General features: G+C 40.3%; 2 protein-coding genes across 3 annotated transcripts in view; both read right to left on the reverse strand.

The window, feature by feature from the left end:
• Positions 1-5,252: 5,252 nt before the first annotated feature.
• Positions 5,253-53,145, reverse strand: bcam (basal cell adhesion molecule (Lutheran blood group)). Of its 2 annotated transcripts, XM_031731544.2 has the most exons (16): positions 52,840-53,145; positions 21,432-21,556; positions 21,038-21,245; positions 18,978-19,045; positions 18,798-18,894; positions 18,511-18,693; positions 17,830-17,954; positions 17,560-17,698; positions 16,901-17,016; positions 15,365-15,506; positions 13,888-14,015; positions 13,093-13,234; positions 12,168-12,185; positions 9,886-10,021; positions 9,166-9,265; positions 5,253-7,375 (listed from the first exon to the last, which is right to left on the reverse strand). In XM_031731544.2, exons 1-16 carry the CDS (start codon positions 52,901-52,903, stop codon positions 7,373-7,375), a joined length of 1,794 nt encoding a protein of 597 aa, XP_031587404.1. In that variant the 5' UTR covers positions 52,904-53,145; the 3' UTR covers positions 5,253-7,372. The 2 variants fall into 2 exon arrangements, with proteins under 2 accessions (XP_031587404.1, XP_031587405.1); XM_031731545.2 differs by lacking the exon at positions 12,168-12,185 and having other exon boundaries at positions 52,840-53,144.
• Positions 53,146-69,695: 16,550 nt separating this feature from the next.
• The window catches only part of rps19 (ribosomal protein S19), a 6,720-nt gene continuing 4,326 nt past the window's right edge, over positions 69,696-72,089 (reverse strand). Inside the window, exon 6 of the mRNA XM_031731541.2 lies at positions 69,696-69,750. Coding sequence (XP_031587401.2) covers positions 69,721-69,750 — 30 coding nt within the window. The 3' untranslated portion in view covers positions 69,696-69,720. The remainder of the gene's footprint in view (positions 69,751-72,089) is intronic.

Raw genomic sequence — 72,089 nt, forward strand, 5'->3', positions numbered from 1 at the left:
ACTAAGATTGACTGATAAATCGCCTTCCGGCTCAGCTCTCCCTTCACTACAAAGGTCTGGCCTACATTACTGTTAACACTGCACCAATGCAGCACTCCACCTCACACTCCATCCTACCATCAGATCCTGAGATATCTGAACTTCTTTGCTTTTGGCATCTCCCCTCCTCCAACAGAGAGGGAGCAATACACCAGGTTAATCATTCATCTCACTAGTTGGCTAATACTAAGCCAAAATATGTGTAATAACAATAATAAGCAAGAACAAAGGTTAATTCTGGTAAAACACATGTGAAAACAGCAATAAGACTAAGCTAAATACTAATACACCAAGTACTTACATATAAGGTAACTGGTGACAAGCAAAGTGATCAGAGGAATAAACAGTGCAGAATGTATGATTAAAAAAGTAATATCATATTAATGGGGTCATAACCTTATAATAATGAGATAACATGAGCAGATGGTTTTTCCTATTATGTGCAGCCTAATACCTTTATAAAGCACATACAAATTATCTGAGGTAAAAATGGGTTATTATAATATCATAGTAATGAGTTGTGTGCTCCTAACATTTGCTTTTGTTTAAAGGTAATAATATAAAATTATGCTTAATGGTTCAGGTTGTTAAATTGAAAAACTCAGTGAAAAATGTGAATTGGGGCTGCAAAATGCATCTGTGGAAGGCTTTTAGACTCTAATGCTTATAGATTCAAAATAGTTATCTCCGAAGGAGGAAGAGTACATCACTATCTACCACCAGCAGAAATAACCATTAGTTATTTCACATGAGGGATTTGTGTTTTCTCAGTGCTCTCCCCCTCGCTCCATTTTGGACCAATAGTTTAAGCAGTTCTGGTTAAAAATAGTACTGACCTTCTGTCTAAATACTTTCACTAAATCGAGAAGTTGACTTAGGCTGTCATGGAAAAATGTAAGTGAACTTTGACCCTTACGGACTGATTCCTGGAGCACAACATTCCATTAAAATGGATGAACATAGAGAAAGTGAAATACTTAGATTCAGTTTTCAATCTCCAAATAGACCTTTGTTTAAACACATCAATTCTGCATATTTATTGTTTTTAGCTCATAAACTCAGCTGGAAATTCATCTCCGTCTATTGTACTTGTCGCTCATTCCCTCACGCTCAACACAAAATTGCCAAACCAATTAAAATTAAAACACAACCAGCTGTGCCTTAATAACTAAACATCCCACAGGTGGTCCGGCTCTGCTGAGTGACACGTATTCACACGCTTGCTGAAACCCGAGCGACGGGGGATCGGCCGCTATTTGGCTTAATAGCACGCTCGCTGATACAATCAATGAAACAAATCTTTCTCTCGGTGAGATACGTATCAGAAATACAACAAATAAATGCAAACTCACACAAGTACATGCACACACGCACTTAATACACAGGTACCGTCTCTACTTTCTGTGACTCATCATTGCGTCGAAGCAGTAAACAGAGTCAGGCCACACAGGATATTAAACCTTAGGACTGCGAGAGATAAACATTTAACACAAGCACTTTCATTTTTATCATGCTTTTTCTCCTTTCCCCCTCCTATCCCCCTTATTCCTTTAGAACCCATATTTGTTTAAAGCCTGGAGCCAATGTAGATTTATGACCTCTTTACAAGGCATCCTGTTTTGTCCTTCATCACCAATCACTACTTTCATTTCCTCTCATCCTAGCAGTAACTGCCTACTACACCATCTCCTCCCTTCAATTCACTCTCCACCCCATCCTGCCTTTAAATCTATTTTCAGCTCACTACATCTACCTTTCTCCCCCATTTGTCCTCTTTGCTTTTTGAAGTCTCGCTATCAATTATCTTCTTCCCTTGGTGCAAGCAGTCCCCTATTAATCTCTACATACATGCTGATCTTATTCTTGTTTCATTGCTCTGGGGGGGTCATGTGTGCTGCTGATTATGCAGGATGATGGAGCGCATATTGCCGATGAGGTTGCCACTAGAGTCTTGTTCATCCTGGATTCATCTCAATGGTGCTGAATAAAGCAGTGTGTGTCTGTGTATACTGTAACTGTATGGAGGACCAAACCTGCCAAAATAAAAAGAAAGATTATGGCTATGCTGTTTCCATCTAGAACTGTCCAGTTTCTCAGGTGAACTATGACATATTTTGAATGGCTTACTGGTCATACAATAAAGCAGAAAAGGGACCTTGTGGGGAAAGAAATGGGGGAAATAATGCAGGATATTTGCATAGATAAATAAAAATGGACATTAAACTGTAAATTTTATGGGAAGGTAAATAAATAAGGGGATTAATACAAAGGTAAATACAGGTAAAAAGAAAACAGCAAGGTGACCATGTGTCTTTTTATGTCAATTTATTTTTAAAAAATGAAACCAATATGCAGAAGCAGCGTGTAAAAAAAAAAGTACAGTCTTACTGGTCCCATAGGAATTAACAAGATAAATACCAGCAAATCAAGTATACCTCATTAACTGATGATCAGCAAGTGTGAGCACCTCAGGAAATGCAGAAGTTTTGGGACTTTGCAGGACTGCAGTATTTAGATGTGTCTTGACACAATACCAAGAAGGAAAGATGTCAGCAAGGACTTTAGAGAAGCAACTGTTGTTGCCCATTAATCTGGGAAGGGTTATTTGGCCATTTATAGATGATCTGAAGTCCACCATTCTACAGTGAGAAAGATCATTCATAAGTGGAAAATATTCAAGACAGTCACCAATCTTCCCAGAACTGAACATCACAGCAAATACACTTCAAGGTCAGACTGTGCAAGGCTCAGAGAAACTGCAAAATTAAGTCAATAAATAAATGAAATTAAACATAAAAAGGACCAAAAAAATTATGGCTTGTTTGGAAAGATTGTCAGGAGAAATTCTTTTCTCTTTAAAAAGAACATGGCACCACTGAGGCTAGGGTTTGCAAATGTGCATCTGAACAAACCACAAGACAAGCCAAAGTGGAGATGTTTGGCCACATTTGCACAAACACCATTTAGCAACTTGATTTAGGCTTTTTTCTTTTACAGCCACAGGAACTGGGAAACTTGTGTCGACCATAAACCCCTATGTATACCAAAGTATTGGAGAGTCAAATCTGGGCCATCTGCTTGGCAGCTAAAGTTTGGCCCAAATTGCACCACGCAACAGGACAGTGATCCCAAGCACAGCATCAAATCTACAACAGAATGGCTCTAAGTCCAGACCTCAACCCAACTTTTTCCTGTTTAGATATATAAATTATTAGAAGTGAAAGTAGATATACTTTTTTTGACTGCAAATACAGAAGCAACTTATAATACAAAATATTTATGGAAGTTATGTAACAGCAATGAATTATTTTCATAGTTTAAGTCCTCCAAAGTGCTGAGACCAACCCAATGCTACTGAGTGGCCATCAGATCCAGGCTGAGCAAGCAGAAGGGACAGACAGTGACTGTCATCCCTCAATAGGCCAACACTAAATTACTAAATCAGTTTAAAGCTACTGTAACTAAACCCAGTGAAGGGAGCAGGAAGACTCCCAGCAGGCAGAGCAAGAGATAAGGGAAAAGGGAAAGGACACTGGGTGGAGTGACGGTAATCCCCCTCATTGTTAGCAAGACTGAAAAGCACTGATCCTCTTGTTCTTTGTAAAATAAAGCATAACAGGATCTCAAAGTGCACACACAAACAGCACGGTACAAAATGTGCTCTAAGTCAATATACCATCAATCCATATCGGATCCTTAGAGCTTGGTTTAACTGTGCTTGTGATTACATTTCAAACAATTATTTATTCAGCAGCATTACTAACGCTGGAGAAAGTTTGTCCTTGGAAGACTTAGAAGAGCAACTGACTGTCAAATTCCAATGAAATGCTACATATGCAAACCGTTTTTTTGTAAAAGAATTTAGTGCATGCCTTTAAAATAGTTTCCTTAGTGGAAAATCATCTGAAACCCCAAATGCTTTAGTGTGAAGATGCCGTGCAGATGCTGACCCATATCCCGACCGCCATTACATCAGCACAAACTGACACTGACATCTTTACTTGCATTTTCTAATTCTCTCCTGTCGACCTGTGCTCTTATCCTGCTTGTCTCCATCTTCGCTACTTTGTATTCAAAGCACAGATGGATTTCAGCGGGTCACATTGATGGGAGACTTTTAATTTCCTAATGGAACACGAGTGGTGTAGTGGGTGTGTGTCAGAACAATGGCGCTAATAGGCCCACAAGCACAGAGGCTGTGTAGATGCACGGTGTTGGGCTAAACTGTCAAAAGGTAATGCAAGGTTAGCACACACTATTACAAAAGCTAGGAGAGGAGATTTTTAATGAAGAGAATGAACCAGCATTTTTTTTCCTCCTCACTCTTGATTAATGGTTGGTTTTGATATATCATTATAGCCGCTATTGATAAGAATCATCGTACTAAGTGCTACTGATCTATAAACAAAGCTGCACCGCAATTTGTTGATGATTGATGGATTCATTTAAACTGGTCCCCAAGTATAAAAGTGAGTCGACAGAATGCTGCATCATGAAGTCGGCAGCAAGCTCATCCATAAAGCAGTTATTGATGCAAAACATGGGCTTCCTCGATTTGTCTGCTCTGTCACAACAAATCATGGAATCAATCAATGTGGGGGAAATTTACATAATGCTGGTTATATCAAAGAGATTAAAATTGGGTGCAAGCTAGGAATCAATTTAGATGTCATCTTCTAGGAAGTGCAAGAAAAAACACACGGATGAATTACATCAAGAGCAATTAGATTTCTGGCGTGTGAATATTTTAGAGATGGTGTTCAGTGCTGTGCAAGGATTTTAGCTGGCGTATTATATGGCCAGACACTGCTTTCTTCATTTTGTTAGTTATTAGAACATATATACGTTTTTTGAAAAACAATTTTATCTACTTTTGTCGTAATGATGAAAAAGGCGATTAATCGAAATTCCAAAAATACCAGTGACCACTGATGCGAGTCCTCAGCCTCCTAATAGACACTATTGTATCAATTTCAAAATCCCATAATTATCCCATCCCAGTTTTTCAGAAAATATACTCTGACCTTAAGTCAAGGTCACTGAGATTTGAACCTATGATGCACCTCGCATTCACAAACTTAGATATTCACACTACCCACCTGTCCAGCTGACGGCATACCCCATCAGCCTTTTACAGCTGAGGGGTAAATAGGGACTGGAAGCCCTGGAAACATGTTGCAATGACAGGAATAACAACACAGAGAATACTTGGGTCAATGGGGTAATTTTTCTTTTTTTCTTTTTTTTTTTTTCATTATAAATTCTACATGGCTGGAGCAAAACAAAAAGACACATCAACACATCACAACAATGTACCACAAAATATACAGTATACAGTAAAGAGAGAAGAGTAAAGCATTTCAATGGAATCTCAAAAAAAAAAAAAATCTCTTCTCTCAGCGAGTGGAAAAGCATTGGAAAAAAACGTCAGTAGTTCAAAAATTAACAATCCCCTTTCTAAACAACTTTTATACTGTACCATATTATTTTCATATAAAACAAGTGGGAAAAAAAAGAAATCAACTATCTATCTTCACCTGCCCCCACAGGGTTGCTAACACTCAACATGTTTATGGTAAGATCAGCAGACAGACAGTAAAAACATAATGAGCTTTGCGGGCACAGAGAGTGGTTTGAGGTGACCTTTTTAAAAAAAAAAAATATATAAATCAAGGCCACTAGTTCCAGTGTAAAACAAAGTAAAAGGGGATGTGCCCCTTTATCAAAGCTTTTGTTTTCCTTTTTTTGCCTGCCGACAGTGTAGGGGATAAACAAAAACATCGTACCTAAACACAGACACACCTGCTGTGACACTCAAAAGCTTTCATTTGGTAAAAAATAAAAGGTAGATACCCCAAGAACAACCCCAGTCTCTCCCACGCCTTGCCTCCCCTGCTTGTTTCAAACTAGAGTGAGCCTGTGCGAGTGATTACTCCCAACAGGTGAATCTGCGACTAGTGCACCGCAGCTGCTCAAAGTCCCAATTTGTTGTCATGGGAAAACAACAGCACAGCGGGCTACTGTTTGAGATTGTCAGCCATTTCACCAAATTACACCAATTTCACAGCGAAAGCTGGTGAAAACTGGGCTTTCTGAGCAAAACCACTGTGTGCTGTGCTCATGCGGATGGTTCCTCAGTTTTCACTTCACTGGCCCCAGCTTTCATCCTGAAGTAGGGACCAAAACTCTGTGAAACACTGAGAAATAAATAGTAGCCATTACTGCCGGAAGCTCAGTAACCACAGACACCTTGGACTCCACATCATGCACAGTATTCCTCCTGCTTGATAGGCAGGGTGAGCATTATTTGAATTTACAGAGGAAAACATAAGCACATAGGAAAACAAGTGAACAGTTGGTATACTGACATAATATACAAGTGCGCTGCAAATGGCAGGAACAAATTTGTACAACCTAATAGCTTGCTTGTTTGGTTGCTTTTCAGCTGGATTAAAAAAGGCAAGCAATTTTAGAGACAGAATTGGTGTTATTAAAAGCCTGGATTGTTTCTACTGAAAGCTAATTAGAGATACCGAAAGAAATATATATATATATCTATAAACAGTCACAGGTGGCAAAAATGCAATTAAACAACACTAAAGCAAACACAGAGATTCTTTGAACAAAAACTCGACAGTTACGCGTGCCAAACAGTGTGCTCGGGGATTAAATGTGAGTGTAAATCATAGCTTGTTAGGGAGGTGAATCAAACAGAGTAACAGCCGGGTGTGTTTTTGCCTAATGTTACCAGCAGAAAGGAAAGATATTTTAACTGCAGACTCCAAAACAGAAAAGCTGTTCAGTGTTATGCTTAAATGGAGACTAACACTAGAAGAAAATGAATTTGAGGTTTCCTTTGGGGCCAATAAGAAGATTCTGTCACTGTGTTTAAGCGTGTGCCAATCATACTTCTTAGTACAGCTCTTCTCTGCAGAGGAGTGAACGACATGATTGGACACGACATGAAAGAAGACATGCTTATCCAGTGTTGCCACATTATGATTTCGCACATGTATTGTTTTAAACCTGCGGTAGGACAAGTTGAATAGAGGTCTAAGAAGTCTATCTTTTAAAAAAGGCAAAGTAAAAATAAAAAAAAAACTCCACCCATCTTGGCTATTGCAGGTTATAAAACAAGAATAGCCAATGCCGAACATGCTGTGTAGCCACACCCTCAACATAAACCCATCTCCCTGCTCCACCTCTCATTGCCCCCACCACTTTAATATCACCAGTCTAGTAAAAAAAATAATGAAATTAGCCCTGTTGTCTTCATATCCTGTTGTCCTCTTCGCTTCATCCTTCTGGGAGCCTTTTTCATCATCTGGTTTTATCACTGTCATAGAGAAATGACAAAACTTATAAATACGACCACTATGCAAAAACAACAAGAAACAAACACACCTTTATCCTATTTTTTTGACAATTTCCAGAAAATATGCATTTATTGTCCACATCAAATCCAATTAAATGGAAAAATAATCCATAACTTCATAAATTCTTCAGACATATTCTTTTTTTTTTCTTATTCAAGAGTTAATTGCTGGTAAATTAATGAATTTAGATCACGGCAGAACAACGACAGTAGCGTAAAATCATTTGAATGTCGTATAACGTTGTATCAAAAATATCTACAGCTAGGTGGCCAAAAGATCCAGCAGCTTTCCTGGTTTGTGGATGAAATCTAAATCTAAAGCATAAACCAAACCCATGCTTCTACAACACTCAATAAATTTGCTTCTGCACGGCACTGAATAGCGCTGTTCTGTCAGCAGAGATGTGCACAATGTATTCATTAGGAGGTTGGAGGGTTTGAAGGGATACTTCAGATTTCACCTGCTTTTACTTTTTGATTAAGTTTAGGTTCAAGATTGGGATTTGGGCTAAGGTCTGCATATTAACAAGTTATTCTTACAAAGTGTACATGTGAGGCACTGGAAATGAAACCTCTGGTGCCACTGCCAAAACCACAGTCACAGCACTGGTACCAAATAGACACCTTATGTTGTAATGTTTTCTTTTCATATCTTGCAGTATTTTCAGAGAATTTTAGAGCTTTATTACTTGGAGTTGACAGATTAATATAAGATACACAACATTTTATCACAAAATACCACTTTTTATGGACAAGATATCACTGCCGTGTTATTAAACTTTTACAGACTTGTGTTACTTTACTTGGCATTGTAAGAAAATCCTTTATCAAATGTTGAAGTCGAGATTTACTTTCAGAATCCAGTGAAGTGCGTCTGTGGCACAATGGCTGTTTTCAAATTTTAATAGCATCTCAGTAAAGAAATATTAACTTGATTATGTATGGAGAGACAGACTTGTACATCTTTCTTCTCTTCTTGTTATATCCATTTCAAACGCAAAGGTAAATGTCCCTGATATCTCCTTGCAGTTGTGAAATGTCATCCAGTTTGCTGTCAGCAGTTTCAAAAGTGACATAAAACAAGACTTTCAAATTCAAGTCACACATGTCACTACAGTAAATTTTAAGATGAAATGTTCTACATTTGTGATGACATTTCTAGATGACTCCCCACAGCTGTCACACCCCATCATGATGGAGGAACCGCTTTTTCAAGCCAGCTTCCCTTGAAGTAAAACTGACTTTAGACACTCAATCAGAATGACGGAGGTGTGCGAAGAGATTTCTGGTGACTGTATCGCTCATGTTCGTGTCAACCAGGTATCAAGGATTCTTTTAGGTTAGTAAATGTCTGCAGGACTGTGCTCATCCTTGGTGATGCTAAAAATACAAAGAGGAATACTGGCACTACCTCTTTTAAATTACTATAAGAGGCTTTTACATCACTAACATTTCTTGATGTTTCCAGCAAAAAGTGAGCCCTGACCACAGACACTGGCTGAAAATAACCTTTATTTCTATGCAAACAGTCTATAAAAATATGCAAAGGCTTTGTTTTTATCCACTGTGCTGAATTGTCCTTGACTTGCTCCAGCCCACTATTGTTCTGTGGTGTGACTCACACTCATGAATGCAGAATCAGACAAAGTCACCTAAATTCTTAGAAAAGATGAAATGTAGAGGTCAAGTGTTGACTGGCTCAGCCATGATAACTGTCAGCTGCAGTGTTGAACTTGAATTGTAGGCCTAACCTGTTCTGTTGCATTTTTCTTGTTTAGGAGACCATCCTCTTCATTGAGCTTGTCTGTCTTCAGCTCCATCACGACGCTACTGTTCGTCATTCCAGAGTTCCTAGACATAGAAACGGAATAGAGAAAAAACAGTGAAAACAAAAGAAAAAGTCAGCGAGTTAAGCGTTTGTTGGGGCGAATATTTGCTTTGTTCTACAAATGGATGTAGACAAGAATGAATCAGTCTGACAACTTGTTCGCAAAATAAACCTGTGTAGCATTAATGCAGTTCTCCCAATGGACCTGAAATGTATGTATCCTGTAACTTTATTCTGCAAACTTAACATTTACAAATGTTACTTTATTGTGTCAAATCTCCAAGAAAATAAAGAAAAAGAAACCTTGCTCTTCCTGCTAATCAGGATATTCTGATTATTTAAAAAATGTTACTCTTGCAAGACAGATGGCAAATTTGCAATTAAAAAGGGTTATGAAAACAAGCTTAGGAAAGTTGTTATTCTGTATTGTAAAAACAGCAGATGTATTTTAGAAATCAGCAACATTGTCGGTGCATACAAATAGATATCTATAGTCTTTTTAACAAATATTCTGGCATGAGCAAACCAAACACTTTTTGTTACAGATTTTCCATCTTTTTAAGCACTTTGACTTTTAGTGGTTTTTGATTCATGCGATTATTAATCCCCCCTCCCATCCCTTTTGTCCCTGATCTCTACTCACACTTCCTTCGTGTCCTTCTTGCTGCAAGACAGCTTGTTGTTCTTGCTTAGGCAGTAGAGGAGGCCAACCAGCAACAGGAGGAGCAGAACACACACCACCACAGCTATCACCACCGCACTGGAGCCTCCCTGTCCAGCTACAGTGCCGCAATGGAAGTACATATGGGAGGAGGGATGGGGGGAGGGTCGGGGGGTAGGTGGTAGGTTTGTGAGGTGGAGGGTTGGTGGGAAAGTTTGGGGAAATTTGATTGGAGGACAGATGTTTAGGGGAATCATGGAAGGGTTGATCATGGTGGAGGAGGTGTGAGGATGGAATGGAGAGTTTTCGATTTTCAAAAAATCAGTGGTAGGGAAAGAGGCATCGTTAGGGGTGGTTGATTGGTGGGGGTGAGAGAAAGAGGAAGGAAATTGATTTGATTTTGTGTTATCATGGGAGGGAGAGAATGGGAGGATAGAGAGCGAGAGAATGAGATTTAATGGAGTCCAGGTGAAGACAGTTGATGGATGGGTAGTTGGAAAGGTGGAGGGTAGAGGATAAGGGGCGGGGATTGGGATGTGGGGTTAGTCTATCTTTTGAATGCAATGACTGAAATGTGATGGGACCCAAAAACAGGGCCTATGTCTACACAGATAATACTAGACAGCTAATGAGAGCAAGAAAACAACACTGAACATACTCACCCAATCACCTACACTTGTATTACTGTACTTGTGAAGACATGACGCTATAATATGTTCTCTCAAGCTAACATTACTATCCCTACAAAGATTACTGAAGCCTATTAAGATCCAGTCATGATCGAAAACTGTATTTGTTTCTGCTCGTGGACACACTGTCCAAGGGATAAAAAAAATCTGCCCACCTGCAACACATCATTAACAAGTCAAATGTGAATTATTCATTGGTTTTACAGAGGGTCATTTGAAATGTTATTGTGTATTGGTTCTGAGTATTGATTTTCTGATATCCCCAGGAAAATGTTGGCAGGAGTACTTTTAGTACTTTTCTAACTTAAACTGCAGTGCTACAGTATGAGCCTGATATTACAGTCTGTGGTGTCCTTACAGACAAGGTGAAAGATTAGGTGGAGGAATGCTTCCTTTCCTGTGTATGCTAAAAAAGGAAACCTGGAACATTTCCACCAAAATGTTGAAAATGAGTAGGATGGATGAAGTCTGCTCTGAATCCCGAAGTTATAAAATTCAATTGATGTTCCCAAAGAATACATTTTTTAACTAATTTGAATATTTTCATGACTATTTTGTTAAATTATCACTTTTTTAAATTATTATTTTTACCCGCTTTTTCATAATGTGTGGGTTTGGGGCCTGTTTATTAGACAAAACAATGACATTTGGATATGCTCTATAACATTTTGGCAGGCACGTGTTAGCTTTTTTAGTTTTTAATATTAAATTATTTAGGAAATAAGCAGGCTGATCAAAAAGGAAAATATTCTTGATCTCTTTTCTTTGAATTGTGCGATACTTCATACAGGACCTATCCCTTCTCACTTCTCTAGAAGCATATCTTCTCAGCTACAGTAATACAAGTACAGATACAGAAAAACTCTTGTAAACACAAATGCATAAAACCTTTGTGTGTGTAAACAGCCATCAATACACACACAGCAACTTACATTTGTAGACGCACACCATACACAAGTCAATAGGGTTAGCGATACAGACCTGATGTTAGCACAGGGTTTCCAGAAAGCAGCACTTTAAGAGAAAAAGAGTTTCTCAGTCCCATAGCATAGCAAAGCAACAACCACAACACACACAACGCACACCACTAAAAAGATACTTAGCTAAAGTTACTTAATCTACAAACAGCATCGGATGAGCGGAGAAAAGCAGAAAAAGCAGAAATAAGAAGGCAGTTGGAAAGAAGAGGTGACCAAATAGACACAGTAAAGAGACGAAGAGAAGAGTGGAAGGAACAGAATAGAATAGAATCCTTTATTGTCCCCAAGGGGCCACAAAAGCTTTTGGTACCATCCACAAAATATAGGACAGACATACAAAGGTGACAAGAGAAGAAGAATAACAATGTACAATATCCACAGTGTTCGGTAGTTAAGAGGGCAAATATACAAGGTTACAGTACAGCAGAGGAGAGTGTGTGTGTGTGTGTGTGTATGTGCGTGTGTGTGTGTGACATGGAAGGGCTGGGGCAATAGGAAGCGGATGGAGGGGAGTTTCTAAATTACAGGGTCTGTACAACAAAGAGTCCTGAGAGAAGAAGGGAGGAGAGGAAGAGGAGGAGGGAGAAGGCTCTACCTTCAGCTGAGCTGCCAACTGCAAAAGGAGAGGAGGAGAAAAAAAACAAGAGAAGAGAGATCACGAAGATGTAAAACAGCAATGCAGGACTGCATGGCACCAGCTACAGCTTTGTTATTAATAACTTTAGTGAGAGCCCATTTTAAAAAGCAAACCGTGAAAGAATAAGCTGTGAAAGTTTAGATGCAATTTACAAAAGGTGAAAGAAGATCAGACTGTAGTTGATGTTATTAGCAGGCTAAGGTGTTACTGGCATAGCATTAGGACACACTGTGTTACCTTAGAGACTTGTAATCATGAAATTATAGAAAAATAAATGCGTCAGTTTAGATCGTTATGTATTATTATGTATAATACAAGTTTTTCTTCACTCATAACTATTTGTGTTAGATCTTAAATGTTAATCCTAGACACTTCTATAGCAATGAAGATGACCTACAAATGAGTTTTAGTGTTGTGGCTGCACGGATCGTTGCAATTTTTGGGCGTTAGTCTGTGTGTTCCCTTTGTGTACACACACAATAAGACTAACCGTTTGGTCACGTACACAAAGTATATGTCATATCCACAACTGGCTAACTGTAAAAACATTAGTTTTTTTTGCCATAACATTCATTTCAATAGTGAACAGCTTTTACAGAATTGAAGATGACATCCAGTTTTCTTCACTGCATCCATGTAACTATTTATAAGAAGAACTAATGAGCAGTGCATTCCATCTGCAAACACTTATTTTTTAACTACTTAATATGTGAATATGTTATGCAAATTTTTTTTTTGTTAGTAAGTTTTAAAATATAATTTGACTAAAAACAGCAAATGCTGATTTCATCTGTGCTGCATGTCCAATGCAACTTTTTAACTGAATCGCATTTTCAGGTTAATGAAGAAAACCCAGTGGAGAAAGAGAGCTTGTTACACTGACCTTGTTCGAGAGAAAGTGGGAAGGCCATGCTATCTGTTCCATGCTCATTGTTGACCTTGCAGGTCACCCCGTTGTTTATGATATCAGCTGTGGTTTTCAGGGTCAAAGTGCTCACCCACTTGTTACCTTCCACCATTATCGACTGGAGGGGAAGATAAAAAGGTAGGAAGAGAGATAAAGGAAAAAGGCCAAAGTAAATTAGTGTCGTTTGTCAAAATCCTTCTTTGCCTTTTGCCTATATGAGTTTGCAGTACAATTTTTCTTTTATCATTACTATCGAGTTGTCTTTATGAGTCCTGTTCCCATTTCTTTAAACAAACTTGTCATATGTTATATTTCTCTCTACCTCTCACTTACACAAAAAAAATCTGCTCATGAAAATTATTAGTTGTGCTCTCATTTTTAATCTTCCAAACATCCCTACTAGTTCCTGACATTATCACATTTTTCAAAAAGATGATTAACGTTTTATCATATTTTATCAGTTTATGTAATATTTAATAATGAAGGCGTACTCCCTCTACAAGTTTCTTTAAAGCTGTTCGCTTTTTCCCCCTTTTGTAGAGCTTTTGAAGTTTTACACAGTACTCTACCAAGAGTGATCTTAATATGTTATGAAACATAACACTTTAATCTTCTCATATTGACTCTAATGGAAACACAAATAGTAGCAGGGCTCTTTTTGTTTGAAATACTTCTTACTATTATTTCCAAATGAGTTGCAATACATTCACTTTACTGATTCCTGTAAACTGGAAAGACTCATTTTTCTCTTAGCTTGACTCAGATGTTTACCTGTTCTCCTCCTGAGGGCTTCCAGGTGAAGTCAGGGGAAGTCAAACTGTAGGCTACGCACATCAGGGTCACCTTGTCTCCTTCCTTCCCCACCCTTACAGGAGCAGGAGGGTCAATCACTGGCTTTCCTGGACAGGGAATGAGAATCTCATTGGTTAAACAAAGTGAACAATGCTGCATAACCTTAAACACATACACGTACAGTTATACCGCAGTTCTCCGTTCAATAAGGAAGCAACTTCTGCTTCCAGGCTGCTCCCAATTCCTTCCTCTAACCAAAACAATACTCTGCACACTCTGGCACTGACTACTGTTATTATACTTTGTGTATTGGTATAGTGGTAGCAGTTCAGAGTGTAGTACATAGCAAGAGTTAATGAGTTAGTGAGCTATATCAAGCATAAAGTCAGAGTTTTCTGTCTCTATTTTCACCTCACTGAATCATCGTGGTAACTTATGCTGAGGACATAATGTGGTTAGTACCAGAGTGTTTACAAACTCTTTTATTTACAGCATGCTTTACAAGCAATATACAATATAGATTCCCTGCTGGGGGAATGTGCTTTATATGTGCAAGCTGTTAAGCTGTACCTTACTAAGATCAAGAAAGAAGCCCAGTTGTGAAGTTACAGCAGTGAAAACATCTGTGTCACACTGTCACTAGAATGTAGATGTACTCAGAAAAGCCATACATGTATTTATGGCCTACTGCTATGTCTCTTTTACACTGTTCAATTAACAAACTTTATTTCACTTTGATCTTCTGACAGACTCGTCTCCTTTTATGAGCTATGAGACTCTAATCGGCACATTTAATTTGGCTGTTACATTAGAAACAAACAACAGCACCAAGAGCACACTTGGCATAAAATAATTAACTTGAATTAAAATGTTTGTTTTACTGCAGCGTGCACTAAATTCCAAGATTTAGCATTAATTTCTTGTCTTATTTGTGGAAGTATTGCATTTCATTGTAATATTTTTTGCATTATTTATAGATTTTTATCACCATTTTATCGTCATCATCTGATATTGGCTCTGATTGGAGTAGGCGGCGCACATGCAGATCATTTTTTTAGGGAAAAAGAGTCATGTGACATGAAACGCCCAGTTTTGTGTGAGTGTGCGGAGAGAAGGAAACAGAGAAAGTTGATAACGACCATCTCGATACTACTCATTTTAACCTGGAGTTTTTGGTTTTGTCAAGCCAAAGAGCTCAAAGAATGCCTGGCCTTGCTGAACATCCTTTATAGTATATAAACTCTTCTTACAATAAATTAGGAATTCCACTTTTGTTTCCAAACAGTAGGCTTTAGAATGCTTACAGTTAATCTTAAAGGATTTAGCAGTGGGGAAACATGACAGTCTATAGCACGAGTACATTACTGTGGTTTAAATTCTTCTTTTTACTCTGAGATAAAGTGTTTATACTGTTCCTGTGAGTGTGGGTGTATTTGTTTCGTACATGCACTTTTACCTTTGACTGTGAGGTTGACGCTAGCCTGGGACGTCAGTCCTGGCACAGACGGAACAGCTCCAACACAAACATATTCTCCAGCATTTTGATAGGAAACATTTTGTATTGACAGAGTCCCGTTCTGAGACAGCACCTCAGAGCCCTGCAGAAACACAAGCACACTGAAGAAGAACTGGACTCATAATATTATGCCTCTGCTCTTTTTTTTCATGCCCTCAGAATTTGTGAGTAGAACAGCGCTGTGAATATCTAATTTGATGGCACACCACTGTGATGGGAAAGCAGAAAAGGAATCTTCACACACACTGTTTGAAAGCGCAGTGATAACAAATCAAAGTCAGTCCTCCATGATGAACCTGTCTCTTGCAATTCTTCTCAACTTCTTCTCGTAGGAATTCATCTTTCTAAGAACAAACACATTCTCTGCCCAGAAAAACCAGCTGCCTGCGAGTTTCCATCACACTCAAGAGACACAACAATAGATACACAGGTTACAACAACAGACCTGACACTGGAGGAGCACTCTGCACATAACAAGTGGAGAAACAGGAATGAAGACTAAACACATCAAAGGTATATTTATGTGCAGTTTTACAGTATTAAAATGTACCAAGATCCTTGAAATAGACAATCGTGAACAAATAATCTGTAAATAAAAAAATGTTTTTAAACATATTAAAGACGGAAAAGACGCTGTGCATGCTGTAGCTATCACTATGAATTTCTGTGTCATGGAAGAGAAGGTTTTCTTGCTACTGTAAAACTGAAAATATCCACAACAGAGTGAAACTGCATATGTAGCAGCAGTGTACTGCAGGCATAACATTATGACCACTGAGATGTGAAGCAGATAACACTGATTATCTCTCTGTCATAGCACCATTGGGATATATTAGGGAGCATGTGAACATTTGGCACTCCCCTGACATCAACAAGGCATTTTCAGCCAAAGGACTGCCGCTGACTGGATATTTTTGTGAGAAAATAAGTATATCACCAGTTTCTGAAACCACCTTCTAATATGTCCTGATGCTCAGTTTAAACTTCAGAAGGTAGTCTTAACCATGTCTACCTGTCTACATGCACTAATTTACAGGAGTGCGACTGGCTGATTGGACACTTGCGTTAACAAGCGGTTGAACAGGTGTACCTAATACAGTGGTCGGTGAATGCATGGAGCCAAAATAAGGAATGAATTCTTGTTCACTTGGTGAAAGTTGTTACTGTATGAGACTGGCAAGTTTTCATTTAAAAAACTGAGAATGCTTAGAAAGAACTTATTGGAAATATGAGGATTTTATTGATTCATTGATTTTTTTTGTCCTAATGTTGACTCTGTACCTGTATCAAGCTTCAAGCCAGCTAAACAATCAATCATAATGCCAGGCTGGTTGGTGTTTCTGATTGTATGTGAAAAACTGAAAGAATGCACACAAATATCAAAATTCTTTTAAAAAGGGGGATGAGGGGGAGGGGGGATATGGCACATTTTTAAAACAAAAAAGAAAGAAAAATTTAGAAAATGATGACACACACCTTTTTCCACTGAACTGTATGAGCACGAGAAGCCTTGGTCTTACACTGCCATGTTGCTTTGTCTCCAAGCATGACAACTTTAGATTCAGCTGGTGTCACATTTACTGGGTCAATGTCTGACAGAGAAAAAACAGAAAGCAGTTAAAGACAAGGTGGGGGGGAGTCGACTGAAAACTGTAGCCCTTCTATACATTCTGAGGCATTAAATAAGTGCCAATTCAAATTAAACAGCATCTTGAAATTTAAACAACCATGTAATATTGCTTTTTAAATGGCAGAGCATTACATTTTTTAAAGTACAAAGCTAATGCACTTATTCTGAAGTCAAGCCCATTTTGAGCCCAAGTTAACCCTATTCCATACACTTTCTAGGTTATCACTGCTTAATGTGTGTGATAAGATCAGATTAAACAGTGTGCTTGGGATAACATTAAAGTAACAGATGAAGTGTGAAAAATTGAATTGGATATCAGCCGGCTGACTAAACTTCATTAGAGCCTATTCCATGGTAACCTTTTTAATTCTATGATTTACTGATGAAAAGAAAGGCTTCCTGCATGGGAAGAACCACACAAACCGGACGTGCATTGTTCTTTCTGTGTGTTAACCCTCTTTAACTGAGCAATGTGTGTGTCTTTATGTGTATTTGGGTTACTCACAGTCGACAGTGAGGTTAATCGTCTTTTCCAAGATAAAGTCAATCTCGAAATCTAATGCTGTGCACTTGTACAGTGCAGCATCAGAGCGCTTGACAGATTTCAGTATGAGAAGACCATCTTTACCTTGGACATCTGCTCCCTGAATATTAAAAAACAGGAATTACGAGTAAAAACCAAGCAAGAGAGTGACAGAGATTGCAGTAGAGAAACAAATTAGCAACTAAATGTTGCCTTTTCTTTATCAAATGTGTGCATGAAATGATCTCATACATTTTTAGTGAACTCAAATAGAGGCTGGGGGTTCCCATCAGTCTCACATTTCATGGTTACAGTATCACCCTCTTTGACTGGTACAGTAGCGTTAAACAGGGAAAACTTGATTGTGCCAGAAGGATCTAGACAGAGAAGAACAGACATGGAACAGGTGAAAATTCCTTCAGTGGTTACATTTCACTGTTACACTGTACACCATCAATCACAAATGAGTAATGCATTCCAGAAGAAACGCTTTCCCAGTGCCTCCTCTTGAGCCAACTGAGTCTATTTCCTAAATGGGGTTTCTATCATATAATTCTCATCACCTTGATGTAGTTTTAAGGACAGAAGTGAATATTTTTATATCTTTTGACTTTCTAACAGGGCATGTGGTGGATCTATGTCTATTTTGATGCATAATAAAGATATACAGAATCTGACTTAATTAAATAAGAAATTGCAGAAACAATGTACTATAGACCTTCCTACACAAGATGAATTATGAATTAATTTGTGTGTGAAGCTAATAAAAATTTATATGTGGTTAAAATATCTGATTTAAAATGCTAACTGGAATAAATTAATATGTCATCAAAGTTCATACACCAAATGCAATTCCTTCCAACTACAAGAGGGAAGGAAAAGACCTCTGACTGGATACCCTCCCAAACAGCCTGCGCCCACCACTCCACTCACAGTTTAGGTTGATCTTGATGCGGTTAGAATCTTTCGTTTCGATCTTGTTCCCCGGCATGCTGTACTCCACAGTACAGTAAAACTCAGAATCCTTGTCCTCTTTGGTGGGCTGCATGTACAGACTGCTCATTACAGTGATGAGACCCGAAGTCTCCGTCACTTGTTTGGTAACCATGTATGTTTCTGATGGACAGGAAGGAAGGAAAAAGGTAAAACAGTTCTAAAATTAAAGGAATGCAGCAGATCAAGTTACAAATGAACGCAAACGGTGAAGAAAGAACACATACTCTCTCGTTTGTCTTTGACCTCAGGAAGGGGTTTGGCATCTCTGAACCAGACAATTCTTGGAAGAGGATGCCCATTCTTCGTTTCACAGGTGCCGACCTGAAAAAATGACAATGGAAAAACTATAAGAGAAAATGTATTTTTGGTCAGAATCGATAAATGTGCAAACAACGCATACAGACCTCTGAGCTAGAAGGAGTTCCTGCAGAAATGGCCTGAGATGTTGTCAGTTTTGGGTGTTCGGGCTCAGCTGAGACAGAAAAAAGGACAACACAAGTTACAATTACAACACCATGATTCCCTTAATGAAAACCACTTTACAAACAGTATGTGCACATAAACGCTCAACTTCCATGTTTGTAATCCATCTCTCCTGACTTTTTGTAATTAAATTACACAGCAAATAGCCTTCTTCACATGATTTCATTTTGACCTTCTTTGTGTTGGTTGAAGCAGGGTCAAATCACACACAAACACACACACATATACACTAGGTTATGCCACATTATTTTGTCTGAGATAATATCGATATAAAATTTTCCATGATATAATATAATCAGGAGATATATGAGGAGGCAAGTTTGGGCATGTCTAAGAGCAAGAGCTGTGTGTAGCCTCCAGTAACGATTTAGTACCTGAAAAGGGAGCTGCTTTAACAGACTCCTGTGAAGCATGATCCCTTGCAAAATATCCAAGAAAACTGTTCCCTCTGAAGGAGGGAACTACAAACTTGTTGCATCCCTACAGGCAAACACACACTGTCACATACAAGTAACTGAGTTACTTCAGTTAAATAAAGTAAATAAAGTAAGAAGGCATTGTTTTATACTTTTACTTAAAAATTCTACTGAAAAGATTATCTCTGTTACTTCTATGCTTACATTTGACTCCTGCTCCGTCGCTACTCTTGCAATATAACGCTGCTGCTAATGGTTCTTGTTTTAGTACATTCACACTACAAATTAGGCAGTTTGTTGCTGCTGATGACTTCAAACATCAACCAAACATCAACCAAATGTTGATGTTTGACACACACTGGTGCACACACGCAACCACAGGTGTGAGAATTCACTTAAGTCAAGGTCGGCTTATCATTGCTTACAACTGTTATCCACTTATATTAATAAACAGCAGATTTCTTTCTGTGTCTTAGTCATTACTCAGTATTTTTAAACTCTGGTCATTCCCATATGCCAGATGCGCGGAAAATAATTTAGAACCACATTGATGACTTGATTCATTGTGTGGGAGCGTCTCTGCCAATAAAAAACGTTTAGCTTGTAAGTTTCCTGAGAGAAAGAACCCAGGCTATTGCAGCTTAACCCACTGGAGACCTCATAACTCAGTCCCATTAAGTTAAGCCGTGGCAGCCACACTATAACTCAACCCCAATGAGTCAAATGGTCAAATGGGAACAAAGAATAATTGCTATTCTGTGAGACAGCCTGTTTTCTTAGTACTGTGGGCCTTAAATACACCTCAAAGGCCTTTGTCAAATATCACTCTATTGAGGTATTGTTGAACACGGGTGTTCTCACAATTAATAGCTTATTTTATGAGATTGTTTTTAACTTTGGTGCCTCTGAATGCATAAATGTTAATGGATAACCTGAAAGCTTCAAGCGGACAGATCACTAAACAAAGGACTATTCTGTCACTCTTACGATGCATATCCTCCCTTTTTTTTTTACCAGTGAATCCTACTCATTTTGGTGCTTTGGAGGGGCAAAGACAGAGTAGTCTGCACCATGATTAGCTGGTGGCATGTTAGTGATAAATCTGGACTCTTAAAAAGGAGAGATATATTAGAAATGACACGTGTGATTGAACTATTCATCAGTAGTGTCAAGAGTGATTAGGTTGTGGTTAATTGAACTCTGGAGATCTTATCAAAAGGAAATGGCAATCTGAAGTATTGGAGAAAGCTTCAAAGAACTACATGCAGTGAAAAAAATAAGATATTCTTCAAGGACAGTTTTGGTAAATTATACTACATGATAAAACTTTTCTAAAGATATATAGCATGGGTGTAATGTAAATATTTACAAATTCAAATCAGCAAAATGCATAAGATACAATTAAGCTATCTCGTAATCAAAGTATGCATTAATGCAGATCTCATATATTAAAGTCATAAACATTAGTGGCAATGACAGTAACAAATCAACAAGTAATTGAAAACTTAACTTCGGGGAGTAACCTTGAGGTCAAATAAAAGGCTAAAGGGCACTGGCAAACTTACAAAAGACCTTCAGAGAAGTGGTACCATCTGGAGACCCAGCAGGGTCACTGACTTGACAGGTGAAGTTTAGCTCATCAGAGGGTTTAACAGAGGAAATGGTCAAAGTGAAGTCTTCTCCAATATCGATCCGATCTGACAGAGGGGTGCCAGCGTCAACTAATTTCTCCGTACCCCGGCGGAAAGCTATACGTGTTCTAGTTCCCAAGTCCTAAATGGATGGTTAAAAGGAAGAACATAAGATAGAAGTCAGACGAAACAACAAGAAAATTGTATTTTTACATTTAAACGTTGGGTGCAAAATAGCTCTAACGTCACTTTTTTTTCTTTTTGTTTTGTTTTTGCTATTTAGAGATGTTAAACTGTGGAAGAAAATGTATATCTAGAAATTACTTACAATGTACCATTCAACAACTGTGCCAGTTGTTAATGGGGTGACTGTGCAGGGCAGTGTGGCAGGCTTTCCCTTTAACACCTCCACTTTAGGTTTCACAACCACATTCACGTTTCCACTGCTTACGACTGAAAAGAACACACAAAAAAGAAAAAAGAACAAGAATCACTGCAAAATGCAACATGTAGTAGAATTTTACAGAAAATATGGAAGGACACAATGTGATATTACGGCAATAATATTGTTGTATGATTGAAAAAAAATAGTTTTTTTGCATATAAATATTTCTTGTAATTTCTGCTGCCCTCTTGGTCAGGTCTGGTAATCCTCAAATACATATCAGTTACAGTAATTCTTTATCCCTTGGACTGCTACAGTACTGCACAGCAGTCATCTCAAAGATAGGCAACTACAAAACCACTATATGTTATTAGATTGAAGGCTTCTGTGTTTGTTTAAAACCCTCAGGGCTTCTGATTGTTCAAATTCTGTGTTACAAGAAACAGGCTCAGACGTGTAATGTCCATGAGGGACACAGCACTAGTGCACTCATCAGCACTCACATAAACATCAGCAACAAGAAGCTGTAGTCTATGACTACCACATGCTTGTATAGTGGAAACAAATAATGTAGACATGCACAATTCAATCATGCGTTGATCCCCCTCTGCAGACAATATTATAAAGAGTTACACATAGTTGAATCCCTTCAGAGATGACAACTGACACCAAGAATTACACAATCTGCTACAGCAAAATATTCTTATCTTAAGTGTATTCTCTATGTAAAACTGACATTAAAAGAAGTATTTATCTGATATCTCTTAACCACTTCCAATGTGTAAGAGACAAGCTTTAGGTTTATATCTCAACATCATTAAATCCGGACTACAGTAGCTGCTAAATGCAAGACTCGAAAGCTACAAGTATCAGTCCTCCCATATAGGTGTATCAGCAGGAGTGAAAGCTGTTAAGGGACCAAGGGGGAAGCTATAAATCCCTCGTGACTGGCACTGTCAGTGTTCTACATTCAGTAGAGACATTAGGATACACACAGTGTCCCAGATTTTTATGCGAGAATATGCAGCTGGGAACAGAAGGACCCTGACTGGTTCCTGTGGGGATAAGGAATAGTACAGCTCTTTAAACTCTCTGCACATCCAGCTATGGACAAACAATGTGACAACTAGAACACATTCCTCAGAGGAGAGGCTAGAAAAAAGCACGGATATTAATGGAGAGCTGGAAAGGAAAGGAAAGGAAAGGAAAGGAAAGAAAGGGAAAGGAAAGGAAAGGAAAGGATAGGAAAGGAAAGGAAAGGAAAGGAAAGGAAAGGAAAGGAAAGGAAAGGAAAGGAAAGGAAAGGAAAGGAAAGGAGCTCAATTTCTGCTAATGAAGTCAGTGCAGCAAATACTTTATTATAAATCATATAGCGGTCGTCATACACATGCCAGCAGACTGCTGTGATTGTGAAGCTTTAATGCATTGAAACAAATGACAATGTCACTTGGGTAACACTTGATGATTCATATCATATAAAAAATATTTTGCCAAGAATAGTTATACGGATGACATTCCAAAACTCTAAATGTCTAGAGTTTATCCGTTTAGCTACACTTCCTAAGAAACATTCCCATTTTCTTTCCTCACAGTACTAATGCTACAGATCTAGAGTCAAATTAATATTAAAATTGGAGGAATGCATATGGCTAATGAACAACCTACCCCAATATTTTTTATGATATCATAAATTAATTATTGCATCCATTTCTGGACCAAAAAATCTACAGCTGAATAATTCATTTGTTGTGAGAAAGCACCAAGAGTGCAGAGTATGGACTGCTGGGGGATCAGAGCTGTTTGACAGCCTAGTTTTAATAACAGCATGGAGTAATGCAGATGGAGAAGATGAAAGAGTGTTTGCTCAAAACGTCTGAAGAGAGATGAGAGCAGCTGAGCGATGGTCACCTAGTAAGGAGTCTACTGTGAGGAGAGAGGGGAAAGGATGCAAGGAAAGACGGAGAGTGCATATAGATAAAGAAAGTGGAGTAAGTACTCAGACACAGAGTGTTTGCTCTTTGTTTTGCATGTGTGTTAGTGGGACACATTCCACTGGGGTCAAATACCGTGATTCACCACATGGGTCAAAGGTCAGTTAAGTGCTGACATTTTGATGACTCAGTTCCTCTTCATTTCCTCTTTCACTTGCCTTAGATCCATTTTTATCCCCATCCTTGCTTACATGTATATTTATCCTTTTTTTCCTCTGCAGTCCCATACAGCATCCCTCTCTCTCACTAAATATTTTGGTTGGTCAACTCAGCAGCTCTCAAATGAACCAACATTAGTTTTACAAATCAAGTCTCATGTTCTGAGCTTGTAAGAGGGATGTGGCCCAGAGAAATCCACTGTTTCTGCACCAACACAAACAGCGAGACAGACTAGCAAATGTACAAAAATGCGTGAGTAAATGAAGTGCAGCACTTTCAGACAGCACTCAGGATTTAAGAGTCCCGTCGAGTGGCGCATGGGAAAAACACACACTCAAACACACCACATTAAATCAAGTGACTTTCTGGCAGATCCACAGAGAGCCCAGGTCTTTAGCTGGTTGGACGATTTGGCTGGCTAATATCCACGTTAGTCTCATGGCTCAAAGGATGGTAATGCTCATTGGCCTAGCCACCACTCTGGTGCAGACTCCAGTATCCCCACAATAATGTGGGATATGGAATAATGTGGAATGTTTAATTAATAAGGAAACTGTGATCTGGTGTGACCTGGTGTAAAGCCAGCCTCTCTGTGTTGTCCAGCTTGGACTGACTAACTGCAAGTAACTGCCATCTAATTTATAAATGCGGACTTGCCAACACTCTGCAAACAAGCTGAGTCACTTTGTGTCAGCAAGCACAACTCATGTGTGACGTGCCTTCTCACAACAAGAGACTCAACTGTTTGCCATTTGGTTGTATTCTGGTTATACTGACAACTAACTGTCATCTTAGCAGTTATAGACTTAGTCCCAGTCTCTAATGTAACCATTTTAAAGGCAGAAAAACTGCAAGTTTATTGCCCACAGTTTCAATAATTTTGGTTGTGTCATGGTCTCAAACTGCTGTTTTCCTTAATGTGATTGTAGCATTACTGTGGACAATTTTATACCACTATCATAAATATGCTAGGCACAATGAAATAACCACTACTGAAGTCTTACTTCCAGAACTGTTAAAAGCCCTGTTTGTTTATTTTATGCGACTATAATAGTCAGCTACTATCTGTCAAAACAGCCTGTGTAAAAGCGTTAGCATAAAGCCCAGAACAAAAAAATCCAGTCAGCACTATTGGAAGAGAAAAAGGAATATTATAGCTTAAAAGAGCTCATCTGTACCCTGCCCCTCTCCCTATGCCAACCTCTTTCTTTGCCTCCAACTATTTGTCACTTTACTCTCAGTCATGCTCTCTTTCAAATGCATCCTTTGGTGTCATTCACAGTATGTTTGAGTCCAGAGGGAGGTCTCCTGCTCTGTGTTTTACACATGAGGCAGCTGGACAGACAGAGACAGGCAATTAAAGCATAATTAGAGAGTCCTCTGTCCAATCTGAGCCTAGAGCGGCATCTGTGCGTGCGCAAGAGTGTTTGTGTATTTAGAAGCACAGGCAGTTGGCTGTCATGTGTGAGCGAGTGTGAGAGAGAGAAAGAGAGCGGTGGGGGCTGTCTGAGGGAGTACTAGCTGCATGGGGGTCTCGTTAACTGATGCGGGCTAGATAATCGGATTTAGCCAAAGAGAAGGAAAGTGCGTGTGTGAGGTGGTGTGCGATGGGGTGCATGACCGGATAGAAAGACAGATGGGAACAAGACGGTCAGACTGTGACCTGTACACACACTCTCACATGCACACACACACACAGTTACTCTTACAGTATATCTATAATGCATGTGATATGTATGAGCAACTGAACCGCCCCAAAAGCTACAGTTAAGCACATTGTGTGTAGAAAAAAAAAAGATTCAAGTCTGCAGTCAAATCATCATGGCGGAGTGCAGCATATCCAGAGAGTCCCACATCTACTGAAAAGTTAATGTGAAACCATCTTTTATACGCTCTGTCTGCCTCGCTTTGCCCTTTTCTTCAACTTGTTTTCTGCCTACTTCTTGCCTATACTCTTGTTAATAAACACACTGGCACACACACAAAAACACACACACACACACAAGCGGGTGCCCCTCATTATGAAAAGAACCAGCTGGATCCTCTTTCTCCTGTCCTCTTTTTCTCTGTTGTTTTTGCTTCACCTACTGCCGCATTCTGGACATCAAACCAGCAGCCTCTTTCTCTCTTCGACTCTCCTCTTCTTATCCCTCATTCTCAAAGAGCATTCTTTAATACCCAATGCACAATCTTGCCTATGTGTCTTTTCTGTGCATGATAGCAAAAAGAATAGAAGAAAGAAAATAACGACAGGAGAAGAAAGGGAGAGTGGAGAAAAAGAAAGTGGAAGAAGAGACAGTATATGCTCAAAACTAGCCTAATCTCCATGGAAATCACCAAATTTACTAACTAGCCTTACTATTTGATGACACTATACCCCTGCTGTTACTGATAGCACTTGCTTGCCTACCTTCCTACTTGGGTAAGGACTGATGGATGATGCCAGTATTATATTTCAGTTAACATGTGTCAGAGACATTAACTCTGGTGCCAACACTATGATAAAGTGTGCAGGAAGATCATCAGGAATCAAGTATAAAGTTGGAACAGGGCAAAAAAAGGTGTGTGTGTGTGTGTGTTTGTGAAAATGTGTGTGGTCCAAAACATCCTTGGCCTCTAACAGGATTAGTCTGTTTGACTGTTGGCAAAGCAAACAGCATGCAGCAGGAGACACTGCCATCACTGTCATAAGAACAGAGTCACCTACAGCACAAGGTTACTAAAAAAACACCACATCCATAATTCTTCACTTTCCACTGCTTTTACAATAGAAAGCAATATTTCTCCATCTCTTTACGCTTTTCTTCTATTTTTTGGACAAACTGCAGCTGATTCTCTTCTTGTTTATATTCATGTACATGGAATGTACAGTACTGTAGCTACCAAGGAGACATGCATTTTTCATTAGCTAAGCTGTAGGCTACACAGTGGCTTGTGTTGTTGGGTCTTTGTGTGTTTAGAGACTATTAATGTTCAACCGAACCTTCAGTCAAGAGTCTCATTTTCTATCACAAAGCGAAATAAGGAATGAAAGCAAAAAAATACAACTTAAGACTGCACTTCTTTGTATACATGACGGAAAATAATTGTATTAAAAGAGGTAAAAAAAATTGCTGCCAACACATAGTAGAAATGGACACTATCACCAGAAATACTGTGTGAGCAGCTCGCAGGCCAGAGTGTGTGGCAGCGGGTCATGGCAGGGTTCCATCAGCTCAGTGATACTGATATTGGCTGTTAATGTTGCAGACTGGATCGTACTCAAATTGTGTGTTTACAGGGCCCTTCATGTTCGCTCACTTCTCACATTCATCTGCTACGACGGAACAGTCGGCCCAGCTCTGGAAATTCACTTTGTTCGGTGAGTTTCATTTTGGCGGACGAATTCAATTCATGTCAGAAATTTACCCATGAGGGCCAGCTATACAAGAGCTAAAGTGAATACAAAGAGTTTAAATTTATGGTGACATGGGTACACAATATATATGCGTATGGTAAGTGTTGGAGTGCGTGTGTCTGTTAGGGGTCTGGCTGGGTCACGCTGCCACAGTCAGGGCGGGTCCTTGTATGGCCTGGAGTCGTCAACGCCTGACTGATGAGAGAAGAACAGGTGCAGCACGGGAATGGCAGCTGCTGCAAAACACACACAGCAGACACACATCCCACACAGACGTCCCACACACCAACCGTAAATGCCCCATAGAGAGGGCAGGGAAGAGGAGTGACAAAAAACGCAGTGAGGTTTCAACCCACATGGCAGGGAGAGAAAGGGGAAGTCTGACAATCAAAAAAAGAAAAGAAAAAAGCAACCCAAGACTTGTGGAAGTAAAACTTTTAGCAACCAAGGTGATGAAAAATAGAAACTCATTTTTGTCAAACAGACAGAAACACAGCACAGACTCTCAGTCTGTCTCCTTGGTAACTGCTACTAATAAGTGTATTTATACTAGATGTAACTGAGTGCTGCAATGTATGTGGGATTCCTGTTAAGTGTTGACCTTTGAGAAAGACTTTCAGATATGAATCTGATGGCAATTAGATTCCCACTGTGGTTTACTTTATTAATGAGGGAGAAGAAAAGAATGAATACAATAGAGTGAAGAAAAAATGTGAAGTCAGAGTCAATACTGGGGTCAAAGGACAGTTATTATATGAGCGATATGGCCATAAATGTTGCTGGTGGGGGTTTTTTCTCTCCAAGTGCTTTACATCCTATAACGATAAAAAGTAAACATGTCTTGTTATTTTCCCTGCTCTCACCACAATATATGTAAATCAGTTTGGTAAAACATCTCATACTCTGATGTACTAACACAGATATTTTGCAGTACATGCAGAGCAAGTAGCTCTTTTTGTGCTACTTGTGTTTGCCACTGTGTTGATACATACCACGAGAAAGAAGTTTCCCCAAGTGGGAATGAAAGCATTTCAAGTGTCTTAACAGAAGATTCATGAGAGTCCCAGAAGAACTTGATGTTCTAAACAAATTCCTTTATGCCTGATTAATTTGCAACTGCAATTTGTAACTGTGCTTCGAAATTAAAATAGATGGTCTGTTAGTGAATATGCACCAAAGAATTGATAGAAATTCTTGGAGCGTTTAACAGCTCCTAATAAAAAACGAAAAAAGAAAGAAAGAAAACACAAAAAGCCAGGGATTGACTGTAATGAACTTCACAAGAATTCCCAGGCAAAAAAACTCTTCTTTGAGGATTGTTTTAAGCCAATGTTACACAGACAGCAGCACTCCAAAGTACCAATTACAGCAACCAGAGATTTAGCTTCAGTCTTCTAAATCTCATCTCACCGTTCATACCCCAGTTTAAAGCCTCTACAGTCATAACTCTGGGTCGATAGCAGAGGTCTATTGTACCTCGAAGATGATATCTGATCTAATTGGTGTCAAACACAATAATATGTTTAGTGCTCATATTTCATTGCTTGGTGCATCTGGGTGCTCGTGTTTTTTATGGATTGTTGTATCTGTACGGGGTTTTCAAGTGGGTCTTGATTAAAAGGAAGATAGATGGATCCAGGATATTCAGATGGCGCATATTAACATCCGGACATGCGGGATAAGAAGATGCCTTGCTGTCTTCCTGTCTGGGCTTGTACTGATGTACCACCTAAGAAGAAGTACAATTCACACCTGGGACCCTGCAGCAAAACACAACACCCCCCACACACACACACACACACACACACACACACACATTCAGGTTGCTACAACTTTTTTATGAGAGGGGAGGCAAAGGAGAGCCTGTAAAGGGAAGACAGAGTTTAGATGTCAAATAAGAAGTCTGTGACCTGTTATTAACTTTTTTCTTGCATTAGCTTAATTTGTTTCCTCTCTTGGGCTGCAGCATCAGCCTTCTTGCTTAAAATCTGTTTTATCTTTGGCGTCTGAAGTCCAAGGCATGCTCTCAATGATGCTGAAGTGATTAGCACTTAAAACACGTTTCACTTGATGTGGATTCAGAGGTCGAGCTTCATTTGAAATGAGTCAGGGAGACAGAGGACAGAGTAAGGAGGGAACATGGAAATTAGTTTAGGTCTGATCTTCCCGGGGACTTGATGTTGACGTAATGCAGCTGAGCCAAATACAAGGCTTATAGCAGTTAGCCTTGTTTGCATCATGGGTGCATCCAACTTAGTGCTGTAACATGCAGAGTCCAGTCATCACAAAGTCTGATTACTCTACATTCCAAGCTGCCTGTGTGTAGGAGAGCGTTGGAGTGGAGGGCAAAAAGGTAGCATCACAGTGGGTGCAGTTACGACAGATAAATCAAAGCTTTACTAGTGTGTGCGTCGTGTCATCTTGCGGCAGTTTAGGGGTTCAATACAAACAGTGTGAAGAGGGCTACAAGGTCGGCCCCTCACTCTCTCTTTTGTGCGCTGGGAGATTCCCCTTTGTCAGTCTTGCTGCTCCGGCAACGGGGTGAGAAGTCAGCCCCTTTCAAACACAGGAGTTTGGAGCTATGTGGTCAATAACAGTATGCTTGTATGTGTGTGAGCTGGTGTGTTTGTCCTCTTCGACATGAGCCTGTGAGTCAGAAGGAGAAAATCAGGACGAGGATAGACGGTACAAGCCATGTTATATATATATATATACAAAAATTACAAAAGACAGGGCATGAGCAGAATATGAATATGCCGAGCTGACACTGCAGTCCTACGCCTCTTTCTGCAGAGGCAATTGTAAAAAAATATAAGAAAAAAATTAGAACAAAGCCAGTAAATCTTACAAAGAAATTATAAATAGAGCTATTATACATGAGTCTTGTGAGTTTAAGTGCTGTGTAAGGGCTTCTGCAAAAGTAGGTTTGATATATCACCTCACTGATAAACCAAAGGATTCTCTGAGTGTCCTTCCCCATTAGAGTTAGCTGGGTAAAACTGAACTCATCTCTCATACAGACTAATTCTTTTATAAGGCTAATGTCTTTTAGCTGACACAATCTTGTACCATTATATCTGACTCCATTAACAGTGAGTTAGCACAACAATGGCCAGTGTCTTGCTCCTAACAGATTTCGCATTAGGGGTTTAATATTGGGGGAAAAAAAGCAATACGTGCAAGATTGGATAAAAATATCAAGTAGATTTCATTACTTTTTGAATCAAAGGGCACAAAACAGAGAGGGTCGCCAATTACAGCAGTATGTCTCCTCCTGGCTGCCTTTCATTTTCAGTGGGAACTCAATTTGGTGAAAGGGGTAAGGCAAGAGAGGGCGGGTGTGCATGTGTGTCCCGATCGACTCTGAGAGAACCCAATCAGTGGATGTCACTAAAAGGGCAAAGATGAGAAAAGGTGTTAATATTTAATGTTTCAGGGGCCTCCGAATCTGGACATCCTTTCCATCTTCTCCCTCTTCCATCCATCCTGCCTCAGGCGTTCCAATTAACATACCCTGTCCCCCACCCACTACCCCCACCCCAAACACGTCTCCCAGTCTTTCCCGCTATTCCTATCCTTTCTTGAAACACAGCCTGTGGCAAAAATAAAATGTATAAATAGGATGAGAGAGGAGGCAGGAATGGTGAGATATGCAGAAAAAAAATGAGAAGAGGAGCTTGACTGCAGTGTGGTGCAAAGTTTGAATGAAAACAAGTTGAGAAAGCTAGAGGGTCTCGAGGAAGAGGGAAAGCAGGAGACGCAGGAGAAAAATGAGGAGTTAAAAATGAAGTGCAGGAGAGGGAGAAAGACCAAGTGAGGGAAGGAGAAGCTCTCTTGTGTGTTTCCAATTCCACTCTGCCTCTACCTATTTATTAAGGTAAATGACTTGCTTTAATGGGCCAAAATGATATGCAGTGTTTGGCAGAAGCAATCTGCTTGCATATGTTGTCAGTAATGTCGCTGGCGTCCATAATAGGCTATCCTAATGAGGTGCATTCAGTGATGAGAGAGGCAGTAAAGATTATAAATTGCTCACAGAATCCCATAAAGGACAGGGCAGCCCTGGAAAGATGATGGATGAATGACAAGAGACTGACAATCATGAGGGGCAAGCTGGAGTATTATAAATGTTCTGTTTGTGTATGTGCTTTTACAGATTTCAGCAAAAGCAGAGTGATGTACGGCTCTTATAGTGATTTAAGTGGGTGACTCACAGCAGGCTGATTTTATCCTGTGTCCTGAGTTTTAGTCCCTAGCAAGAGTCAAGCTCCATCCCACATTTCCTCTGATGTAACCACTAGAATCTTTTATTAAATCTCATTGCCTAATGCCTGCTTTACCTCAGTTCCATAACAGAGAGCAAAGCTTTATCCAGAGCAAAAACATAACTGTTTGCACAAACTATGACTGGTCAACTATATATTTTTTTGTACAATCACATATAACCACCTGGCCACGAGTTGCAATGTGGTCTAAAATGATAAGTTCACATCTAAATGTGACACATTTACATATTTCAGAGAAAAGCCACAATAAAAGAGGAAGTGCCACAACATTGTGTGCAGAATTAGAGTTTAATACTATACTCTTAGAATAAAGCTTTGTTTAAAACTACTCATGGTTTATCAGGTCTGCATTATTCGGCATTTTGCAAATGTATTTTACAATTTATTCGTGAACAGTGCTTCCTCGGTAATCAAGGCTTTAAGGGAAAACTGAGGCTTCATTTTGTTCTTAAAGGGGACTTCATTTTCAGTCTTCATAGGGAACAACAACAATTAACATAAGATTCCATTGAAAAAAATAAATAAAAGAGGTTAAAGGAAAACTCTTCCCAGGATTCACCCTCCTTCCTTTTTTATTAAAGCCAAAAAACACACATGGATCCGCACTGTTTGGAGCTAGCAGAACCAAAATGGTTGGATTATGTTAAGTTAAGCTACGTCCTACATATGAACTATAGCAATGGCACTAGGGGGAGCAATGGCTGAGGTTAACGATTGTGACACAGAGACATCGAGACTTCTGTCTGCAGCCAAGAAATGCACTTTAAGTTATACGGTAGAGCTTTAAATATTGAATATGCTTTTCTAGGCCAACCTGAAGGGGATAAGTGGTTAGGTTGCATACCACATGCAGGTGCAACCCCCTATCTACCCACCCACCCAAAGTAGCTGAGACCCCCAGCCAGGTAAGCTTTTACAGCATGTAGAATCCCTCTTTCCCCACATTTTCTGTCCATATCGCCAGTGCATATCTAATAATAAATGTTTCTTCTAAACCTGGTTTCTTCATTTCTTGTGTATAAATGTAGGATAGACAAAGTGGAATAACAACACACTCATGTCACACAACATGTCATACTCCAGATAAAGATTTCTCCCAAATGAAAACTTGCTGGCACCTCTGCCTTTTGCACTCAGGCCACATTGTGAGACAGAGGAGAGACGGAGGGCGGAGAGGCTGACTCAGTATAAATAAAGGGAGAGACATTAAGACTACAGTTAATCTCACTAAAAGGGTTAGGACAAAGTGCTGCTGCTTCTGCTGTCTCTCCCGTTTCCCCTCTCTCTCAATCCTTTAATCAATTCATTCTGCAAGTCATTTCCTAACATACTCTGCAGATAAATACTCTGCATAAAGTGGCTCTTATGCCCATTTACTGTAAGAAAAAACCCACCTGAACGTTGCCATTACAGTGTTTATATATATGTGTGGGTCCTTGAAAATACAATGGCTTACAGTTTGACTAAGGTTTAAAAAAAAGGAAAAAAGATACCAGAAACCTGTGGTCGAGAGGGGAAACAAGATAAGCTGTAAGGTGAGGAAAAGGTGAAAGCCAACATGTCTCTTTGTGGGTCTTTCTCTTGTTGACCCTATTAACACACACACACACACACACACACACACACACACAGAGTAAAGACTAAAACAGGTTGTCCTGAAAACCCGTGTGTATATAATTACTTCTGAGCGCGGAGACGAATGTCTCAAGGTCTATTTACAGTAGCCTATTTACAGTATCATACTGTAACATTCACAAACAGTGAAACAGACCCACAAAAACACACCTGCCTGCCCTTCACATCTCAACAACTGACTTCCACAAACACTGCCTCCCTCCGTCACCTTTTTTTTTCCACCTATCATTTCCTTCTGAATTGTAGTACCCAGGTGTTTTGTTGGCCTGACAAAGGCTCTGCTCCTGGGTGGATGGGTTATGCACACACTGCACAAGCTGAAGTCAACAAATAACACGGTGGGTAAATAACAGCAAGACGCTAGAGCTCGCGTAGCACTCTTCTTTGTGAGCTTTCCTAAAATGAAAGCTGTTTTGGCAGTAATGTGAAGATGACAACACTTCTCTCTGATAATAAATTTTAACATCAATTGAGGCTCCAGTGATCAATACGTGCAACGCAATACGAGACAGGCTAACGCTGCAAAGAATGTGTTACAGCACTTTCACTTCTTTTCACACATGAAAGAAAAGACACGTTGTTGGGAACAATGAAATTGCCTAAACACCAAATGTCCTCACCAGTGGATAACAGAGGTTTTGAAATCATAGACTTAAACTGTCAGACTGAATGTCCAACTTGCTTACTGAAAAAATGGATAACGAAGTTCTGCTCGTGGTTTTCCGTTTCAGTTTTTTGTGTGAACGGAGGAGTTTGCATGTTCTCCAGGTGTTTGCTTGGGTTCTCCCCGGGCACCCCTTAGATTAATTAGTAATTTTAAATTGCCCATAAGCGTGAATGTGAGTTCTCTGTGAATTGTTGTCTGTCTCTCAGTGTTGGATTGGCGACCTGTCCAGTGTCTGGCTAACACCCTATGGTAGCTGGGATATGCTCCAGCCCCCCTGTGACCCTGGATTGGATAAGCAGGAGAGGATGGATGGATGGATGATGGATGGATGGGTGAACAGAGAACACCAGAGAGGAGTTTTCATTTTCACAGAAAACTGGCATCTTGCAGTTAGCCTGTTTAGCATGATTTTTCCACATTTGCTTTTACTGATTAAATTCAGGCGGTGTTCATTTACCTTTTCTGCTCCACTTTAGGAGAACTGTCTAAGTCTTTCACATCTTTCACAGTCTTCTTCCCCAATCTCGCTCTCTCTGTCTGTAGGAGTGCTGAATAGCACTATATCCATTTCATTTTAGACACAGCCCTCCCTTCACTGCTAATGAGCCTTCATTTTGGCAGAAGAGATAGAAAAGCAAGAGAGAGGCACACCATTTCCACTACTTTAGCTGACAGCAGTTCCCTCTTGAATTCCTCTTCTAATACCCACATGGGACCAGACGAGAGGGCTGGAATAGGGAGAAAATGGTGGAACAAATGGATATCCACTCTCTCTATTAGCTTTCATTATCTGCAAGCATGATTTCATAACTGCAGACTAAAAAGGCTGCTCTGTGTGCCTGTGTTGTACGTTTGAATGTGTTCTTTGGATGCACAAATCTGGTGTGGACGGCTCAAAATCCAGAGAGAATCGCCCGTCTTTGTGTCCAAGCTGAAATACGAGTGCGCTTGCTGAATAAAGAGGGTCTTATAAGGGGGTGAGAGTCCTCCTTAGGGGGTCAGTCAGTCGGGCATGACAAGAAAGGTACCGCTGTAATGAGATAACAGGCCGCTGGAGTACGCCTCGATTCATTCCTCTTTTCTTTTCTTTCTCTGCGTCCCTTATCCTTTTTCTGTTTTCTTATCCAGTCATTGCTCCGTGTTTTAAAAACAGGCCATCGTGCTCAGCAGGCTGGTTAAGTCTGCGTGTAAGGAGCAGATAGAGGGATAGAGAGGAATGGCTAAACCAACTGGCAGGCAGATAGGGTGAAGGTGAAAGAAAAGAGCACAAAAGTGTGGTAATGAAAGCTTGAAAAGGCACATGCCTCTTTGTGCATGTGTGTGTGTCCCTGGAAGCTTACTAAAGTGCACGATAACAGCTTGGAAATCTTAATTTCTAGAAGAACCACAAAAAAAATGAAAATGAGGAAATGCAGAAAGGCAGTGGTCAAGAGATAGTGAGAAACAGGGTATACAGAGAATGGATCACTGCTCTGAGACAGGCTGGGTAAAGCTCCTCAGCCATCACAAAATTACCCTTGCACCTGCCCTCCAGCTCTTCCCTCTTCTTAGGTCTTCATGGTCTGGACAAACAGACTAATACAGTGTTGACAGTGAAAACACTCGTGGTTAAGAGGTACTGCGAGTCTCGGCTAAAGGTGAGCTCATTCAATTCGTGCTCGGAATATATGACTCTCGACTCGGCACACTATATGTTCTGTTCTTTCCTTAAGAACAGCAAAATTCACTGCCACTACTGACCTCCATAGAGTATATCAGCGAAACCACTAGACTCTAACTTCCTCACCTCTATATACTACACCAATTAGTCACTTGTGAAAAAAAACACATTTTCTTATCATGTTTGGAGGGATTTACAGCTCTGATTTAGGGCAGCCTAAGTCATGATTTTATCTGAATGACGTGCTGTTTTCCTGACTGGCTTATCAACACTTGCTGTCCCCACAGCACATAAACCTGGGATTTAAAACGGTGTGTCTAGCCCTGAATCTGCCCTCTCCTGACTGACATACCTCACACATAGCAGACTGTTATGCATACACAGAGACAAAGAAACACACATTCACTATGTTTTAATGCCCTACACCCACCCCCATCCCTAAACCCTACCTACCATGGCCCCCACTTTCTGTTTTTTTGCCTATTATGGCGGATTAACTTATAATGCTTGGATGAACTTCAGTAAGTGTGGGGTACAAAGTCACACATCAATACACACACCAGCACTGGCTGGCTGGGTGGCTGGTAGATATGGTCACAAGCCCACTGGCACAGACACATGAAGCCTTCTGGACTACACCACGACACATGCGGGCATGCACACAGAAAATGTGTGCACACACAAACACGCATTTGCATACAGGAACCAGACTCCCATGGTGCAACAGAGGGAAAGGTGCAGAATCCAAACCAAAGCCTCGATTAATCCCCCTGATCCCTCAAAGATAGAATAATTCAGAGTTAATTACTATTCCCAGTCATTTTCCTCCTCCTCCTTCTCCCTGATTTCAAAATCCACTAAATTCCCTCTTTTCCTCCATAAGGCAATCATTTGAATGTGCTGTCTACTGTAGATCCTTCTTTGTTTCTACTCCCACATTTCTATTTGTTCTTCCACTGGTCCTCCTGTGCCTTGGCACATTCTTTCTCTTGACTAAGTAAAAAGAGAAGCAAATATGCTTATAACACCACTCTTCCCTCTCCATTTTTCTCATTCTGACACACCCGTACATGCACGGGTTTTGGCAGCAGCTGACACAAAGTCTGGCATTGAGGTTGTGTCTTTGGAACCACGGTGAGTTTAATTAGAGTGGAGAGGGACCACATGGCTGACTGACTGGCTAGTGTTAGGCCGGCTGAGAGGCTGAGAACTGGAAAAACCCGCTAACAACCACACTGTAAGACGTTAGGTGGTAGGAGAAAATATACACGGCAATCTGCACACATAGCTAACTGCAACATATTTATGGATGGAGACACAGTAGCTGCACACTCATTCGTATGCAGGCTGCTTTTCCAAATAGAATTCTGAGTCAAACTGGTGCCAACAGTTTTCTCATGCAGATAACTCATTATAAAAATGAAAAAAGGCCTTGCTGATAGTTAAAAGCATTCCACATCACCAATCACATCCCACTGCATTACTTTTTTTTCTTGCACAGTATTTTGCTGCATGTGAAGGACATATTTCAAACAAGGAAAGGAAAGAAAAAGAATGAATTCCCACTAAGTAGTTTCTATTTTCTGCACCAACACTCCAAGACAGGCAAGGAGATAAGCTGGAGACTAGAAGATAGCGAGGTTCTAGCACTCAGCCATACATGGGTAGGGCAAGGAGACGGAAGAAAGATGTGGTATGCACACGCACGCACACACATTTACACACCCAGTGAGCATTTTTCAAATATCATTTAGCATATGGACAGGGCACGCATATCATGACAAGCATTCAGATCATGTATTACACACACACACACTGATTTTAATGTAATTCCACAGGAATATGAGCTCGCACACAAATACACATCTGAGTTAGACAGACAGTTTTAACCTTCTAGCATTCTTTGCTAATCTGCACTATAATGGCACACCTGTCTTCTCCCACTCTCTATTAGCTCTTCAGAAATACAGTGGGGGTTCAACAGAGGGAGAACGAGTTGGGGTGGGTGGGGGTGGGAGTTTGGTGGGCTCAGCAAATATATTCATGAACAAGCAGCTGTTCATCTCTTCATTTGATTTTTTTCACTTTCTTTATGCGTCCCCGTGTCCATTCTTACTCTTCCAGACTTGATCTGTTTTCATTAGGAACAGACTATTTTTTAAACAAGAGAAGCAGGGGGTCGCTTTTGCTTTACAGGGCTGTATGTTACCACAGTAACAGACACATAGGTTATTGTCATAGCTAGACAGGCATTATTGGTAAAAGCAGTATTGGGAATACGAGGGTTTCTTCAGGGGCAGGGGCAGGTCAGAGATTGGAACAGTGCAGCCAGTGGGGTGAATAACTTGAGCAGTGGGTAGTCAAGAGTAGATAGGTAGGTCACGTTATTATTGATTGCCTGACATTATGTGGACAACAGGGGAGTCCACAGAGACAGACGAATAAATTGTGGCTTGACATCAAAGTCGAGCTGCTGACACTGAGCCTATAGGGGACAGAAACTGCCCAAGGCTGGATTAGAGGTGGATATATACACGGTGGCACGCACAGAGACAGAAATAAACACACAATGAGAACACTGTCGGCCAGTTACCTGATAAAACCAAGGTTGTAACGGCAGAGCCTGAAAATTAAAATGGCAGAATGAAACACGAGGAAATGTCAACCATGAATAATTTCAATTTCAAGCTCTGATTTTTTTATGAAGCCACTTCTCATAAATTGGACATTTTTCTGACTTAGGCACCACTGATGTCTTACTCATTTACACATCAAGGCTCACCAGAGACTTTCAGAAGGTGCATTATTCCGGTCCTCATAAAATTCCAATCTGCTACCCCGTACATTTTTCACTTTCATTAATGCTTCATTAAATTATTATTCATAGCTTGGATGATGATGTGATTAGAAAAGAAATGGGAGACAACAGATGAAATAATTAGGCAAATGAAGCAAAGATTTAAATAATAATCATTCATTTTAATTTGAACTGATCTCAGGGACACTTTTCTGGTGAGTCTGCGAGATAAATCGGAAAGTAAACACAACAGGAGAGCAAAGTTATCTGAAATGATAACTAGACGACTGTCCAACATGACAAGGCCACCCCTTCGGCAGGCCTTTCATCTGGAGGCATCAGGCCTGATTTAGAGGGCACCATCTATCATTGTCTGCCAAATGATTGACCGCCTTTCCTTAGATAAGCTAACTGGAGCCTGGAGATAATATCTGGAATGTGTGAAACCTGAGAGAGACAAAACAACACGTGTCTCAACGTGCGCAGACCTGCAGGTCCAGGAGATGGAAAACAAAGATACTGTGGGGCTAATGTGTGGACAGGGGGAGGGGGAGGTACAGGTGAGGGCTCTAGAGTTTGCTGGAAGAGTCAGCACAGTCAAAGAAAGAGCAAATCAGCGGGGTGTTGTCATGGAAAGAGAATGCGACAGATGAATGTTGGTTGGTCAATGGGAAGCGAGTAGAGGCTGAGAGGGGAGAAGGTTAGACGGAATAATGTCAATGAAAAATGTCTAACCCAAACTCTGCTCCCCTACCATGCTTTTGAACCACGAAACATTCGCAGTCCTTTTATATAACCCAGACAACACAAAAACAGATTGGACCTATTCTATGGCAGTTCTCTGTGATAACACGGTGCCTGTGGCCAGCTTTTCGCAGAATAAAACACAGGACAAAAATACCATTAATCCTTTTTCTCCTTTTAATGGTGTACACATCCAAGGTCAAATGCTGACGTGTGATGTTTTTGACCTCCCATGAGATCTTCACGCCAGATGGATCTCTGACCCTTTGAATTGTGCTTCTTCTCACAACAACACAGCAAACACACAAAAAATCACACTAACATGAATACACAATACATATAAATGTACAATTATGCAAGGCCTTTGTTTGCCACAGACATTTCATCAGTATAGTGGTCTTTAGTATGCTTTCTCTTTTGATAGAAAATGGCAACATTAGCACATGAGTCATCATCTAAAATTAGGCTAATTTTTAAAAGGTTGAAACTAACTGGGGGGAGGGGATTCATTTAATGTTAAAGTGACTTTGACTTTTTTTCAGATAATTAAAAATAAATCATTAGATTTTTGATCATTTTGATCATTTTTAGCTTTTATCATGTCAGGATTTGTTACTTTTCTGTAATTTGTAGCAGTACAGACAACATGTATCTTTGGGTTACAAAGCACAGGAAATAAAGACGCGCAAACATCTGACAGCCATGTGACAACATGTGACAGTAAATGATTGTTACCGATTATTCTTTCTTTCCATTTTGTTATCAGATGCAAACAAACACCCCTTCTCTTCTTGCGACACCCACGTTTGTCTCCATTCTCATGCAAGATACCATATCAAGAAAAACAATACATTTATGAAGTTAGAATGACTCAAGTGATTTCATGAAGAGATTACAGAGATGACAGACGCTGACAGGAAGGAAAAAAACACTAAAGTAAACATACACCAGACTGGCCTGGAGATGTGAAGCTAATTTTCAGCATACAAAGATCAAAGGAAAAAAGAAGGATATGAAAGGAGTGTGTCAGGGTGTCCTTGTATCACTTTAATCATGGCTGCAGCATACCACAGAGGCTGACTATGTGGAGAGTGATTTGTTCCTCTTCTTTAATTAAAGTGTGGAGAAAAGTCATATTAATGAACAAGTTTCAGTGATTAAATTTTGGTCTGAGAATCCTCAACAACACCAAAAAATATATTCCTGAATATAGTTGTTTTCCTTGAAAACACATTCTCTGTAAATTAAAATATAAAGCTAAAAAGAAAAATCCTGCTTTCTGACCCAGTAGGCTTGCTTGGGGTTTTTTACAGAAGCAGATGGTCCGGGTGGGCGTCTTAGCTGCTGGTTGTTTAGCATAATGGAGGAAATAAAACATCATATGTTTGTAAGGCAAGGATTGCTGTGTACATCCAAGAGAAGGAGGTTTCTTTAAGTTTTCAAGGGTGTTGAAGAACAACTATCGACACCTCTACAACCCTGGCACCATTCATCCCCTCTAAGAATCTGGTGATGTAGTGACATGAACACATGTGATGCTAGAAGAAGGAAGATAACATTGATGAATGGTTAAAGAACAAGGAGGAGAAAAGGAGATGTGAAGAGAAAAGGGAGACAAACAAAGGGTAAAGGACTGGAGACAACGATCAAGATGGAAAAAGATAAAAGTGCTTTTATATGTTTTGCTAATTTTGAAAGCAACATATGGGAAATGAAAATCAGCGCAATGTAACAGCCATTGCTAAACTGAAGTGAAAATTAAGAGAAGGGGGTGAAATGAAATACATCCTGAATATTACCAGACATCTGCGACCTTCTGACTATATCCATAGCTGTTAGCTATTCCTTTCATTACGGGAATGGGGATGGGGGGGGTGGAGAGCAGAGGGGAAAGCAGACATCACGCAACTGAACTCATTTTAATAAAACAAACTCAAAGGTGATGACGCTGCCTTGCCACATTTCCACTTGACATCATCCATACTTTCCTGATAAAACTGCTTTCAAGATCATGAGTAAGCTATTCAATCTACATTTTCAGAATTGTTTTCATGATTATATTTTGAGTTAACAGCGTTGGGGGGTTTTCTGAAAGAATGTATCTTGAGTCTGTGTGTCACAAAAGAAAACAGAACTGCATGCCGTTGTAAAACCTAGAATTAGACACATTCTGCAGTTATGTCGGGAGCTCTTGGGCAAATCTTGACATTTATGATGGGGTGTTTGAGAGAGGTTTTCACTGGCAAGGAAAAGCTTGTCCATACAGGTATATGGCAGGGGTAGAATGAGGAGGAAGGAGGGGGATATCTGTCAAATCCCTGAAGAAGCAAGTAATACTAACCAGGTGTGACCTAAGGAATGTGAAAGAGAGGTGAGCTAAGTTGATGGACAGGAGACGTGGAAGCTGTCTGTCATTAGACCTCCAGAATTTTCCATGACTTCAGCGATCCATCTCTAAGCAGAAATGCAGCTGGAAGGGAAGCGGGGCCAACCATGTGTCTCAATAATGAGCTGTGAGATACAGGCAGAGGTAGCAGGGAGACACATGGAGGTAACACTTTAGTTTAAGTTTTAGCCATGCACAAGTGAAGGCAGATGGCTCGAAAGATTGGGGACAGTGTGTTCCTAAGATTAAAGAGGTTTTATACTCAGAGTATACATTCAGCATACTAGCGCCCAGATGCTCACCACCCTTTCCTGTCATGAATCACACCAACTGGTTGCTTCACCCCTAACATTTCACAAATACCAGGAAACATATGGAAGCTGAACAGAATAGAGTTTATATACACAAATTAGAGCTGCAACCAATAGTCAATTAACAGAAAATTAATGGACAGCTACTTGAAATGGTCCTCCTTCACTACATCCACAAATCTCTTCTGTGTTCTCTGTCTTCCTCTTTTCCTCCTCTCTGGCCATTACTGTAATTACTTTACATGAATTCTGCATAGTAAACTCTACCTCTCAGTCATACGCATTATAACTGCATGTAAAAGCAATCGATGACAGTTTCTATATTCATCTGATAATTTATTCCATTTTGGATTGTGCTACACCAGAAGCCAGTTGCAGCAAACAAACAAAAACACTACAGTGTATCAGTGTTACAGCATAATGTGGTCTATGGGCAGACCTGTGGACCGAGCCTGGCTCAGCCTGATATGGCGGCTTGTTTCCATGGTCCAGAGCCAAGCAGCCAATCATTTGGATATTGTCTCATGTTTGTACTGGAGGCTTTGGCTGCCCTTTGTGAGTCAACTGACTGATAATCCACTGCAGGGGCTCTGACCGCATAGTCGAGTGGGAATAGACGGAGACATGAATAAAGAAACAGCAGAAGAAGGCCCTGGCACTGGGATGTGGTGTAAAAAGTCAAATGAGCAAAACAAATTTGAAGGAGTAGCAATGATGATAGCAGTAGCAAGAAAAGATATGAGGACATAAAAGTAGCTGAATGAAGGTGAAACAGGCAAAAAGGCCTGGGTGGCTAATAGGAGAGGTTAAGAAAGAGATAATGTGAGAGAGTAAGATACAGCTGGTGCAACTAAAATTTTAAGTCTATGACTGTCCAGCTCTTTCTGCTTCACCCGTACCCACCGCCGGTTTCCTCCTTCCTGCTAAACTAGCTAACTGTGCATTGAGAGAAAGCCAAGAAAGAGTGGAAAACAGGAAGAAGTGGGTAGAAGGGGAGGATTATTCAGTGAAGGACAGTCAGTACTGCTTTGATACTTGGATATAACCAAGGCAGGAGAAGAGAGAGCAGGTGGATAGCAGCAGGAAGACAAGCATGCCATTGTTTGGCTGCTAGCATCATAACCATAAGGTCTGGATCTCCTCAAACTGCTCCTAGCATGAAGCACCTCTAAGTGTATATAAGCAGAGAGTTAGCATTAGCTTTGCTTATTCCGGCACCCTGAGCCTTAACTATCTTTGCCCTGTCATGCCGATAGTGGGCCAGGCTTTGGTGCTCTTGTGAACCGTTACACCAACTGCCCCTTTATCTGTGCCAAACAGGCACACATACACACAAACACAAACAGATGGGGCGAGGTGGAGAGTTTGTATGTGGGTGAGGGGCTACAGAAAAGGGTGTATGTGATAGATGGTAGATTTTTGGCTAGCTTTAACCTGCTAACTTCCTTGCCAAGGAGAACAGGCTCTTTCTCTGACAGGCTGGATCATATACCACCAGCTGGCAAACTAGGAGCCACAACCATTGCAGCGTCGTATGATATGCTGTAAATCAAAAAAAGACAGAGTCTAATATAAGAAACTATCACTGAGCAAAAAGAGAGAAGTTATGCTAGCATCCTTAAGAGATTAAAAAAAAAAAGAATTAAAGAAAATTTTTACTTAAGTTGAAGCAAAGGGGGGAAAGCCAGTAAAAGTTAAGCAAGAAAATGAAAGAGAAAAGCAAAAGTGGGATTGTTCAAGCTGTTGAGGACCCTTTCTGCATTTTCGTGTGGGCTTGCCTGAAAACTCACCACTGTCCCATCACAAGCTGGTACTGCTATTGACATGGGATTGAACACACACACACATCTATTTATAACTTCTGTTAAGTCTGGATTCTAAGTTATGTTGGGTTGCAGTAATGTTCACATGCTTCTAACAGCTTTAGCTGCTTCAAGTGATGGATGCCCACACACAGAGCAACTTCTGGCCCCACACCCAGCGCGAACTCTCCCCTTTGTGACATGTACACACATCTACTAGTTCTGTTAATGTGGTTTGCATTCTAGACATGAACTCCCACATAGTTACAACTATACTTCAGTAAGTACCATACTTCACTGGGCAACCCTGCTGCCTTCCTCTGCTCCCTTTACTCTGCACCTCCTCTCTTCTACATGCCTCTCACTCCTTTCTTTCCTTGACTCTCTCCCTATCTTTCTTTCTCTCTCTGCTATGTGCGTAATCTGCCCAGTATTAATACTTGCATTCCAACAGCCTACAGGAATGCCTTAACAATGTAGCACTGTTCAGGTGCAGAGAGTCCTCCTTGTAAAATACATAAAACAGTGAAGCTCTGAGGAGTCCCAGAGCTACAGCATGTGTGAATGGTTGAGTGGAATACACTTGTATCTTACCCTGCCTCATAGTTTCTATGTCTCTGCTATTACTCTACTACTATCTAGTACTACTGCCTAAAAACCTCTTATGTCACATAACCTCTAATCAGGACAATGTAGGAAAAAAAGACTATTAAGTGCACTTGTTCACATACAGAGGTCTACAAATCTAGGGTGCAGGAGAGATGACATAAAAAGCTGAGATATGCAGCTTCATTTGTATTCATTAGTATTATTATCATTCAAGTGATGATAAATTATGTCATATTTAACGCACAGGTCCAAATTAGAGATGCAATGATAACTTTTTTTTGTCTTTCTTCAATATTGCTATAGTTAAAATAGCAATTAAATGATTACAGCATCAGTTCTTAGTTGCACTCCTAGTTTAAATCAATAATTTCAAGCAAAGTAAGTCATTATATGCTTAGCTCTGTGTATGCAGACTGCTTTTGTTACGTGATTGATCATATTGCGATATAGTTCAATGTGGGAGCATAGTTTAGTTATCATAATATTGATTTCTAGCTGTAAGAAGAAGGGAGCGATGAAAATGAAAAGCACTGACATACCGAATGCTCCATCATCCTCCCATCCTCCCTCTATCCCTCCCTCTGCCTGTCCCTCTTTGTCAGGCCTTATTATTGAACATGTGTCCTCTCTGCCCCTGCCATTAACCAATCCCACCCTCACACACAGCTTTCAATGGACAGGCACACGCATACACACAAAGAGCAATGCACACGCCTAGACTGCTAATCAACATGAAGAGTTGGCATATCTTTCATCATTCTCCGCGGAGACAAATCTCAAAGAGTATGAGTGAGCGAGGATGGTGTGAGTGGGAAATGGGATCAAAGCAGGTCCACCAAACTCCCATCCTAGACCTCTCAGCCTCTCTCAAAGACCGAATACCCAGTCTCATGATTCACAAGTGCTCCATCAAATTACTGCATCAGTGCATAGAACGCTTAGTTCCCAACCGCTTGATAATAATTCAGTAAGAATAATGGTTAAGTAAATGTAGTCTTAATGCTGCACTATGCCTGCTGGGGCAGAATGCAAGATGCTTTTGCGGCAAACTACTAGGATTATAATTACTTTAGTCCTTAATAACAAGAGACTAAATCAATTAGGCACTATGTTAGTCTGCCATTATACCCACAATAACTATCCATCATATCATGATTGTTGTTCCGAAGAATTCACAGACATGCAATTGGGAGTCATTTAGCCGATGGAGTCATAACCCAATTGAATTCTATTGATTTTGGATGTAATATTCATATGGGCCAGGAACACATTTGTACATTTTTCTGTTAGACTAAATAAAAAATGAAAACATGAAAGTTGACTCCTTTTGTATTACCGAAATATGGAGTCAACCGGGGAACAAACCCACACGGTTCCGTTTCGGCGCTGCCAACAAAGACCAGCATGAATCCTCTCTGCTGCTGCACCAAACTGATGCAACTTTACAAATACTGTTACAAAATCAGAAAGTTGCTGCTCAGCAAGTCAAACCCCTTCTGGCTTGAATATTGTCATTAGCTGAAATGTCAGTTATAGAAAAAATGACTCCTTTTCCTCGCTGCATCGAAAATCCACGGATTTGAGAGATGTTGCTTCTATTGGCTCCTTCTGCTCAAGCTGTGGGGATGTTTCGACAACTCAGGAGGATAAAGGATGCATGTATTAGGTCCTGATGGAGTTGATAGACAGATGATGGATGGAATTACAAAAAAAAAGAGGTTACTGGATCAGAAACACAAATGAGTTTGAGAGATGTAGAGAAGTTAAAGTCGAGAGCAGTAAAGAGACTGACAACCAAATTCCAGAGAGAAATGCAACAGAGGAAAAGCGACTTCCACAAGATAAGACTTGCGGAGAACATTAACAGTCAGGACATGGAAACGTTACTCCTCTACTCTTCTCTTTCAAACTCAAGTTCACACAGGCAGAGAGGAGCAAAGAAAACTTAAGTGTTATGGTCGATGCTTCAGTGTGGCTCTGGTAAAGTAAAGCCTCCATAAAACAAAGGCCAACTATGTCCTCAGGTGAATTCTTTGACTCAAAGCCTCTGAAACTGACACTGGAGCTGTTCAGTGACTATATTATGGGCTTGCTCTCAGGTAACATGCTCTCACACATAAAGGCATGAAGTCATAGAAAACATCCAATTCAAAGAACCAAACACCCACAAAGGTGTTTGCTGGAGGTGTAACGCAAACACCGCCTCTGAGCCTAGCCCACAGATGCCTCCACAAGCCCCCTCCCCCTCCTCCGCATTCAGCTTTACCTCTTCCTTCCCATTGCAAAGGATTAATGTTCACTACTCCAGTCTCCCAGGTCCCCACGGCCTAGTTAAAGCAATAAGATCTCATTGTCAAACAGTGACCAATCATACTGGAGAGGTTAACCACTGCTGTTTAACCATTAACTAGATTAAACTCAAGGGGCACAAGAATGTTTTGACAGATGGAACAGGGAGATAGGGCATGAAATGTGGCTTAAAAGACAGATTACTCATTGAGGTTTGGGAAAACCACTGGAGAAGTTTGAGTAAATAGAAAAAACTCGGTTACCTAGTGAACTTCAAGTCACCCTCATCTCCTTCTTATCATTATGTGATACAGATAAAAGAAGTAAAAATCCCTTGAGGCTCCACTATAGTGCAGCCCCACCCTCGAAACAATTCCTGGGAGAGGGGTCCATTCAGGTCTCTGTCCACATTTAGAAAACTATACTTTAGAGGCACATGAAGTGCGTAAAAATTCACCCTCATTTTTCAGTAGCCTTTATTAAAATGTTCGATAAATACACAATGAACCACGGACCAAGCAACTGTAGTTACAAGTGCATTCACAGCACCAGTTCTACAATTTTACGCTCTCCTTTCGCCATACCAGACAAAGCCAGTGGTATGGAAAGACACAAGGTGGTAATGGACCCCAAGTGTTAGTGTGTGAAGGAAGGGGGGTGACAGCGCTTTTTTGGAGGGGTTGCATTCAACAACTGCTGCTGAGGCAACTGTTGATGTCTGAAAAGCAACAGCTTGCGGGGCTCCCTGAGGACCTTCTGCCAGCCAACAGTCAGATGGAGGCTTTAAGGTTGGAGGGGCACAGGGGTTAGGATTTCTTCTCCACTGCCAAGAAAATGATCTCCTTGGCCACAGATGCAGGCTTTCTCCGTGACATTCCCCATTCTTAATTGGCATTCGTCAATCCAGACACACTCAGTCTGACTGATCTTACTCCCGCTATCTCTGCCTTTATCACTTTTGTCAGTTTTATCTGTCTCTTGGCTGCTATTTGATTGCTGAAAACTACTGCACAGGACAGGACTTGCGAATCCATGTTGTGTGGCAGAAACAAATGACTGTAGCTCGTTTTTGTTTTATGACACAGATGAAAACACTGGATATATAAAAGAGCTCAAGCCATTGCTCCTATTTTGTGCCTTCCTCCCTCAAACACAGTGAGACATAACGGTTTTTATCTGCATGTTGCTTCGGCACTCTCCTGCTAAATGGACTGGCAGCACTTAACCTCGTCTCTTGAAAAAGCTTTGTGTGAATTTTCAATTTTGCTGCAACCCTGAATTGCAACCGCCAGCCCCAATTTGCCACCACATATACACATATTGAGGCAAGGACGCACAATTAAGGAAGTGCTTCTTTTCAAGGTTGTATTTGAAATTACCCACTGCTGTCAACTTCCTCCCCTGGGATAAGAAGAACAAGACTACACAGTGGCAAGACAATAGTGAGCTGTAATCATCTCTCATCCCATCCCTTGATCTGTCTCCGTCCTACCCTTCCTCTCCGCTTCCTTCCTTTGCTCTTTACACACCCACTAATGGCAAGCCTTAAAACAAACAGGCCAAACCATATGATTACATTGGTTACTGCTTAATATTTGTGGCATTCTTATAGAGTATTAGCTTTAATAGTTTTCCACTAAAACAAATCTAAATAAATATTCAAATGTAAACTGTGACAGAGACAGACATGATTACTCAAATGAGTGCACTAGAAAGTGCAAAACAAGGACATGTCTAGTGGCCAAAAATCTGTCATATAACAGCTCTAGAGATGGGTGTAAAAGCAACCAGAAACCTCTCCAACAAAAGTCATAATGCAGGGACTTTAAAATAAAAATTTTTTTTTACAAAGATAAAAGATATAAAGACCAACCAGACCAAGACAGCGTGTAAAGCAGACAGAGGAATACAAAGATGAGACAAGTAATAAGAAACATGATTATAGAGTGAGAGAGATGGGAACATAGACAAAGCAAATCTGGAGAAACAGGCCTTTTGTTTGTTTGTTTGCGTGTGTGTGTGTGTGTGTGTGTGTGTGTGTGTGTGTGTGTGTGTGTAACAGTTTTGCCTTGCCATTCTGACACTCTTGTTATATATGAGAGTGACGAAAAACTTTTCGTCATTACTTTTCCATTACATTTCCAATCCACATTCTTCTCTCGTTCTTACTGACTGATTTTTCCAAGATTAACCACACAGTCTACCATCTGTAGATTCCCAGTAGACTATCAGGGCTGAGTGCCAGCTCACGAGCTAACATTAGCGCCCTATCGAACTGCTGCAAAGGGCTTTAACGTTTTACTCACTGTGAATTATAAACACTAGCGGGCATGCTAAAATTCCCTTCTCTAAACCCAGTGATTACTAAATGGACTTCCAACCACAAGTCAAACCTGAATGTGCCCTTTACTTTGACTGAATAATGTTCAATTTGTGGCCAGAGGTTGTTCGACTGAGTCAAATCCATTTAAAGCACAAGAATGCAACCTGGCAGTGAAGAGACTCCAGCTTTTCACCTATAAAACTGTCTCGAGATGGTGAGGTGAAAAGTGCATTGTAACTGTTTGTTTATATGTGGATTACTGCCCGTGAATTGTGGTCAGAGGGGGCTTTAAAGTGAGAAAGGAAGTCCTTTTCCATAGAATTTGAGGTGACGACAAACAAACACACACATTGCAGGGCAAGCTATGACATGTCCACAGGTATGCACCTCATTCCGTTTCGTTACTGTCACACAGACACATATGTTCCCAAACATCATAATTACAGCCTTTCCACTCCAAACCCACCACCCCCCGAGGCCTAAATAACACTGAGATAAGTATGTACCTTCTTCCCAGTATTGAACATCAGACTCCAGTGCAGTGCACGTTAACTAGGTATCTATGTGTTTCGGTTCTTTCAGTGCAAACATATACATTATAGCATTCACAAATTTAAGAATGGATACAAGCGTGTGGTTGCACAAAATTCAAACCCAGTGACCCAGGACAGCCGTGAAAAAGGTCTTCTAGATTTTACCTCCTTGCGGCTAAATGGCTCTTTTTCTGACCTAATACCATAATAATTACACATCGCTGCAGGGGGTGCACTTTTGAAGCTGGTCTGGCAGGGGGCACAGAAATTAAACGTGAGGAAATGACTGTGGGAATTAGGGCGGTGTTAGACAAAGAGGCTGACCGTACATGTTAGGGGATAACACCTTGAACTCAGCTGATGCTTGTCACAATGATTCTCTCCACTTGTTCGTAACCATCTTGACTATCTTTTGTAGTTTTTACCATAATCCCACAGTCTTTTTCATTAGGATAAAAAAAACATCTACAGTAACTTTAATGTGTGTGTTTTATAACAAAAACAACACAAAAACACTGACCAGAGAACTTTAAGAAACTCTTCCTCCAAAAAAGGAAGCACAGCGTGAGAAAGGAAGAAAAGATTATGGGCACCACGACCACTTGTTCCCTTAAATTACCACTGGCTGATCATAGATATGGTGCTAACACAACTTATGCAAATACCCACAAATCTTGATTAACTTATTTTTGACATATACAAAACCACAAAGAAGCTACTTTTGACTACAAATGTATTCTATTACAGGGCACTTTTTGAGGCGTGAAGGGTCCAGTTGTAAATAAAATATTCATTAAAGTGAACTTAAGAAAACATAAGATAAAAAGCTTAATGTTTGGTTAAAAATGACAGATTCAGATTTTTTTTTAATTCAAGAAAACTGCATTTGTTTCTATTAGGGATGCCAGAGAAATACATTACAGGAAGCATAGTGTGAGAACGTCAACCACCATCATCTACACCAACACCACAGGCTCCTTCTAACACCACAGGTTGGTCACAGATAAAAAGTTGAGACAAACATTTACAGTAAATTCCCACAAAAATATTCTTATCATTTTTGTCATACACACAACCACAAAGAACGCACTGCTGACTTAAACTCTGCTTTTCTTTATTCTGCATCACGCAGTGTGTCTTCTAGGGGTATTGGGGGTATGGGAGGCTATTACCTTTAAGTATACTTAAAGCAGCCTTAAACTTCAGCAACTTTACTGTTTATATTTTACAAAAACAATAACACAAAACACTAACTTCATAAATGGAATTTTTTCTAATTGCTTTTTTTGTCTCAGGTGTAAAAATTGTGTTGCTAATTTCCAACAGACTTACAAATTTTTTCATTGCTGATTCCTGTGGCAAGTAATACAGGAGGAATGTCTGAGTGAACGGGTCAGTGGGTCAGTATAACTCAGGGCATCAGCATGCCGAGCACCTAAGGGTGATCCAGGCTGCCATACAACACATACACATGTGTCACTTAAGTAATTACTGGCATGCTCGTACATACGGCCTTTTTCCTTTTGAGTAAACTAAGAGCATGTGCATCCAACACATCCAATGCAGAGCTGCCTGTTGGCTCCAGTACACATAGATGGGAAGATCTAAAATAAATAAATAAACAATAAGCCTCTATAAACTGTATCCATCTTTATCAGTCAGACTGTGATAGAAAAAAAGTAGAAATAAATATCATTACAAAAAGAATTATTTTACTGTGCTTTTACTTTTTAACCTCAGAAATAATTACGATATCTTTTAATAGTCCAACTTTTCCAGTGACTGTAATCCTCTCTGACCTTCTTCGTTGCACACTTTGAAGTTCTGTAACTCCTCACTTCCTTCACTGTTCCTGTCAAAATGTTTACAGTCAGTAGAGGGTGCTGTCATGGTATCTGTGGTTATCTATGAGTGGTTGTACCATTTGTAGATAACTTTTTTCCCATGCCTGAACAGTCTCAAACAAATTATAAAATATGACTACCCGGTGGTTGATATTTGTGCCTCTGTTCTATTTTGCTCAGATCCATGTTCACCAATGACACAGTTGGAGCTTGCACTGCATGCAAGTAGAAAATGGAAATGCAAGTGGAAGTGAAATGCCCTGCCTGGCATTAAAGGTTAACTTCTCATATGTGCACAATGTCTGCTTGAGAATGTAGGTCTGTATGAAACAATCCCAAAATAACAAGATGGTATTATTAGACAAAGTCAAGCCAAAAGAAAGACAAAGAAAAAGAGAACTTTGACAAACTTTATCTCCAAGGAAAAATAAGAAAGGAAAGATTTATCCTCAGACTTAAGCAGACCTTCCAGCAGCAACTCTAGGGCGTGGCACAGAGGGGATGGGGCAGGCGGGTAGGGGGGTAGGGGGGAGCACAGCACCTGGAGCCAAGCCTTTAAATCAATGCGGCACAGCTGCCTGATGTGTGATGCACTACTTACTTCATTAATTACAGGGCACTTTTTGAAGGTACCTGTTTAAAGCTCGATCAAGGGCAGACAGACAGCAAAGCACAACTGTTGTGATGTGATGCAGGAAACAGAGTGTAAGAAAACACGAAATATAACCATCATCCTTCAGGTCGTCTTAAGTGCTGAACCCACAATGTCTATTATTGCCATAGACAACCACAAAGCTACCACTCTTGACTACACCTCTACCTTTCTCATGCATGTGAAAAATGCCAAAAAAAAATCATGATGTAGTCCATGTTTTAAGGAAATTAAGCAATGAAATATTACAGTGATATTCTGAGGAGAGATGCGCCTCAGCCACACTTAGAACAGCTATAAACCTGATGCAGCGCCACATCATTTCTCTGAAATATGGGCTTTGATCACAATCCTAAACTTTTCTCTGACAAAGAACATGCAAGGCCAAAATCAAGTTGCATTTAAACTGGCTTAGTTTCTCTGGCAGCACCTAGGGGTGCTTAGGGTAAGGCTCACTGCCAACACAGGAGACAGAAAATCCCGCAGATCAGACATCAAAGCGCTGGAAACTGCACCGCAGCAGGCAGACGTGAATGAGACAGAATAAGAGAGGAGCAACATGGTCTTCACAATAAAAGCTTATGACTTTCACTCCAGGGTAAGAGATTCACTGGGGTGATCAGAGGATTTAAAGCTTTTTGTAGATTCTCTTCCAGCTACGGGCTACTTCATCTGAACTTGAACATCATATTTTTTGTTGGTCTTTTTTTTAGGCGGGGGTCGTTTTGTTTGTTTGTTTGTTGTTGTTGTTGCTGGGGGGGGATGTGTAGCACACCAAACGAAAGTACCGCATTAAAAAAAAGTGCATTTAGGTGAAGAAATGCAGCTCCCGCACATCCACTCACAGCCAAAGGTGCGACATGCAACATCCCGTTAGTGAACAACTCATCGAGACTGCGTGACCTGTGACTGGTGCAGAGCTGAACCGGGAATAAATCCGGTTTCCACTAGATTCGGTTTATCCTGCTTCTCTCATTTGTAAATAAGTAGGTTACGGTTTCTCAGGATAAAACAATAAATTACAGACACAGGCAAACTTAATGAAATAGCTCAGAACTTAATAAGCCGCAGCGGCACGTAGCCGACAGACAGGTTTGTGGCTTAAGCGGCGGACATCTCAAAGTCGGACTCCGCTAAAAAAAGAAAGTATACATTTTCAGCCCGAAGGCATCGAAATCCTGCCAGCACGCTGTCAACAGCATGGGAAAGTTAATCAGAAGGAGTGAGTCCGTTTAAAATATAACTGAAAGTACTAAGGACACTTACCTTGAAATACCCAGAGGAGCAAGGTGCACAAGAGCAGCGTGCGTCCGTGTGTTATCCCGTCCATGGCCACTTTTCCAACTTTTTCGGGAAAATGTATTTACGGTGTTTTTTAAGGGTGTACAGAGTGGAAATGTGGCACAGCAGCAAGTCGTTTCTTCTTTAAACGCTCCAAAGCTTTCTGAACCTCTCTCTCTCTCTGTCGCTCGCTCACTCTGGAAAATGAGTCCAGCGCACTCTTCGTGTCTCTCTCTCTCTCACACACACACGGAAATTTGATGCTGGTGGCAGTCTACTTGGTTGATATATTTGCACAAAAGGTGACCCCCTCTCCGCTCAAAACAACCCCCTCCTCCCTCTCTCTCTCTCTCTCTCTCTCTCTCTCCCTTGCAATGAAAAGACTTGCTTGACTAATCGTGGGCCTATATGTCCATGGGGGCCCGCAGGATCTCTTAAAGGGAAGTTAAAAGTGATTTTATCATGAGCCTCACTGACTCTCAGCTCAAAAAGAGCACCCCTTTCGTAAAAATCTAACTAAGCTTATAAGGAACTCGCTATAAAATGCATAAGGTTGAATCACAGTCATAATTGATAGTTTGGTTTGCCTAGAAACCTTTGAATTCAATCTAGACATGGGCCAAAGCTTAAAGTATGTGTTTCACCGGGTTATTGAGAAGGTAATGACTTAGCTAAATAAATAAATAAATGGCCTTAATAAAATAGGCTTTAGAACAACCCATGCCCATCCATAATATTCTTCTTAAATTTCCTGCCCTGCTTAGACCCTTAAGGTGGAACATCCCCAACTTGCATACATTGGAAATAATGTTTTTCATTTTCAAAGCAACTGGAGGCCATTTCTTGGAGCTAGATAAGCTGTCTGCCATTGACAGACATACCATTCATTCTTAGACATGAAATCTCTTCAGAATCTCTTTGGGTTTTTAAAGGGTGTGCCACAGCCTATTTTGGTATTTACTGCTCACATAAACAATTATCATGAGGATCTAAGTGGCTTATCCCCAGTATAGTCATACAAGTCTTTGTGCTGGGAGTGGATCTTGTCTGACCGATGAAACTGATTGATGTCAAATCCCATAAGCTTGGAACTGAAAAACAAAAACCACTATGGGTTTACGATCTGAAGACTTCATTTTAAAAAAACTTCATCTAAGCACACGACGTAAACATCTACCCAGCTGTAGTTTTTTCTAGCGGGGGACTTGATGACCATGGAGCAGTTCTAAACAATCGACACTCCCTGCAGGTAATAATAGCCCCTTGTGGAGCAGTTGCACTCAAAGACACGCATTCCAAACATAGTTGGCTCAAAAGTGCTGGTTAATATTTTTTCAGTCCTGTTCAAAGAGGAGAGGCAATAGGATCCTTGCAAACTTGCTCTACTTTAACGTAGACTTATTTATAGATTTACACTAGCCATGGATGTGATTTGTTGATGGGGTTGGCTGGATCCCAAACAGCTCTCTCTACACTTGACAGGGCTACTGGGAAGTAGCTAAGACTAAGGCAGCTTGTGCACCCTTACACACTTTGATTCTCCTAAACTCTCTTTTCTTCACTGTATTTCTGGCTATGAAGGAGGGAGGGAAGAAATTCTTCCCATCAGCTATCTAACATCAATACAGCCACTCGTCCCTGATATCGACCCAGCCATAATCATCTCTCCATGCTGTAGAGATCTACTAACAAGACTTCTGTCCTATGGTGGAAGAAGTAACCAGTCTTGCACCAACTTAAATACGACTTATCATCCTGCATAGCTGTGGATTACGTTGACTTATCCAAGAATAGGGCATTTTTACAAAAGGCTTTTAGTCATAGATACAGTAGCTGTATTGACTCATTACCTAATGGAGCTGCAGCAGAAGGGAGAAGAGATTAGGATGAAAGAGGACAATGTATGAGACTGAAGTGGATTGTACAAGTCCATGCAACTGAGGAATGAAGGAAATAAAGTAATAAGCAGGTGTGAAGGAGAGGGATAAGTACTGTAGAGGTGAGGAATATGCAGGAAGAAAAGAGTGGAAGTGAATGTTCCCAGTCAGTTATTACATAAAGTGATTAGTGTGGTTACTATTTGCTGAAGCCAGCAGAATGGTCATCATATCTGCAACAAATCAACTTGACACAAAAGTGAAACATATCAAAAATTAAACCAGTTTTTGTTAAAACCACGTAAGATGAGCGGTTCTCTGAAATGAATGTACTTGTGCTTGTTTAAACAATTACTATTTCATGCATTTTAAGCCAACTAAATACAGAATTGGAAATTCAAATGTTACTCAAGAATTACAGCTGTCATAATTAGTATAAATATAAACATGTGCTCAAGAGCCAAGCCCTGTGAAAATATGAATTATCGTGCTGGTATCTCGGCATAGCATTGAAATGACCCAATATAACACCAACAGCCCACACTGCTTGAGAAGACCATTTGCAGCCTTTGCAGCCTTTAATCAAGACGATTTCTGCTTGCGTCTAAATATTGCCATTATGCTAATTTGTTTCTTAATAGCTGACTAAAAAAATCTAAATCCACTCCATTAACCCATTTATTGCAGCTCCCTGGGACCTATTTCATAACTAGCGCAGAACAAGAAAGGTAACCCATATGCCTGCTGTCTCCCAGCTTCATACAAGATCCTTGGTGTGTTTCAAATCTAGGTGGCATTAAACATCCACAGAATCCCTCCAAAAGGACATCCATTAATAAATTAATAATGCCACAATTACTGCAACTCGCTCGATCTAAAGCACAGGTGTCGAACTCCAGGTCTCGAGGGCCGGTGTCCTGCAGGTTTTAGATGTGTCCTTGATCCACCACAGCTAAATTACCTCCTCAGCATGTCTTGAAGTTCTCCAGAAGCCTGGAAATGAACTAATCATTTGATTCAGGTGTGTTGAAACAGGGTGATATCTAAAACCTGCAGGACACCAGCCCTCGAGGCCTGGAGTTCGACACCCCTGATCTAAAGAGTCTTACTCCAAGCACTAGATGTCCAGGCATCTTGCTCTGCAAAGGAAACGTATGCTAGCTGCATGAGTCAGCTAACTGTTTTGGTCACTAGCCAAAGTTCATACACTTAGACTAGGATTGGATTGCAGTTTGGCTGATAAATTAAAAGCAGTGTTTTCAGACTCAAGTGTCTCTTTAACATCACATCCTGGGTAGATTTTATCTCTCCTGATTCCATCACTAACAAATATCAGAGAATGCTGAGTAGGACACTTCCTAATCCTAGGCTGCACTGAGATTCATTTCATAAACAAAAGAACAGGTGCCCAGGTACAAGGTTTCAGTGATGACAGACAGTAGATGGGGATGCTGGATGGTGCTCTTTGGTTATACAACCAGTTTTCTTGTATCAACAGCCTTGTCGCACATCCCATACTCCCACCCCAGCTTGTGACAAGAAACAGACACATCAGCCATCTTCGAGTTCAGGGAACAAAGACTGGTTGAAGTAGCCTCCGGTGTCTTTGCAAGAAAGCACAGACGGTCCACCAAGATGACTGGAAAAGTGGAAAGTATGTTTATTGACCCATTGTTCACCACATTCAGATCATATGATAACATTTGCCAGGCGCAAAACATTCATTCTCTTAACTGTGCCAGTAAAGTGGCCAGTTTTTAATTTTTATTTTCCTTTCATATTTTTTTTCATTAGTATGCAAAAGGATTTTTAAACAAGTATCTTTAAAACAACTTGCAAAATTTGTATTATTGTCACAACTTGTAGGAATTCTGCAAGCACCGACACTTGTCAGCATTTTTAGACACTCATTGAACATCCATATAAGAAACTGACACACCTTCAAAAACTAAATCCGACAGACTACTTTATAGTCCCTTGTTTTATGTGATTTCCCACCCTTACCCCATGTCAAAAATTAGGCTACCTGACAGAGAGAATATTTGACACATCAGCCTAAAGCAAAGGGATAAAGTGAACTGAGACACAGAGACACTACAAAGGAAACAGAGATGTGTAATGAAAGAATAATGAAGGGAACAGATTAGAAGTGGAAGAGGAGGGAAGAACTGTAATTCCAAAGTCAAGGGATGGGTAACATATAGCCCTGGGGAATTATAGCAAAGTATAGGCAGAGAGAAAAAAGAGGGGAAAAGATAAAAAGTGAAGGTAGCTGTAATCTTGCATTAATTCTCATGTCTCCACAATGCAGGAAAGAAAGAATGATGTGCTGTAGCGCCATCTTTCACATCCCACCATGATTCTTTGATCTATCCTTTTGTCTCACTCTTGGCCTCTCTTTCCATATGTGCCTTCCATCTCTGTCCACTCCAGTATCTCTATGTATCTCTATTACCCCTTTCAACCGTTCTTCTTTTGGCCTCTTTCTTCTTGGCTGAGCAATAGATGATCACATAGCTATTTTCCAAGCAATCATACATAGTGGCGTGTGAGTCACAGTGCAGGATTTGCACAGTGATGAAGCATTTCTAAGTGAAATGGGAACTCGGAATGCTGCAGTCTCATATCACTCACATTTCTTCCAAGTGGCTCTGTCGATCAATAGAGCACCATCACTATGATTCACCTGGCATCATTTCTGTTTTCTGTTCCAGTCATTTACCTAAACGGGCCCAACAAAAGTACTTTGTTACAAAACATCTCCGGGTGGTGTGAATACAGTGTTGGTTAAAACCAGACAAAGTGAAATCCAATCACTTTGTTAATTTTCCCTAATGGGTGTCATTGGGACAACCCCTTTTAGTATATGTTTCTGTCTTTCACAGTGGATTCTGCCTGACTTGGAGCCAGGCACCATACATAATACTAAACACTCTGACAGTAACTCTGTGGGAGGGAAATCTGTTATGCTCACTTTAGACAGGGCCAAGTTCCAGGAAATGATGCCGAACAATATAGTGGTCACATACCCGCCTCTGTGCCTACTGAGCAGGAAACTGCATCATAAAGTTCATCTCTGTGGTCAACCGCTGGCAGCATCGTTGAGAATCAAATGGTCATACAAGAACAAGGAGCAAGGGACAAGGAACAAATGTCCTTTATGATATCATTCTACAGTACCGTTTTAATGCACAAGGTTGGAATTATACCGCCTACTGCAGCAGCAGAGAGTGATGATGTAATGTACAGTCAAATGTTGGAGCCACTCCATATTCAGTCCATCAATTTTCTTCCACTTTTCCCAAGTTGGGCCTGGCGGTATCAGGCTAAAAACTGTAATCCAGGCAGTTTTCTGCCCAGTAATGTTTTCCAGTCCTCCCCCTTTCTTGTCATGGCATGGATTCAACAAGGTGCTGGAAAAATTTCTCAGAGATTTTGGTCCATATAGCATCACAGTTATTGCAGCTTTGTCAGCCACACAATCATGATCCAAATCTCCAGTTCTACCACATCCCAAAGGTGCTCTATTGGAGGGTGTGGAGGCTATTTTCACTGTAATGTTTAAGAAACCAGTTTGAGATGATCTGAGCTTTGTGACATGGTGCATTGTCCTGCTGGAAGCAGCCATCAGAAGATGTGTACACTGTGGTTATAAAGGGATGAGCAACAATACTCGAGTATTCTGTGGTGTTTAAATACTGCTCAGTTGCTACTTGGGGGCCCAAAGTATCCCAAGAAAATATCCCCCACTTCATCACACCAACAACAACAACCTGAGCCACTGATACAAAGTAGGATAGATGCATGATTTTATATTGTTTACACCAAATTGTCAAAACAATAACAACAAAAAAACCTATAATTAAGACACAAACATCTGTTTTTCAGCAGTTATTTTCAACAAAACAATGATAAACATAATGCAATGTATTTAATTCTATACATAATATCATATGAATTTAAACCACTACCTTTTGATTTCTCTGTTATAGCGCACTCTAATTAATGCACTGTATTTTTGCTCATCACAAAAGGTTATAAAGCAATAAATAGAAGCTCATGGTTTTGAAAAGAAATGAAGTCTGGGTGCAGAAAGGATGAACAACAGAATGAACCAAAAGGGTTTTACAAGCAAGACCATATAAATGCGGCTCTACAAAATAATATATTTTTAGGCTTTTCATGCAGCTTACTCGTTTATACTCTTGAACCCCGTCTTTTTCTGCAATGCATGTAAATGTAGCTTTCAGAGGGAAATTAATTAGGAATCAGCTCTTTTGCCTTCAAAGTCTCTGCATTGCACTTTAGGTTGCTTACAAATACACACTCATAATCCTCCATGCCTGCTGGGCAGCGTGGACTTTATCATGCCTACACCAACTCTATGTTGGCGTTGTCTCTGCATTCAAACCCTGAAGCTTTGAACATGAATACATAAACCATTTTGAAGAATATTAATCATCCACCCAATGAATTGTGGGCAACTGCAATTTCTCTGTGTCCTCCCCAGGGTTACAAACAAAGTATGAAAGCCTTACCATCCCTGTCAAGCCTAAATGGTGCATTTATGAGGACACTTTATTTGCATCTTTAGCTGTGTTGGTGGTTTTTCCTGATGGGACCCAAAGCATTGTTATCTTGCAATTTAAATGCTATTTTGCTGTGTACATTCCCAAATGAACACACAAGTGTTTGTGCAAACATGCTGTGCTTTGAGCTCAATTCTAGGAGGTCTCGCTATCCAAAGTAAGATGCTCAACACTGGAAAAATTCCACCCTGACAGAAGTTGATGTTCTATCCATTATGTTATTACTGCCTCTACAGATAATATAAATTATATATATTTCAGCTGTGTTCTATAATTCAGCTGCTTATAAATTCTAAATCATCAAAAGCAGATGTTTGATCAGGGCAAGTTTTCTGATTTAGTATTTGGGGGTTTAGTAGGAAGTAGGTGGAATATTGACGCTTTTAACTCCAGAACTTTTGTGCTTACATGGCCTTTTAATTGCAAACTGATGACGAGCTTATGATTTGAGATAAACTATATTTGACTCCATGTTTCTCTTGTGCTCCTTGATTTTCTTCTTCCACCTATATGTCCATGTGTTTGTTTTCTGTATTTGAAGGGAGTGGCCCATCTATGTGTGTCCAACGAAGCTTAAGATATTGCATCTCTACTAATGTCACTCTTCACAACAGGGGTGGGACTGTCCCCTGAGACACACAAGCTCCAAGACTGTCCATTGTGATTTATCTATTGACCACCATAATAATCCCCAAACGTCTTTCACTGTTTTTCTCACTATTTCTGACACACTCCAGCATTTTCACCCTCACTCATCCCTCCGTTCAGCCGATCTGTACCCCCACCTCCATCTCTCATCACATCGACCCCCCCGTCTCTCCCTGTATCTTTCGCTTTGAACCTACCTCTCTCTCCATCTCTGTTGCCCATAATGGGGGGTAATTATGGCATTACTGCCACAATGACTGTGCAGTGGGGTTGGGGAACCATGACACACGCTCACAGTCTGTGGCCAAGTGTTGTCTTCAATACAGACTTCTGTGGCTCCACAGGAGGGCATTAAGGAATAGGAGAGGTAGGCTGGAAAGGAAAGGAAGGAAAATGATGGTTTGTGGAGAGGTGTTGTAAAGAATTAATTAGTGCAAGGGAATAGGAAAGATGAAGGCAAAAAGAAGCGCGGGAGCAGGTTAGTTAGATCTTTTTAAGGGTAGAGATAGTATGAAAAAAGAGAGAAGATTCAAGACAGCCTGGATCATAAGATATCGACTGAATGAAGGGAAACAGTAGGGGAGAGTTATGTGCTTCAGACTGCATTAAATCAACTTGGGGCAGAAGATGTAGAGAGTGGAAAAGAAGAACAAGAATAGCTGGAAGAGAAGGCTTCTGTCAATAAAAGAAACAGTGAGTGCTTTGCAGGCTGGTAGGTCCCCACTGATCAGCAGTGCAGTTTGTCTAACCTGACTTGCTGTGCTGGGCAGACCGTTTGGCATGATGAGATTTAATGCAACTCTGTTGCGGGTTGCCAACGGGAATGAGGCTAGTAGCAAGGCTGTATATTACACTGCTGTGACAGAAGAAGAAGAGTCAGAATGTATGTGTGTGTCTGTGTGTGTCAGGGAGAGGGGGTTACTTTCCATTACATTAATTTCTATTTGAATGATGTGCACAGAGAAACAGCATGTCTTTTACATTTTTCTGAATTTAGGAAGATTTTTTTTCAGAGATCTTGTAATTCAAGAATATTCAATATGACAATAAAGATTTAATAGCTATATTAAGTGGTCAGTATGTTTTGTCATACCTCATTGCCTTCTTATAACCAAATTACTTCTGCTGCTGAGGTTGCCTGTTCAAATCAATATTTGTTATTTTAATCAACTGACAGCAGATGGTTTTTTACCATAAATGAGATTCGACTGACATCTGAGTGGCCCTCTGTACAGCACTTGAGCAGAGTGCATTAGGGGCCCTGTCCCTCAACAATAACATCTATTAGTGTGTATGTGTTTGTATCTGATCCCTCTACATATGACAGAGGGATCAGATGGAAGATCATATGACAGCCAAAAGTTCTCTGTGTGAAGTCAGCCCAAAACAATACTGCACATTCATCATTTATAAGTTCACCAACATGACTCGTGTTGTTCTTCTGTTAATTAACCAAAGTCTGATGTAATCAACATGGTCCTGCTTGTTAAGACTCATGCTTAGTGGTGACCTAGTGGTCTTGTGTCATCACTGCCAGGATGTGAGGGATGGTGACACAGCACTCAACTATGCATAGAGATGAGCAAAAATTCTCTGATCATGAGGTGTCATCTGGTCATGAGGGGTCTATGATCATAAGGCAGGGGGCATGAAAGTGTATCTTTGTGTTTGGTTTATTGAGTTTTCTGATGCAGTGTGTGAATCAGCTTTGTGTAAATTCTGTAAGAAATCGATTATTCAAAAGAAATCAGTTTGAAGGTTTCTATTCTTGCAGCCTTTTCAGTTACAAAGAACACAAGGAATAATTTAGATTTTCTAAGTCTTAGCTGAAGTAGCAGATCCATAATTAACACAAGGCCATATGGAAACTGTTTTTTTCAATAAAACAGAATCCCAGAGACCAACATGTTATTCAAATTTCAAGGTGTGCTTTTCTCTTACCTCAAAATATACACCTCTGAATGCTGAATCCTCATTGCTGTTCTCAAAGTAAAAAGACCTCTCTTCTTAAGCTTTTTTTTGCACACACACACAAACTCACCTTTTTTTTCTTTTTTTTTTGATGGGCTTCAGTATTTTGCGTTTTACATTTGATTTTATTCTAACCTAGAGTTTGATGGATGGACTTGATTTTCCTGTCACTTTGTTGTGTTGTTCTTGTTTGGAGATGCTGTGACCTGCAAAAACATGTCATCTTCCTCTATGCACTTCTCTAAGGCTGAATGACAATGAGTTTGAATTGAACGATCTTCCCCCGTCAGTAACTGTTGCTTTTCTTTATGACTGAATCTTCTAACTTCAGTTGTCCCTCTCTCTCTTTATCCACCCCTCCTCCCCCTCATCTCCTGCCCATCTTGTGTCTGAATGTACTTTCTGGAAAAAGTCAACTCTTACTCATCTGCATGCAGAGTGCCTTGGTTCCAGCTGTGAACGGAGGATTGAAATGGAAATGGGAATGAGAGAAAGAGCAGATTACGCTCCTCAAATGCATGCGCTGCCTCCTGGCTGGCCCACCAGCTGAGCAGAGAGAGAGAGAGTGAGAAAAGAACATGGGTGGGTGGGTGGATGATGGGGGTAAAGGAAACAGAGTTAAACAGCAACAAAGTGAAGGGTGAGGAAATGTCGGGAGAAAGGTGAAAGAGCAAATAAAGATGTTTTGGGTAAGTGCAGAAAATTGAGATGGCAGACCTAAAATTGTGTAAAACTCAATCAAGACTATCTCAAAGACACCAAATGTTTCCACACAGACAGGAAAGCGCCCCCACACACAAACTCTAATGGGCGAGACAAGGTTCATGTGAATAAACTCAGACTGGCCTCAGAGATGGCCAGACCTTGAACCTCAGAAGCTGATTTGAAAAATGCAGACAGAGGCAGAAAGGGATGATCAACTGTGTGTGTGCATGCATGTAAAATGGTACACTGTGTTGCAAAGAGAAAAGACGCACATCTTTCTCTTCTGATAAATATGCAACAACCAGGTTTGTCTAAATGATACACAAAATAAAAGGATGATTTAACTTTCATTTCCCAGATTGGAAAAGGCCAAAAATAAAGAGAAGCATTCATTGGTAGACACTTTAAATTACAATCAAAATTTTGAAATGATCTTTAGTTTAACACACACTTTTTAAATGTCAGGGTGCCTGTCAGTTTGATACATTGCTATTCATGAGATTTCCATGTGCCCTGTGTTACAGGACCTCAGCTGGAACAGTCAGATGGGGGAAAGGGAGAGCAGCGGAGACCAGGAGGGTGAGAAAAACTGCATAATGGAGAGTGAAAAAATATGAAATAATGAGAAGAGAAATTGAGACAGAGAGAAACCAGGAGAACAGTTTCTCTATCAGGACCCAGAGAAGCGTGACCCTGCCTGCCCATTTTGGGCAGGCCCAGAGGCTAGTGCACAATGTTAACTGAATGTTCTAGCAAACGTCTGCCACAGCAGGACCCGGCTGTCAAATTAAATTCTCTCTCAGAAGATGGGTCCCCGTGGTGTGCCTGAATTTCCACGGAGGAAGAGTACTATTTCTATGATTGTTGTGAGTAGTCTAATGCAGCTTTTGGTATCCGCTTCTTTCTCACCCCGAAGTCATGAATCCAACGGGTCCCAAACGGCACCCAATCATGTCTCACAAACTAGCAGCTGCAAAAGACTCCCTTCCAGAGTCATTATGTGCTTTTGGAGAAGAATTCAATTTTGTGGAAATGTGCAGAAATATACCCAATCTGCATCCACAGCTAGTTTCAAAACAGTAAATGAAGTGCAGAGCCGAGGAGTTTCTCAGGAACTGTTTTGAAGAATTAACGAGAGGAGCAGCTCGGTAGTTAATAAGATTTCTGCTAACACAATCGCATGTCTGTCAGTTTTTGCATGCACACATTTACGCAGGCGGTGTCCACAGATTTTCACTCACACGGGACCTGCCTATCCTCTCTTTGACATGCACTTGCACACGCACAAGAGTCGGCAGCACAATAACAACACATATTTTACCTATTTTTTTGTCTACCTTGAGTTGCAAAAGCAGCCAGAGTTTTAAAGAAAATCAGGTAAGAAAACCAACACAAAAAAGTATGACTGCGAACTATATATTAGGGCACAAGTGTTTCATGGAAAACAATAATATTAACAGAAAACAGTCTGGAGTAGATACAGGTATGAGGGGAAAAATGTGGGCATGTTGGGATTTGCACAAAGGGAGGCAGAGGACATCAGACTGAGACAAGGAGGTCACTGTGTGAAATAGACACACTGGGCATGCAGCAGTGTAACAAAAGTCTGAAAACTACAGTTCTCTAACCTCTGCAACCCTCCCTGCACAATATTCTCCACTCACATGTGCCCACATAAAGCACACACACAGCACACTGTGTTGGGTGCTGTGAATACATCTGACAAATGTGTGCATGGACAGTAAGTAAAGTCAGTCCTGCTTAATTTAACTGCAGATCTACATCCCTCACTAAAATCATTGCATCATTATTTTCACATTTGAAAATAATGTAAAAGTGTTTCTTAAACAATAGTTTATAGATCTATATACTTGATAAACCACAAGTTTCATAGCAGGAAACACAGTTTTGATGTCCAATAAAGTATGTTATTGCCACATTTCATTGAACTTTAAACAATATAAAGTGTGTTTTTTAAAACATATATAAATAAATATTAAACAACTAAACAAGGCAGTGGTGGAGGAATTGTTTAAAACATAGCTCTAACTAAAATACTCTGTCAAACTCTTGCAGTATTATCAGAAAAATTGACTTAAAAATAGGAGAAGTAGAACCATGCAACTGGCACCACTAAAAATGAAAACAAAAACATAGCAACAACATAAAACAATGAAAGTGCATTTAACAGCTAAAGCAGTTGCAGCAATCTCATTCGCCACTTTCATGAATTCCCTTCTGAGAAACTGTAATTCAGTTTTAAGTTATGTACTCACAAATTCCCTTAAATTGACAAAATTATTCTGATTCAGATGAAAATTATTTTTCATGATTTTTTTATTCATTTCTTTTGAAGAGGTGAAGAGACTTTTAGCAAACCTTTTTTAAGAAGAGGTAAAGCATGGCACAATGGCAAATCCAAAAGCTGGTGAGCTTTCAGTCCTGATAGGGAAGGGGGAACACTGGGGGAAGGGCTAATGGGGTGCTAATGGCACTGAGGGATGAAAGGGAGAAGTAGGAAAGAGGATAGCACAAGGGGAAAACAGCCAAACAATAGAAAAAGTTGAAAGAGGAAGATCATTAGAGCAATGAAGAGGTAGCTGGAAGGATTTGTTAAGATTTTAGAGGGAGTAGGAGAAAGGGTGATGATTAAGCGAAAAGGAGGGAAGGAATGAAGGCAAGAAGCCAGAAATGGACTTTGATAAAGTCTCACCTCTTAAATTATTTTAAGAGATGTATTTACAACTGATAATTTTTATTTCTTGTATATAATTTGGATATTTAATACCCATTTATAATCTTTAGCAGTTTACCACAGCTGGGATGTTTCTGCCCATAATTTTCATTGGCAAAAACCTGGAGAAAATCAGACTGTTTTTCAGTCTAGTGTTCATGTTCACAGTAAAACCAGCATGACGTGACATGCAGCAAAAAAAAAAAAAAGTACAATGCGAGCTCAGCCAATCAGGAAGATCTCAAATATCATCTTATGCATGTGAAAATTCTAATAAACATTTCCACAGAGACATATTTTAATAAAAATATTAATAAATATCTCACAGAGCTGTGTGTGAGAGAGGTGTGGAGTTTTAGATACTGGCCCTGAGAAGCTAGTGGAAGCTGCAGTGTTGGTGGGGTTCTTATATGGTTTGGTCACTTTTGACACCTCTGCTTGGCATTTCTTTGGAGATTTTCCCCTCCCTGCTACACTTACAAAGATAGTGAGGGAGATAGAGGGATGATGAAGCACAGGACTCCAAACACACACACACACACACTTCGTCCTATCTCAGTCTGTCACTGTGTCAACTATCTCCACAGCCGTTCAGTGTCACACTGGTGTCTAGCTGTCTCCCTCTGTCAGTCTTTTGTTCTGTGCTGAAGAAAGCACAGGGCCGCAGCATCAAAGTATGAATGACTTGAAAGCTCTGATCTCAATGTGAGCACACACAAGCATGGGCACAGCTTAGAAAATAATATGGTCTGCATACACACATGTACAGAGAGCACACTGTGCATTTCAGTCGGTTCGGCTGGCTTTGTAGACAGCATCTGTTCTGCACCCCGTCATCTTCCCTTTGCACCCCACCCTCTGTGACAGGTGGAAGGGATTCAGACTCAAAAGCTGAGGAGACACACACTAAACTCCACTGACACATGGTTAGTGTTTCGCCTACACACACACACTCATATATACACACCTGCTGTGGTGCAGAGCTACAGTGCCCCGTGGTGCCAGGCAGGCTGAGCGGTACGTCGCGTGTTTATACCACCTGCTCTTAGGCCAAACAGAGGATGAGGGATTAGACCTGACAGCCCACAGAAGAACAGCAACATACAGTAGACAGATGTAGGTCTATATACCACCCTTAAACTACCCAGGAAGTCAACCAGGTCAAACTAATTCTTTCTTCCATACGCACACACAACAAAACAGCAGGGCCATCCATCAATCAGCCGCTCACGCCCACTGGGAGATAAGTTTGTAAACCAGTCTTCTTATAGCTCAGGAGTTTTCTTACTCACGGATTTGTAACACACAGGGCAGCAGCTCGTCTCTTCACCAAAACAACACTGACCTTTTGGCCTCAGACTAATTTCTATAAACACGCTCTTGCAGACGAGGCCTGACCCTCACCACAGCACATGAACACACTCTGCACCCAACCTGCTGTGCTTCTTTAACCAGTGGAATTTATAGTTAGATATAAATAAATCAATAACACAGCATTAAAACATCAAGATGTAAACAACGAGAATGAAAGAATATCTCAGTGAAACAACCTCAAATATATAAAGCCTGCATGAGACTGTGAATTTTAACTCCATAAAAACTAATAAATCTGTGTGGTTTATGAGAAAATGGAAAAAAGTTATCTTAACCAATCCAGCAGCATCTGGGTCAACTTTCCCAAGAAAACTACTATGGAGGATAGGAATGCTGGGAAAAATTCCGAGGAATGTCTTGTCTTCTGGGGAAAACATGCCACAGGGCATAGAGCTGTGCGCTGACAATGTGTGTGTACATGTGTATGTGTAGGAGTTCTCCTGATAGCTGTTCTATTTTGGAAAGACTTGTGCAGAGGATTCATTTCTTAGTTATCGGCTGTTTCCAACCCCGCAGAGGTGAGAGGCAGGTCTGCATCCATTCTCGGTGTGATCAAGCCAAGCTGCCAAAGAATTGGGAGCGCAAGTAGGTGCAGCCACCTCCACACACACACAAGGCTCAACAATCCACTTGGTTGTGCATTTGTTAAAGTGGTAATTGTTCCACAGCAGTAATTGCCGTAGTGAAGCCTGCTGATAATGACACTGCACACAATGAAAAATTGTTGCACAAACAAGTTGACTGACGGCAGCTGAAATTGCTTGGGGAGAGAGGCACACATCACCAAATGTGGTTGCAGGAACTACACATACATGAACAAGCACGCACACACAGGAACAGTAACAAGTGAACAAACATAAGATGTCCTCGGATAGATTCCATACATTTCTCTCTACCAGTCAAGGACATGTTGATCCTCTCCCGTCTTCTAAATTGCAGGGTAGAACAAAAAGGGGGATCATGAAAAGGGGAGGAAGAGATGATGGGTTCAGGTGTTCAGGAACAGCTGGTCTTCAAATAAAAACAGGAAGGAGGGGGTGGACAGGGGACAGGGAGATGGAGGGGATGACAGAGACAGTGGGATAGGTGTATAAAATGATTAATATTTCTCGAGAAAAGCACAGAGTAATTGATGGAGACTGCTTATTATGATTGGCATTATGAAAAGATGAGAAAAACACACAGTTGGATGGAGCGACACACAATGCTTTGTGTGTGCTGCACAGTGTGGACTGTACACACAGATACAGTGGATGATAGACTGGCAAACACAGCAGGCTTACTGTCCACGGATCAACAACATGCTATCTTTCAAACACAGGGCCAACTATAAGCTCACTCAAACACACACAGCAGGCTGTGTACATGAGCTCAGCTGTGCGAGCACACAAAGCCTCCAGTTTTTTTTCCTCCTTTAAATACGGACATAATTGACATGAAATAAATCTGTATTCTCAAAAAGAGGACATAGATGTGTACTGCGCTACACCGTGACTAACGACCCACGCACTCTTCATTTGGTTGTGCTTGTAATTTTTTGTTGCCCCAAGCCTTGTGGAGACATGAAATGAGATTAAAGCATGAAAATTAAAATGCAGATGCGATGATTTTCAGTTACTTGCCTGAATATTACCTCCTGAAGCTGTTGTAATAAACATTTGAGAAGTTTTGTATAATGTTCTAGTTTAATTACTTCGGGGGAAACTCATGGCTACAGAAAATTAACGAACACTAAAAACTAATAAACCAATTTCAAATTTAATAGGATACTGAAATGTAACTATATTACTGCACCTCTGGATGTGGATCAGGCTGTTTTTGTATTTATTTGAAAATAACTAATGCTTTAACACTTAATACTTACAAAAATCACCTCAGCCTATTAATTCAAACTATATGTATAGACAGAGATTCTATTGACTTTGGCACCCTCTGCAGGATTTTAGTGTCACTGACAAATTACGCATGTGATCCAGGATGCTGCTGGTCTGCCTTCATTTTTATGCAACAGAACATTCAACTGTAGATGAATTTTGAAACCCAGGAAAACACCACATTTATTTATATATATATACACACACTTAAATAATAGCTTTAGATTGTCTCAATCCCAATTTGCCTTTTAAAACATCAAGTTAAGCAAACGCTAATTGGTTTACTTAAAATATAGATCATGTATCCTTCATGTAAATACCTCATGGTTAGTTTTCCCAAGTTTTGCGTCTGGGGTGGCAGTAATATGAAAAACATGTCAGATATTTTCCCCAGTCAACTAAAATTGTCAAGCATTCTTATTAGATTTTGTTTTAATCTGTAGATGGCACTGTGGGCCCTGAATGAGGCTGCTAAACCATGACATCATTCTTTACAACTGAAATGTTAACTAGGTTCCTTATGGAAATGTAATCATCTGCCTTTGTTAAGTGAACAATTTCCAGTGGTTGTCATGGTATCAGCGATCAATCTGTACAAAGCACATCTGATAGATGAACAAAGTGGCAAGAACAAAAGATTAATATGGATGGGAAAAGGGGCAATGTGACAGTGGAGTGTGTCTGGCCAGTGATGAGAAGCTGTATTGGCTTAGTGATGGATCAGCTCCCCGGAAGCCTTTTCAAACTGCCCGATGAAACAGCACCCAGTCGTCAAGCTTTTGGTAGGAAGAGGATATGAGGATCTGAACAGAGCCAACGACCAATGGTCATTCACTGCCCTTTAGACAAAATGACATTTAGACCAGAGTGCCAGACATCAGCTAGGGATGAATTACTGCAAAGACTTCCCTTCTTTTAGAAAGCGTGGTTCATAATATTCAGGGAAACGGGCTTATCAGTTCATCTATAAAACTCATTCCAGTTCATTTGCCTGAAGACACTGATTGCATTAATGTCAATGGGTTCAAACTAATTGTTCATGCAAGTCAAAAATCACAAGACACAACAATTTGACTTTCTCCAAAAAAGATTTATTAAACAGATTTCTTGTTTGCAGCTGCAACCTGTGGAGGAAAAAAAAACAAAAAAACCATGAGGTATATCCAGGAGTTACATCCTGCATCAAATGAAAATCTCACATTTGAAAACATCCCTTCAATTCGGAATACAATTACTAGCAGTGTTAGTGGGGGGTATTTAATCAAATCATTAGGCTGCCATGGATGATGAAGATGATCTCAACTATTTAAACCAATTTTATTCTACAGCAATCAAATGAAAATTCACATCTATTTAATTCATTTATTTTTAAATGTCACTCACTCCAATGCATTAATAGTCAGTCCACAACTTGAAGGAACAAGATGCTATCAAAAATGTAATTTCACAGGGACTTGAGAGCGAGCAAACAGCTTGGAAGAGAAACTGTTATTGCTGCTGCCAAAAAACACCATGAATAGTCTGATAATACATGGCAGAAACCTCACTTGCTCATAAAAAGTCATCAGAAAGTACAACACACACGAGAGATTCTAGAGGTGGTAGGGGAGCCACACCAACAAGCTTCCTGCCAGTTTTTGTGCAGCAGGCAGGGCCCAGCCCAGGTCTGCTCATCTGCATACTGCTCATTAGCATGGGTAAACAAGGAGAAAACTGGAGCCATACGGCGGACTTGCCAAGCATGAAATTCCCTCCTCATGTTTACCCCTTTTACCCTTGGATTATCACAACATTGCTGACTCTCTCCTGATTTTTGACAAGGCCCAAGTGTGATTTGTTTTTTAGCGAAGGCTAACAAACAATTCCAGGAGTGTGCCACACAAGACACATAACTCAGCTGGCTGGCAGAGGGAAAAAAATTTGCCCAAGGACAAGTGCTTTAAAAAACCGTGCATGCCAAAGTGATGGGGGCAATGTACTCCCACAACAGACAAGGTGTCGCATCAAAGCAGAGGATGATATTTCTGTGATGATCACACACTCTTAAGGCACCACCCTGAGTCTGTCAGAACGTCACATAAAATGACAGAGAGCATCATACAAAATCAGTCACAGGAAACAACCTTTGCCTGGCCAGCATGAGGTCGTGATGACATTTAACAGCTGGGGAGCCTGATAGTGGACCGCTTCTTTTCTACCAATTCCATCAGGCTGGAACTAGAGCTGGCTGACATATCACAGAGTAACATGTTAGATACCATGTGATTTAAAGCACAAGCTTAATATTGAAGCTTGGTACATAACACAGGTTACTATCAAAATGTGTTTTGTGACAAACAGTTTACATCTGATTTCAGCAGCTACAGATAACTTTCAGATTTCACTTCAGTGGCTGCAGCTTTTTACATTTGCAGCTGAGACTCGTTCCCCACAAGAGACACCAAAGTTGTCTTAAAGGGGTAGGCTCACTAGGCATGCCATTGTCAGAGTTGAGCAGTTGACATCTTTCATTATATTATACAGTGTTAATTGAAATTTACCTCAACAGTGCAGAATCGTACTGCGATAAATAACTGCTCCTTTGTTTACAAGTGGTCACCCACAGGTACCTCTGCATAGTCTCAAACTGGGGACCTTTTGCATGTTAGGCGGATGTCTCTACAAATAATCAAAACCTACCTATCTCAATTTAGATGCTTTTATTTGGTTTACTATGTGTAAACATTCTCAACAATTAATTCTACTTACTTTCATTGTGTTAAGCCTGTTTTACAGTACTACATTTATGTCCGTCTGCATAGGTATTTGCAAACTGACATACAAACTAACCGCCATACTGCCGAAGCCCAATAGCATGGCCTCAAAATGGATAATGGTGTGAGTAAGGCAAGTGCTGATTGGTTGAGAGCTGGACCAGAAAATAAAGGCGCCATACCACAAATATATATGTGAAAAATAAAAAAAAAAAAAAAAGCAGGAAAAGGGCAGAAGGTGGCTTTGAAAATGGACACTATAGTTCTTGATTCATTTTCATTTTAACTCCTTATACGTTACAACTGCCCTTCTCTGCGGTTTGCTGCCGAGTCAACAGTGGCACAAGAGAGTAGCCCACAGACCCATTGGTTGTGACACTGCCCCCAGGTGACAGAAAACAGCTACAACACAACAGTCTGCAAAGCTGTCGATAGGTTCTGCACAGAGCCAACAGGAAAGTGCAAACGTACGAAAAAAAAAAAAAATCAGAAGTTCGGCAGGATCTTCTCAAACTGAACACTGCAAGTTGAATACCTGCATATAATAACTGCAGAATTTTAGCACCACTATCCCACTAGCTGCTGCCATTTAATATTGGAAGACGGCGATTTGATACACATTCAAGCTAAACAACACTACATGTATCGATGCCTCAAAAAAAAAAAAAAAAAACCATGGTCATGGTGTTTAACAGCAGACAGCTTGTCAT

Source organism: Oreochromis aureus, linkage group 11 (assembly GCF_013358895.1).
Source record: "Oreochromis aureus strain Israel breed Guangdong linkage group 11, ZZ_aureus, whole genome shotgun sequence".
Lineage (NCBI taxonomy): Eukaryota > Metazoa > Chordata > Actinopteri > Cichliformes > Cichlidae > Oreochromis > Oreochromis aureus.

Coding starts and splice junctions, on each gene's coding strand:
- bcam (XM_031731544.2), bottom strand. CDS start 52,903: ATGGACGGGATAACACACGGACGCACGCTGCTCTTGTGCACCTTGCTC. Junction 17,017..17,559: donor GATTAACCTCACTGTCGACT/GTGAGTAACCCA, acceptor TTTCTCTGTCAG/ACATTGACCCAGTAAATGTG. Junction 9,266..9,885: donor AAGAAGGACACGAAGGAAGT/GTGAGTAGAGAT, acceptor TTCTATGTCTAG/GAACTCTGGAATGACGAACA.